The 72,089-nt window shown below is 29.7% G+C and overlaps 1 protein-coding gene across 2 annotated transcripts; it reads left to right on the top strand.

The window, feature by feature from the left end:
- The first annotated feature begins 8,994 nt into the window (after nucleotides 1-8,994).
- Nucleotides 8,995-43,835, top strand: LOC107443434 (uncharacterized). 2 transcript variants are annotated; one of them, XM_087152290.1, is made up of 4 exons: nucleotides 8,995-9,132; nucleotides 37,680-37,803; nucleotides 39,183-39,289; nucleotides 43,600-43,835. In XM_087152290.1, the coding sequence occupies exons 2-4, from the start codon at nucleotides 37,680-37,682 to the stop codon at nucleotides 43,636-43,638; spliced, it is 270 nt and encodes an 89-aa protein (XP_087008416.1). In that variant the 5' UTR covers nucleotides 8,995-9,132; the 3' UTR covers nucleotides 43,639-43,835. The 2 variants fall into 2 exon arrangements, with proteins under 2 accessions (XP_087008416.1, XP_087008415.1); XM_087152289.1 differs by lacking the exon at nucleotides 8,995-9,132 and adding an exon at nucleotides 27,733-27,899.
- The last annotated feature ends 28,254 nt before the right edge of the window (nucleotides 43,836-72,089 follow it).

The following is a 72,089-nucleotide window of genomic DNA, read 5'->3' on the forward strand; positions in this document are numbered from 1 at the left end:
CATTAATTTTATTTTGATGGAATGAACTACTAAAATTTTTTCCATCTAATCTAACAACGTTAAGCCACCGACAAAGAAAGTTTTTTTTTTATTAAAATGAAATAAATTAGAATTGTTTAGCTATATTAATTTTGTAGGTACATATTTTTTAGTTTTGTGCATGACTTCGTAGTGTTTTTCAGCACTAGTTTATTGATGGTATATACACTTTTTTCCCCGTACAGTAAGTCAGCTTATTGTAAATAAAATTCCATACAAAATATATTTTATTTAAACTACACTATACTCTTAATATCACAAAGTTGAAATGATGCTCAAGGAATTTCGCTATAGCGAGTTTTAGAGAAAAGAAATTCAGAGCTAAATATGTTACAAAATACATTTTAAAATAGAATTTTAATAAGTAAAGTCAAAAAAGAATAATAATAATCGACTGTACAGCAGTTATAAATTTATTTTTAAAAGTTAGACAAAAAGACATATGCCTTAAGTAGAAAGGAATTTTAGAACAATGAACTAAAAATCTGATTTAAAAACTAATGGTTTTTTATTTCGAAATATATTCAGCATAACAAAGTTCTGAGAAAAAAAATTTTTGACATAGGAATTAATATTAACATTAGATGGATATGCAATGACATAAAACGGTTTTTGAGACATAAACGTTTGAAATATCGATAGTACACTGCGTTTATTAATTAATAATTTTTTTTTATTCAAGATAACCGATGCTGATGAATGTTTTGAGAACAAAGATTGTCGTACAGGTGAATGCTGCCGTATTTTATTCGGATTTGCCCTAGGCAATTCAATCAAGACTTGCAAAGAACTTGCAAGAGAAGATAAATACGATTCTCTCTCAAATAGTTCTTGCTCAAAAACGAAATTTTCAGTATCAGTTCTGGTGAAATGCGCATGCGTCAGTGAAGAAATATCAAACTTAAGTAAAGGAAAATTGGAGATTTTGCTAAAAATTGAAAGTTAAAAATACTATTTTAACTTTGACAGCAAAATCAAAACAAACATCTATAATGGATGAAGACGATTTCGTTAAAATTGTGGCATACGTTTCAGGATACTTTGTTATCAGTGTAATAGATTACAAATTTTGATGAATTAAGAGTTTAAAGAATATAAATTATTATTTAGATTCTTTCCAGAAGATTTAAAAAAATTGTTTCTAACATCAGTCTAAATAGCAGAGAGATATTGTGAATAACCATACATACGTTTAAATTGAAATTTCAGTGTAATAATTTTTTTTATCTAACTTTTTTTTAAAACCACGCTTATATTTTCATAACAGCAATTCTATAATGAAAATATTTATATTTTTAGGTCTCAGCCGAATTTATAACTCTCAGAAGTTAAAATAAAAAATTGATTCTAACAGCAATAATTCAAAAGCTGCAAGTATTAATGGTCACTTCTGTACCAGAGTAAGGTTTCTTGTTTTAAAGAGATGGTCTATGTCCATTATAAAAGTTGGCTTTGGTTTTGTGGCTTAATTAATTCCATTACGTTACTGTTTTTAACTTACGGGTTTATGAAAAATCTTTTCTCTTACGTAAGTTTGATATTTAATTAAACGTATACATTAGTTTTTAGATAATTGAGTTTCTTTTTCTCTATAAATACTTATTTTAGATGGTCTTGTTTTTTTAATGAAACTGTGTCATCGTATATATATCAAAGCATGACTTATACCCAACACTACCTGGGATCATGAGACATCTAAAAATATATCTAAGTAGCCATTCTGGCCACCCCCATCATTCCAGGTATAGCGTTTAATACGTACGTTTTTACAAGACTATCACTACAATGATTCAGTAAGCTCTTAAATTGGATAAAGTCATGAAAATAAGAAATATTCAACACGTTTTCAGTTTGGGAAAAAGAAGGCAAAAAAAATCCAGGGGGCCTTTTTGTCTCATACAAAAAACGAATTAGTAAAATGAAAAAAAAAAAAGGCGCGAGTGTGTAAGGAGCTGACGCTGATCGAAATTTTTATTAAAGAAGCTTTTTTTACTTCTTTTTTTATAGGGTGAAAAATATATGGATGCATAAAGACTTTCAATTGAGATAATTAAAGAATGTAACTGGATGGAAAATGATTTTCTTAAAATATTTTTTCTGCACAATTGCTCCTTTTTTTGTAAAAATACTTCTTATTTATGGGTGACAATTGTCAAAGATTACAATTATTCTAGCGATATATATTGCTCTTGCCGTGAGGATTTAAATGTGACCCTGTTCCAACGTAAGTTCATATTTTTAATATGTTTTTTTCTTTGAAATGTATATATATATATATATATATATATATATATATATATATACTAGGAGGCTCCGCCCCTGCTCGCAAGTGCTCGCCAACCCCCGAGAATTGCTACGCAATCCTATGTGGCTTGCTGCTCTCATGGCTTGCTGCTCTCGCTCGCCAATGAACACAATGTTCTAGCACAAAGACGTAGTATATCATCATCAAAGACATAGTATTGTACTTATGTAGAAGAATTCTATCAATGTTCTTATTGGCTTTTAAAAAAGTATATTAGCTATTTAGATTGTACATGGTGAAAAAATCGAAACATAAGCTAAATGAGAAACATATTAGAAAATAATTTATCAAATATTGCAGTTACTCACCTAAATTCAATTAAATGTGTATAATAAATTAGTTAATGCTAAAAATTCTGAAAGTTTTAGAAAAAAAATTTATTATTTAAAAATATAAACTTTAAACCCTAACTTTTCCTTGTGAGATAATAACCCTCGAAAAGTCTTTCATTTTCAAGAACACAAAAATTTGTTTTATCGCCAAATGAAATATTTTTTCGTGATCAGCATTATTGAAATCAATTTCTATATTAATTAACATTTGTGATAAAGTACATAACATTTTAGAACGAAATAAGGATGTTTTACATAAAATAAATTAAAATGTATGGCTGTTAGCATTACCATGTTGCATTTCTAATCGGGGAGGTTTGATTTTGGCAGTTCCCATTGCCTACTACCAGTAGAAGTTTCAATTAAATTTTTTACAAAAAACATTTTTTTCTGCAAAGCTCTAGGAAATTAGCAATAAGCATTTAGAATTTCTTTGAAAACACAATTATAGATTTGGCATCTTGGAGCAATTACTGAAAGGCTGTCAAATGACTTAACTCTTGACAGGCCAACATAAAGTTGTCCATGACTAAAAACTTGTTTAGTCAATACTAAACTGATTTTCTCAAAAGTCTGACCTTGTGATTTATTTATAGTCATGGAGAAGGCCAGCCTAATTAGTTCCTAATTGAGTTTAATTTAAATATTATCATGTTTTTAGGGCATGAATCTGAATTGAACAACATGATAATGCTCACTCTGGTTATTGTTTCCGTTTTTAAAAGCGCTATATGTTGAGCCACCTCAGGTGACATTAGCCATTTGACATTTTAAGCAGCAATCATTGGTCGATTTTCTTACGCTGCCATTCGGGGAGTTGTAATGAGGCTTTTTTTTTGGTGCCGTGTAAGAGAAATATATATATATATATATATATATATATATATATATATATATATATATATATATATATATATATATATATATATATATATATATATATATATATATATATATATATATATATATATATATATATATATATATATATATATATATATATATCTATCTATCTATATATATATATATATATATATATATATATATATATATATATATATATATATATATATATATATATATATATATATATATATATATATATATACAAGTATATATAGATATATAGATATATATATTACATATATATAGATATATATACATTATATTATAAAACGATCGCTAATTATTATGTATAATTTAATGTTAACGATAATTTTTTCTATACTTATAACGCATTTTCATACTCTTCTTTCAGTGGAAAAGCATTAAAAGTGTATGTTTTCCATATAAATATGCATTTCAATCAAGATTTTAAAAAAAAATAAGAAAAAAGGTATATAATTGTATTTTTAAACGTTTAATGTAAATCCTAATTTACTGTACAAAATTAAAGAGAGCTTTTTCTTCAATCACTTCATGTTTTCAATCCCGCGACATCCTTAAAAAATGAAATGCTAAGCATTTGTTTCAATTAAAATTAAACAAATAATAAAAGGATTACCGTTGACTACATTAATTCAATTAAAATATCAAAAGGAAATAATAAAATAATCAATCTAACGAGTAGTTGAGCTTTACTCCGTTGCATGGGGCTTAAACCTCTTGGCCGAGTGTTACGATTTTACCATGCGTTGAAAAAACACGTGATGCCCTCTTTTATGCTCTAACATTAGAGCGGGAAAAATATATTTCTTTGTGGTTAAAACGAAAGAAATATTATCATTTTGTAAGTATGTAATTATACAATTTTGATTTACATTGTATGTTTCTTACAGGATGGGGAAGGAATTTGCCAGGCATCAGAGGAAAAGTAACACCTGCCTCAGTGAATTTAAAAAAAGAAGCACTAAAGCATTTCACGATTTAAACTTTCTTAATCACACAAAAAAATGCTTTTTATAACCTTTTATATTAGAAGTTTGCCAAATCAATCTGACAATGAGATTGGAATTGCTTGCCAAATAATCAACCACAATAAAAATTCTTGATCAATTAGAAAATATGATTGATATTTGATACTTGACATGCTAAGTCCAGTTTGCAAATTTAATCTGACAAATGGGAATCAGATTTGGCAAAACACGCAAAACCATCTTAGCCATTATACTTAGAAAAATGTGCAAGGTTCTCATAAAAATATCATATAATATTCCTATGAGATTTTGCCTATGGTAAAATTTTGCCTTAAACAGGGTGACATTTTACTACTGATGAAACCACATTGAGACATCCTTTGACATTTTTTACGTAGCAAATTTTGGTCATAATATAATGGTCTGCTACAGCTTTTGATCAAATGTTTTCATAGACTGTAGAAACATTTTTTTATGCAAATTCATTATTTATGCAAGTTCATTATTTAACTATATATAGGAAAATTTAGACATAGACAATTATAAACAGGCGCTTTAGCAAAAATACCATAAAATATTCCTATAAGATTCTGCATAGGTAATACTTTACCATTAGTGAAACCACATTAAGATATCCTTCAGTATTTTTTTACGTAACGAATTTTGGCCATAATATTATGGTGTGCTATAGCTTTTGAATAAATGTTTTCATAGGCTATAGCAGCATATCTTCACAGCGGTATGCAAATTTATCATTTAACTACACGTAGGGAAATTAAGACATACACAGTAATACGTAGTGGTTATGGAATTAATTAAAATGAGCTGCATGGCTTTTGAGATTTTGTTAGAAATATAATTATAATAAGAAAAATTGAGGAAAAAGATTTAGTTATAAAACATATGGGAATTAGAAAAGACGTTAATTATGTAAAAGACGCTAAGAACCCTTACCGGACAATATCCATATAATTTAAATCATTACGACAGACAATAACGATAATATGAAAAATACTAAAATTACTTAAAGAGCATAAAAATTACATATTAAGCCCCAGAATATATTTAGTTAATTTAATTTTAATTTCAGTAAATCAATAAAGATAGTAACTGCATGACATTAATACCGATTTTAAGTGAACGAAAATGGTAACGAGAAAAAAAAAACGAAAAACATGAAAACATTAAAAAACGTGATCTCGATTAAAGTTTTTGTTGCAAAAGCCTGTTTGAGATTTTAACACATCGAACAAATAAAGTTTTTTCAACTGTACTTAAACATTATTTATGTCAATTAAAATGTTACGAAAGAAAAAAATTCACTTGATGCAATAGAAATTTCTATCATAATTATAATTTTTTTTTCATTTTTAACTATAGTTTCTAACAAATGGTTAAATTTCAAACTATAATTAAACATTATTTAAGGATTTTCTAAAACATTATATTCATGAATTTAAGGAAAAGATAAATTAGCATTGAAAAATGTAATTCTTTTTTATAATTATATAAATTAACAAATAAAATTTTTTTAGCAGATAATTTTAACACGGATTTGCCCGAAATAGATTTGCACATGGAGAAATTGCATAAATTAATAAAGAAATTTTTAGTAGATAATTTTAGCCACGGATTTGCCCGAAATGGATAGAAAAATTTTATAAATTAATAAAGAAATTTTTAGTAAATAATTTTAGCCACGGATTGGCCCGAAATGGATTTGCACATGGAAAAATTATAAAAATTAACGAAGGAATTTTTTTAGTAAAGGAATTTTTAGCAAATAATTTTGACCACTGATTTGCCCGAAATGGATTTGCACATGGAAAAATTATACAAATTAACAAAGAAATTATCTAGTAAATAATTTTGGCAACGGATTTACCCGAAATGGATTTGCACATGGAAAAATTATATAAATTAACAAAGTAAATTTTTAGTTAATATATCCACAAAAATATACGATTATTTCAATGATTTTACATAGAATTCTATTACTTTAGTTGGGTATCCATTGTTTTTTATCAAATTTTGAAAGAGTTCATCGATTTTTTTATGGATATTTAAATATTACTACATATTCTTTTAATTCTATTCATTTCATTAAAAGTAGTATTTAAATAGATGTTCCTAGAAACATTAGAATTCCAAGTAAATAGTTTATTAATATTAAAATTAAAATAATTTATTTTATCGTATAAATCAACAAAGCAGAAATTTTCATCTTTTATAATACCCAAATCCAAAAAATTGAAATTAATATTATCATCATGATAACGAAGTAAGATTAATTCCTCAGGGTATATATCACTCAATAAAATAGTAAAATCTTGGAAATTAAAGATATTTAAGTCATCAATATATCTAAAAACAAATTTAATACTAAGAGTATAATTTTTTTCTTAATAATGCAAATGTAAGTTAGCTAAGAGAGATGAATAATTAGATCCTTGTGTTATTCCATCAATTTGAAGAAAATTTTATCCTTTCCATTGTAAAGATAATTATTAAAAAGGCAAAAATTAATCAGAATTTCCCAATAATCAAAATCGCAACAAAGGATATTTATAAAATCATAACTTCTTTTAGTTTAGAAAAGGGAATGCTATTGGAAAGATCCTGGAAATCAAAAGTCGCAATAGAATTAATTTTATTATGTTTAATGAATTCTAAAATCGGTTGATTATTAGTGATAATACAAGAGAAACCTTCTTTAGAATTATTGTTAATAGTTTTATTTAAGTAGTTAGAGAAAATGCTGCCAGATTTAGTTGGATAACTTTAGATCCACATGTGACAGTTCTAAATTTTACTGGAATTTTATGAAATTTAGGACTGAATATTAAGTAAGGAAATTGTATATTGCTAATTTCAATTTTTAATCTTTTATACAAAGCTAAAATTTTTTAATAACAATATTATCATTAAAATTGCAAAGTTTAAAATTTTTACTATTTTTTGATTCTGTATTTAAGTTCAGTATAGAATTTTTTACATAAGATTGCATAATTATTGTTAGCTTTGTCTATGGGAGTAATTATAAAGGTCTTTTGAAGTTGCTTAATTGATTGAAAAATATTAGAAAAATTTGTTGGATTGCTATTATTTAAATTATCCTTATTATTCAAAGCAAAGTCTTTAAAGTAATAATAAACACCCCATTTCCATTCTGTTAGCATACCTAAAGGTAAAGAGAATCTAATTGATATCTTTAAACAAAAATTAATGAGATCATTACGAAAGTATTTCAGAATTTTATTGATTGATATATGGCAAATGGGTCTAAATTTTGCGCCTTTTATCATTAAATTCCAAAGTTCTAAGTTTTATGTAATATTTAAATTACCCGTAATATTACGTTTATGATGTTTATCACCAAAATCAAAATATTTCTCTTCCTCACAGTGACATTCATTATCGGATATATTAATACTCCCTAAATTTTTGCTTATATCATTATAATTAAATATAGTTCTATCAAGGGATTTATTATATTTAAAACTTTTAATTATGTTAAAATCTTTTAATGCAAATAAATTTTCAAAAATATTGTGAAATTTGATCTTATCGAAAATAGGATTTTAAAACTTAATAGCGAAATGTAAATTATCTAAATTTTTCGTTTTATTTGGCGAAATTTTACTCATTTTGACTTTTATAAGATCGAAACAAAGAATTTTGAAATGTAAATTAATAAAAGAAAAGTGAATAATAAGATCGTAGAACTTATATACATCATAATTCTTAAGGGAGAAGACAAAATCTTAAATTGGTTTAATGTTATAATGTTTATTGAAATCTTTTTCCATATTAGAAAGAAAATTTGTATTTAAATAATGGACCTAATATTTCAGCTCATTTGAACATCATAATATATAATAATTGCTTAATAGTTTCTAATAGTGGAACACTAATATATACCATTGGTTTAACATTCTAAATATCGATAATTGAGTTTCTAAATAAAAAACACAAACCATTTATTTTCTTCTGATTCTGCCATGCAATCCAGTCGTCAAAACCTGTCGAACCAATGCAATAATGTAACGTCTAGCGTAGCAGTATGCAAACATTAAGTCGAAACTGAGTCAACGGAAAAGGTCATTAAATACAATTATCATAAAATTCTAAAAACGTTAAAGTTTTTGAAAACATTTATTATTTGAGTATTATTAAACAAAGACGAATTATGTTAGAGTTAGACAGTTAAAAAGAATTTGAAAAGTTTTAAAAATTAAAATTAATGAAATAAAGTATAGATAAGAATAAATTGTTGCCATAGTTTGTTACACTCTTTACTTTGACATTCACTCACACATGAACATATTTCAGCACAAAAAATTATAAAAATATCTTTTGTTTAAAAAGTGAACACTAATAAGTATCATTGGTTTTGCATTCTAACGATAATTGACTCATAGAATAATAAACACTAACCATTTATTTTTGTCAGATGCCGCCATACACAACAGTTTCCAATCCTACCAATGAAACAATGTAACTTCCAGCGTAGCAGTGTGCAAATCTCGAGTCGAAAAAGGGTCCTCGAAAAATATGAAAATTCAACATTGCCTGTTGTACTAAGGAAACGAAAATTCAAGTAACTTATATTTACTTTTTAAACTTTTTCCCTTAATTAATTTTCTTATTTTTTTAATTAAATCTGAGAATTTTTTTTATTGTAGTATTATTTTCTTTTTAGATATTAAATAATCTGAAACAACGGTTTGAATTTCTTTTTTTTAATTCAAAAACAATAAAAAATTGTTGAAAATAAAAAAATATATATAAATATTAGTATTTTATATTACGAATCAAAGAAACCTGGAATTACTTAGTATTGTAATGATACTTTCGTTTCAGAGATTTAATAATATTTAACTTGTATAAATTTTTTTAAATAATTGGCCCAAAGTATTTACAATTTTATGAATTTTTAAGGTTTCGATGAATTGATTTTTTTCCTCAGGAAATATATACAGATAAAAATAACATTTGATTAAATGAAAAGCAAGATGAATCTTATAAAATGAGATCATATCTTTGGCAGTTTTAAAAACGATAGAACTTTGTTTAAAATGCTTTTTATTAAAAAAATTTCAAGGTTTTAACATTCTCTTATTACGAGCAATTTCATTTCCAAACGAAGAATTCACAGAACGTAGGCTCAGAAATTTGTATTACAGTAACTTAAGCAAATGAGGTAAATAATCACGCTTCACTTTAGATCCCCGAAATGAAATATAAATTCATTTCTTAGGAGTCACGAAAACTAAGCAGTGAATCATAAATTGTTCTAGATTTTCATTTGATCGAATATCATATAATCTGGGCAATCATCTTCGATGAGTCCTTAATTCGATTACATCCTTCATTTTTAAAAGCTTACTAGATTCACATAATATTTGAACAGCATGTACATTTATTAGTGACTGCTCCATTTCAAATATTATGTCCTGATTATATATTTATATCTCAAATTTCGTGCTTTCTCTTATAGAGTAAATATTTTCGTTCACATATGTCCAATTTTTATGTGCATTAATAAACATGGAATCATGTGTCAGTTTTATTTTAAAATCGCTGGATATGACCGAATGAAAAATAATAAGCTGAAAATTTATCACGTAAAAAATTGTAAGAACACATTTTAACTAACAAAGCCTAATTTCTTCCTATAGTTTTAAAAAAAGAGCAGAAATCGTATGTTCGCTAAACAATTTAAAAAATGGTAGCTACATTCTTAAAAAGAAGTGGATTTTTTTTATCAGCTTTCCATTAAAATTAAAAGACTGAACTTTTATGACTAAATACATTTGTTTAGGAATACAAAACAGAGTGTTAAACTCAAAAGTATTAAAATATATTTTATTTTCGCACTCCCCCCCCCACTAAAAAATTATATAAGCATTGTACGAATCCTAGAAAAGCGTAACTAGGGATAAATGAAAATCAAGATAGGAAGTAAATGTTCTGTATAAACATAAATTTATTTTCATAAAACATATTTTATATTGGAGGAGTAATTCTGCGTTGGCTTTAAGAAAGCATGCTTATTTTATATTTAATTTTAATTAAAAGGACCTCTTTTCTCTAGACACTGCATTTCCTTCTTCAGTATTTCAGATAAATGAATCAAATTTTCATAAATCTTTGTTTTCGCTAGCAAACAAAACATTCATCATCATTTTCCAATTAATATTTTATTTATTTAATGAAATCTAATTTCTAAATACCACAGTAAAAACAGATGCTCCTCTTATAAGAACTGAAAACTTAAATTCGCTGATATTATTGCTCAACTATTATTGCTATGGGCGAGAGGATTTCTCACACAAACTTGTGATTTACGTGAAGTTTGACGCTTCTATCATTAATGGTGCTATTTATTTATAGATCTCACTAAAATGTCACACTTATAGTGATTTGGTCTTGGAGGAATTTTAAGGGTAGCACCCTCAGGTTAGCAGCTTAACCCATTTTCGAATAAAGGTGCGCGAAAACATCATTTCAATAAATATTTTTTTATTAACTCTTCGTAGTATGTATTTTACTATCTTTATTTTTCTGCTGTTGGCAAGGTCTCTGAAGACATCCATGAACTTTAAATAATTCAATTGGAATAGGCACTTTCTGTTGAGAAATTTTTAATCCATTTAATTTTTTTAAAAACTTAAAACGGTTATTGACAAAAGAATTTTTTGAAAATGTATAAATATTGCTTTTGAGATTTATCATATGTTTTTATGATGTAGTAAAGTGGAATTTAGTAATTGAAAAAAAATACTGAAACAAATTTCATAAGAAAGCAAGCGTTTAATTAAATGGTTTGTTCATTAATTTGGTGAATGTGTGGTGCCCATACACAGCATTTTATTTCTTATATAAAATAGAAATTTTCATACAAAATTTTTTTGTCTTAAAGAAAATAAGGTAAGCATATTTCAATGTAAATGCAACCACATTTTATAAAATTTCTTGGTCTAAAATGGGTTAAAGTATTTTTCTTTTCGAAGAAACTGACTCCCAAACTAAACCCAAACTTACCACTTATGTCTGACACTAAGCCCAAACGTACCGCTTATGATCATGAGCTTTTGCCAGCATGTGTGGCAGTATATTATGTTAGAAATTCATATGTTTGTCATGTACGTTGACCATTAAAAATAGGCGTAGCGTGAGGAGGGCGGTCACATTTTTTGTGTTTTGAATACTATTCGTTTACCTTAAGTTTTATACACACATTTATATATAAAAAGACATACATATAAAAACAAATATACATATATTCATAAAACTTAAAATAAACAATCAGTTTTCTAAAAACAAAAAATGCGCCCTCCCCCACCTCTCACGCTACGCCTTAGTCATAAACCTAAGAATTTTGCGTTTAATCAAAATAGCAATAAGTATTCACCGAGGTTTTTTCGGTAATTGTACTTTATTTCGCAATTTATTACGAAATTTGTTATTTGCCAAGAGAAAAAAAAATGTGGCGTCTTATTGCTTAGCAGACATTTGTGAAATTCATTTCATCACGGATTGACTGAAAGTCAAGATAAATTAGCCAAAATTTTGATCCTGAATTAATAAATAATTGAAAAAACTAATTTAAATTATTACTTAAGTAATAATCCCTGATTTCACCGTTAAGGATAAAATAGCTTTAACACCTATTGAGCTCAGGGAGAATGAATTTGTCTTTGTTTGAATGAATTTGTTGAATTATATCTCACTTAGGAAAAATGCCTTGAGGTTTTTAATTATTAGCAGATTTTTTTTGCCAAACTGAAAGTAAGTACAAGTTCATTTAATTGTTGTGTGTATTGATCATATGATCATAAACCAATGATTTTTGCACTTAAAAGAGTGAAAAGTATTCACCGAGACTTTTAAGGCAATTTAAGTTCATTTCCCTATTTAATACGAACATTCGCTATTTGTCTGAAAGTCGGATGCGACTTAACTGGAATTGGTGAAATTTATTGCGTCACAAGTAAATATTCTCTTTCACATTGGTCAAATTTTTGCGTGTATTAATAAACATGGAATCATGTGTTATTTTGATTTTAAAGTTGCTGGTCATGACCGAATAAAATAATAATAATTTGAAAATTTATTAAAATATTTATCGCATAAACTCGTGTGTTTGTTAAATAATTTAAAAAAATGGTTGTTATATTTTTAACAAGTAGTGGGAATTTGTTTATTAGCTTTCCATTAAAATTAAAAGACTGAACTTTCATGACTAAATACATTTGTTTGGAAATATAAAACGTAGTTGTGGTTGACGTAAACCAGTTTACACATAGGAAAGCGATTGCTTTTGTTTTAAAGTGGCGCCATTTATGGTCAAGAATTCGACTTCTGCCACACGCATGCACCACACCCGTTTATAGGGCGGACCCATTCATTCAACCACAGATCGTAATTTTTACCTGAATAAGAGAACGATTGATTTCAAATCCAGTACCCCCAGAGGTATTGATTTAATATGGGAACATGGATTACTTTGCGACTCGACAGATTTAACGTGCATTAGTCAACATTTACTACACAGAGAGCCTTCCGCCGGCGGGGTTCGAACCCACGAACTCTGTCTCTCTACCGATCAGGCTTTCCCGGCTCATAAAACGTAGAGGTTAACTCAAAGATATTAAAATGTATTATATTTTTCCACCACCAGTTAATTTATTTAAGGATAGTACGAATTCGAGAAAAGTTCGATTATTTAATAATTTAGTGACGTTACTTTATGTTATTTTTTAAATAAAACATATTTGTATAAGAATAGTGACATCCAGATCTCTCTAATGGTTGAAAAAGTACTTTAAAAAGGAATTTCCTGCTAGATGTTTCTACAGTAACCCAATAACTATGTTTACTTACTTGCCAGGGGTAATTTTTTATTTCTTATTTACTTATTATATGCTAATTGAAAGAGAACAATTTAAGTGTTTCTAGTAAAATATGAAAAAAAGCATTTTTCTTTTATAATATCTACAATTGTTAAATGTGATAAATAAGAAATATAAAATTGTAATTAAAGTAAAAATTAAGAAGTTGCTTTCCCAGAACAAAAACATTGCTTCATTTTTTTAGGGATCACTGTACCCAAAAAATGACCAAAACATCGAGAAAAAAAATTATTGCATATAATAAAAAAAACTTCAAACTATTTCAAATGCACTGAAAAAAAATCATCTCTCTATTTACATTTTTAATTAAGTTATGAATGATTTTATATTTCCCTAATACAGAAACTTGCTCAGCAGACAGACTTTAAAGTGCTTTTTCTCACAGATATAATTTTGTGTTTTAATCTTACTTAAATACCCAAGGAATTTTTTCTATTTAAGATAAAGTTTTGAAGTAAGCTTTTTAATCTTAAGTATAATACACTTATTTAAACTGTGCATGGAATAAGCATTTTATGAGATAGTACAATTTTTACAGCATATTACAAATATCTAATAGGAATTCTTAATATTTTTTGCTACTTTTTTACAAACTAATCTATAAAAAATATTCTAATCGTTATTTCAGCAAATGAATGCACAAATTGTTAAGACGAATATTGTAATCACTAAGAAAAAAACATTTTTTGAAAATATGTTAAAATAAAAAAGCCTTAGGGATTGAAACATTTTGAATTTTGTAATTTTTTTTAAAAACTTAAAAAAATAAACAGTTTTATAATTTTTTAAAGATAAATTATTAATTACAAGTTAAATGACCAAATAATTGTTGCAAGGGAAGGGGTCACAGTACATTTGCAACAGTTTTTTTAAATAAAGATATAACCATTCATTTTGTGTATGCATTACATGTTAATTTAACTTATAATCAATCTTTAGCTACAAAAATTAATAATTTATCTTCAAATATTCTGTGGACAGTTTAAGTAAGTGTATTATACTTAAGATAAAAAAGTTTACTTCAAAGCTTTATCTCAAATAGAAAAAAATCCCTTAGGGATTTTATTGAGATTAAAAAACAAAATTATCATCTATGAGAGAAAGCTCTTTAAAGTCTGTCTGCATACGAGGGTTGCTATTTATATTTCTGGCCTAATAATGAAAAAACAAATATGTAGGATCGAAATTGGTTTTATTGTTTTTCAAAATATTCTCCATGATGAGCATGCGTTTGAACCAATTTTCAAAGCACTTTTTCCAGTCCGATTGAGGTAACTCCAAAACATGCGTTTTGAATGCATCAACCGCTTCTTCGGGGGTCGAAAATCGTTGTCCACGTAATTTATTTTTGATGTGTGGGAATAAGAAGAAGTCATTGGGTGCCAAATCAGGGCTGTACGGCGGATGACCCATCAGTTCGATCTTTCGCTCCTTCAGAAGTGCCTTTGTTTGAGTCGATGTGTGAGAGCTCGCGTTGTCATGATGAAGAATGATTCGCCTGTTCTTCTGCTTTTTTCGAATTTCTCCGATGACTTCTGGCAAACAAATGGTCGTGTACCATTCAGAATTGACCGTCCTGCGTTGCTCTAACGCCACAGTTGCCACATGACCGTTAATGTCGAAGAAACAGGCAATCATTTGTTTAGATGTGCTTCTTCCTCGAACAACTTTTGTTGGTTTTGCCTCGTCTTGGAAGACCCATACAGTTGATTGCTGTTTTTTTTTCCGGCTCATATGCATAGATCCATGATTCGTCACCTGTGTAGATGTTATACACATCCTTTGATGTACCTTGAACGTATTTTTCCAACATTTCCTTTCACCAATCGACACGAGCCTTTTTTTGAGCGTTTGTCAGATTACGCGGGATCCAATGCGAACAAATTTTTTTTACGCTCAAATGTTCATGCAATATTTTATTGATGCTAGTCATACTAATGTCCAAAGACGCTTCTATCTCACGGTATGTCACATGACGATCTTGCTTTATCAGTTCACGCACAGCATCGATCTTTTCTGGCACAACAACGGATTTTGGATGACCTGCACGGGATTCGTCCAGGGTCGAACATCGACCACGATTAAATTCGTTATACCAATTTCTTACAGTGCTGTAGGATGGCGCTTTATCGCTGAATAAAAAATTAAGTTCATCGAAGCACTCTTGTCTTGACAATCCACGCCGAAAGTTATGAAAAATATTGTCACGAAAATGTTCACGATTCAATTCCCTTTTTTGAAAGAGAAGAACTTTTCAATTTACTGCCAACAACACAAATGAAGCTATAATGGTAAATCGTCTGCTGAATTTATGTTTAAAAATACAAACTTTCGATTAAAATCGTCTGCGGTCGCCTAGCAACACTTACTGTTGCCAAGGCCAGAAATATAAATAGCAACCCTCGTAGCAAGTTCCGGTATTAGGACTATCAAAAATCATCCATAACTTGTTTAAAAATGTTGATAGAGAGATGATTTTTTTTCAGTGCATTTTAAATAGTTTGAAGTTTTATCATAAGTAACAAAAAATTTCAATATTTTGGTCATTTTTTGGATACTGGGACCCCTTAAAAATTTAATGTTTTGACATGCGACTACATAAGAAAATGTGACACATTTTTTCCCCTTGCCAAAATTTGCAGAGAACTTTTGTTAGGTAAGTATCAGAAGTATTTCATTTGTTTACGCAAACCCCGTTAAAACAACCCTGGCAACGAGAAGATCTTGCCGTCGAAATGTCCTTGTCGACGAATCAACACTGACTCCGAAACGACCCTTTTGTCAAAATAACCCTGTCGATGAAACAACCAAGTCGAGGAAAAGGCCTGTCGAGGAAAAAGCCTGTCGACGAAACGACCCTCTCTAAGAAATATCCTAGAATGAATGTTGATGAAGTTATGAAGAATAGTTGATGAAGTAGTGTCGATAAAGCTGTCTATCGTTGTAATGCTTGTCGATGAAATGAACTAGACCCATACAGAAAATAACAAAAATTAAATAGCTCGAAAGTGATCAGGTTAAATTGGTAGTACGTTTATCGTCCAAAGTCTCATTTGAGTCATTGGAGTTGTATTACAGCAGATTACAATGATCAAGTCTGTACGCAGAAGGTTATAATAAGGAAATCGCTAGAAAGCGATCAGGTTAAATTTTTGGGAAAGTTGTCCTCCTAGCACTCTCTAATTCATTAGAATTGAAGTATTGTAGCAGATTGCAATTAGCAAGACTGTAAACAGAAGGTTACAATCTAGAAATTTCTAGGAAGAAATCAGATTAAATAGTTAGAAATGTTATCTTCTCAGAGTCTTTCGAATCATTAGAGTTGATGTATTACAGCATATTACCGTGAGCAACCTTTTTTGCAGAAGGTTACAATCAAGTTTGACTGTTTTAATGAATTCGTATAGTAATTTTTTGTAACAAAATATATTCTAATTATTTTCGTTTAACTCATCTACATGCAGTTTTATCAACGATTAGTTTTAACTACTCTCTTAAAATGAAAGAGTGATTTCCCCTACTCAAAAAAGAGTTAATTTATTTTTACTCAATTTGAGTGAAATACACTCTTATTTGAGCGAAACTCTTGCTTTGCGTTTACTCAAACTTGAGTACTATTTATTTAAGCAATATTTGAGTGCTTTTAGCTCAAACTTGAGTGATTTATTTATTATTTAATTGTGTGCGAGCTATAAGCTGGAATTTCTATCGTTTTATTTTAAAAAGCAAACGATAATAAATCTAAATTAAATTGTTATGTTCTGTGATCAGGTCTTTTTCTTGTTTCTCCTTGAATTTATATCCTTTTGCAGTTATCGAAATAAATTTTAAAAAGGAAGTCTCTGTTGTCTCAATCATATGTATCATATGAATTAACCGTAGTGGTAATCCTTCGGTCATGAAATATTTCCTTTTATGTACAGTCAAAATAACTATTTAGATCACAGAACATAAAAATTTTATTTAGATTTATTATCCACTTCGGGCTCCACTTCGAGAAGACATTTTATAAAGTGGTAAATAATTAAAAACTAAGACCTGCATGATTTTGCTGACATGAAAATTACATATTTTCAATAATTATCATTGATGACTTAATGTGATTTTTACAGTTGTGTTACAAATTAAAATTATCAGTAACAGTAGTTAGTTATTGAGAATCGAGTTAAACAATTCTAAATCTATTTACAATTATTTTTTGCAAACATTTTACATTTTAGTTTAAGTGAAATGTTCCCATCCTCATATTAATTATATATTTTTTTTTTACAGAAAATCTAATATTTGCCATTACAAATAAAATAATCAAATTTTTCTGATGAAAAATTAAATGATATCGATAAAATATGGTATTGATTTTAGTTGTAATTTACCTGGAAGAGTTAGGGAATTTTTTTCTGAAATTGAGTGGGTACCCTGTTAAAAAGACGTTATGCTTTTGCCAATATGTAAAAATATTTTTCTAAGTATATTTTAGCAAACTTTTTATAAATAAAGTAATAAGTAGAAAAATTCCTATCCAAATAAAATGGAATGTCGAAGAATTATCAAAATTATGTTCTCAAGAACTAGGAAGGAAATGGTACGATTAAGTACGATTTTACATACTAATGAAGTCACTTTAACTACTATTTGAATACCTAAATAAAATGAAAAATTATGTAAACTCTTAATAAAAAATTTGTTTCATTACAAAAAGTTAAAAATCCTTAAAATTTTGTACTGATGTCTGCCACAAAGATTTCGATCTCTAAAGAGTATTATCTTGCAATTATATTCTGCATATTGTTAAATATAGATGGATTAATAAGCTTTCACTTTTTTTATCAACTATCACTGTTTAGTTTTAAAATATAAAAGAAACTTATTAATTACCGAACAAACCATGAATGAAATTTAAAAGAAATGAATGCTGATATATTATTTCTATCACACATACTAAAAATATTTTTCTTTTCAACTTATTTATGATAAACATTTAAAGATTCAGCGAATAGTCGGAAAAAGATCAATTTAATTCAAATGTGATGTAAATGAAATTCAAGTCAACAGAATAAATAATGATATTATTGTGGCGTATCTACCACTACGAAAAATAAACATCAATTCACTAGTATATAAGTTATGCTAATTTGATTCATTCACGAGGTACCTCTGGATAGATAAAAATTGGCATTGTCTAAATGGTCTCCCCCCATATTGGTGATTTACGTACGTGATTTGATAGATAGATCACATTGAACAGTTGACTTGAGACTGCGACTTTCAGCACTCAAACAACTACGACCGTATGCTTAATACACCTCTCACTTTAAGCATTCAAACAAAAAACCCGATGACTCACTCTCCGAGTATTTCACAAGTGATATCCGTTCATCGAATTCTATCCCTGATAAAATTCTGGTAGGGGAGTATTGTGGCGTAACTACCACTACGAAAAAACATCAATTCACTGGTATATAAGACATGCTAACTTGATTCAATCACGATTTACCTTTTGATAGATGAAGGTTGGCATTGTCTAAATGGTCTTCCCCCACAGTATGATTAAAATATATTCACTTAAATGATGCTAATTATGAATAAAAAATGATTGAAATTCACAAAAATTCAAGTTAAAAGGACCCAATCAAGTGATACATATAATCACACAAACTCGAGTGAAAATAACTCAAGTTTGAGCGAAATTTTTTTCACTCATACTTGAGCTATTTCCAATAACTCTTTCACTTGAGTGATTTTAACTCAAGATGAGAAGGCCGCTTTTTTCTAGATGAAAGGGCTAAATAGCACTCAAGTTGAGTTATTTTCACTCGTTTATTTTAAGTGAGTAAGAATGCAAAGGTGATTTGTTTCCAGCCGTAGCAGATTGAAATTAGCAAGACTGTATACAGAAGGTTACAATCTAGGAATTGCTAGGAAGAAACCAGATGAAATAGTTCGAAATGTTATCTTGACAGCATCTTTTGAATCATTAGAGTTGACATATTACAGCATTTTACCAAGAGCAACCCTGTGTGCAGAAGTATACAATCAAGTTTGACTTTATGATGTCTCAATGAATTTGTATAATGAATTTTTGCAATATAAAATATTCCACTTATTTTCTTCTATCTGATCTATATGCAATTTTATCAATAATTAGTTTTGACTAAGAATGCAAAAAATGAGATTTGTTTCCAGTAGTTACCATAACAAGAAATTTATTTTATCCTGTAAACTTTAGATCACGATTTCTAAGATTGAAAAATTAAATACGTGAGTATATTGTTTGATCTGAAATTTTTATCTAAATTGAATATTTTCCTTATTCGTTGTATCGTTCACAGTGGTACTACAGAATTACACAGATTACATATTTAATCGAACAAAAATATATGAAGAGGAGGTCGCTGACTAAAACATTAGCTACCGTGAAAAGGTTCAACTAGATACCATACACTCTAAAAACTGTACCTCTGATTTCAGAGGCACATTTGGATCGTTTGTGCCTCTGAATTTTAAGGGCACAACGTACCTTTAAATATGAAAGGCACAACGTACCTCTGATTTCAGAGGCACATTTGGATCGTTTGTGCCTCTGAATTTTAAGGGCACAACGTGCCTTTAAAAATGAAAGGCACCATGAACCTCTGATTTCAGAGGCAAAATAGAATTACATAGAATATTTTAAAATGATAGATGTAGATTTTGACAACTTGGATATTTTATAACATGAAATATGTTTAATCAAATGACTTAACAAGTGTAAAATGAAAGATTTCTTTCCATTGATATGAATTTTTTTAAAATCTAGATATTGGCGAAGCATATTAACCCGTTAGGCGCCATCATTCCCATTTTGGGAACATTAGCTTTCAATTTTTTTCGAACTAACTGTACTTAATATTATTTAATAGATGATTTTATTTGAGCTCAGAATATATGAAAAGCCTTCTGCAATTTTTTTGGAAAGCTTGTTTTATAATTTTTTTTTTTAATTGTATTTTAAAAAACGTGAAATTCTGCATTTTTGTCCCAATCATTAAACATGCATTTGTTTTATAAATATTATTAAAATAAGAATTACTTTCGTGCTTCCACTTAATTACAACAATTGGATTATAGTCGGAATGAGGATTAATAAACTTCAAACCTCTATCGTATTTCTCTTTTCTGTAATCCAAATTTCGATGTCTACAGTATTTCTTAAAATGTCCTATTTCACTACAATAGAGACATTCACTTTCAGATCTAAATTTCTTCACAATACTTGGCGAATTCCATTTCTCATTAAAATGTTCTTTCTGGCGATCTTTATTACACGGAACATCTTGTGAATCATACTGGAAATTGGCAATGAGATTTTCTTTAAAGTAATAATAATTACCATCATAAATTTCTGACCTTTCAGCAGGAATAAGCTGCAAAGCACACGAATCGAATCGAAATTCACACTAAATCTCTTCGCTTTCTGTTCAAAGAGTTCGAAGTACCGTCGAATTCCACACTTCTTGGCATCAATTTTAAACATCTCATTCACTAATTTTTTCTTAAGTAGGAAATCCATAATAACAATAATATTTTTCACCAATTCTTTCAAAAACTTAATAAAACATTTCTGGAACGGATCCCAACGCTGCCACCAATTAAATACATAGCTGTAGCGTATCAAGCTATATTAAAATAGAAACATTTATTTCACACCACAACAAATACAATAACAAATATAAAGTACCCGTAACGGGATAGTTAAATCTTATAAAGGAAACTGAAAAAGTGCCCGTAGAGGGATATATGAAAACTCAGCCGTAACGGGATAGATAAAATATCATAAAACAAACTAGATAAACCCGTAACGGGTAATATGAAAACTCAAATTCCACACAAAACTAATTCTAAAAAATCAACAACTTTCTGGTGTTCTAATTTTATCGTCTGCTTTTATTATTTGTATTTTGTCATAAAATATTTCATTGACGTGCGCATGCGCTTCTTCTCCGTTACATCGTACCGAAGAAAAAGAAGGGAAGCCCATTTGAGAGGCACAAGGAACCGGTAAAACCCTTTCGTACCGAGCATTGACTCACGTTTGCTTTGGTGCCTTTAATTTCTTGTGGTGCCTCTCATTTTTAAAGTCACATTATTTATGTGCCTCTAACGCGAGAAAATAAAGGGTACATTTAGCTTGTGCCTTTTATTTAAGAGGTACAGTTTTTAGAGTGTACAAAATGAAGTTTCTTATTTTTATACTCATATCAAGTTTATTATTTGCTCAGGTAAGTACTATTAATACTCTAATAATACTTTAGTATTTTGCTCCGTCATGCTTTTTATTACGAGAAAGTTAAAAAACGAAAGAAAAAACACATTTAATTTTTTAATTAAATTATGAACAGTTGCGTTCAGTGTTAAATGGAAAAAGTTTACAATTAATAATGGGTTCAATTTGAAGCAGAAAGTGTACTTTTTGGGGAAAATTTAATAATTTTTTGTAATTTTTGTCGAAACAAGTCTGTACATATCACCAACTAAACAGCCCTTGCAAGATTATTTGCGAATTTTTTTTTAAATACTGCGTTGTATGAACTAGTCTAATATCTCTTTAAATCTGACATTGGAAAGCTAAAAAAAATGTATGAAGGAACAAATTACAAATTACCTAAATCGAGCTATCATATGCATTTTTTCGGGTGAAATTTAACTAAACATTCGTAATAGAAAATGTTTATTATCAAATTTATGCGCATTCGCACCATACGTCATATATTTTTTGATTCTGGAAACGCTAATTAAGGGGCACTTTCGATGCATCAAGAAATTTTTAACAATTGAAATATGAGTTGGCGTATGTTTGCTGTTGTCTTAAATTTTATTCGATATCATTTCTATCCGTTTCTGTTCCGTTAAGTTTAGTTCATATTCGATTTTAGAAATTGATTTTATTTTAAGAATTGATGTATAAGCGTCCAAGATAATTGATTCTTTATATAATATCGTAAAAATAACTTTACTTACTCTTATGTGCATCGAATTGTACTATACTTAGAAATTTTAGTGTTACCGAACATCAAATATTGTGGAACTTTTAGTGTTACCGAATATCATATATTGAATACATTGCACCAAGTAGTGTAAGAGAACATTCTAAAATTAGAACATTCATAAATTCAACTGTTTCATTTCATTTAAGGAGTGTCTTAAGATGAGTTTTCTTACGTTTAAGAAAGGGAGGCGCATTATTTGGTTTTAAATCAATAAATATTAATTACATTTACTTCATGTTTCCATAATTAAAAATTATCTTTTTTATATTAACATATTAATATTTTTAAGATTATTTAAAGATGTTAATATTAATTGTAGAAAAACAATTTCAACCTAAAGACTAATGCTGATGGAAACTTCTAAATTTACGTGATATTTCTGTTAATTTTGAAAATCGAAAACATCAACAAAGTTTTCCAAAAATAAGCTTTTTTTTAAGAAAGTGGTATGGTGATAAAGAATTGTGCATTATATTTATTATTAAGAAATATAGTTTACGGGATATTTCTGTTAATTTAATAAACTATTTGAAATTACATTCTCTTAAGTGGTCTAAAATAATGAAAAATAGTGTATACCTTGCGGTTTAGAATTTTTTGTCTCTTACTAAAAAGAAAAATATGAAAAGGTAAGTAAATATGATAAAGTTAGTTTCGATTGAATTATCTTTGAATAAATGAACTTTATAATTCTGTGTTATATTTCAAAAATTGTTTGAAATCGCTTAAAATATTCTCAAGATATGGTGAAATACGTAAAAAGTGAAATTAGCATTAAGAGGTCTAAACTTAGCACTGCTCGCTTTACTAAACTATTGGGACCATATTTCCCATATATTTTGGAGATTATATGTGGAATTCGTTGAAAGAAGGTCTATTTTACGTTTAGAACGTACGCTTTCATGTCTGGTTATAACTTAAAGTATCATCTGTCATAATTAATTAGTTACCACCAAAATGTTTTACAAACTTGTAAGGAAAAATAATTCTGAAGGTTTTAGAATGATTGATAATGTTACCAAAAATTTAAAAGCCTCACCACCATAAAAATAGAACAAAGTAATGTATCATACTCATTTTTGAGTGGTTTACTCTACATAGTTTGAAACAAAGAATCATGCTTTAAAACATAAAGCTAGCTACCACTGGAATTTTATTTTCCATAAAGGTATAGAAAGTGGGAAGCCTTGTATCTATCTCAAATATCTAAATGGAAAAAGTGGTGAAATATACCAATTAATAGCAATAATAAATATATCAATTAATAAGTTCTATAATTGAAATAAAAACTGAAGCATGTACTATATAGCTAAATTAATGGATAAACGGTTATAATTAATTTAGGGGAAAAAGTTAAAAATCTCCATACTCTAATTAAAGCCAATGATTATTTAATTTCGGTAAAAAATACTAATTGAAGTAAAAATATGAGCTATGTGCTAAAACTTAATAGTTCAATTAATAGTGCAAATCAATTAACTCAATAGCAATAGTTCAAAATTAATAGTGCAATGGTTTTCATTCGTTTTCTAGAAGTGTAAAAAATTGTCATGCTGTAAAGACTCCGAAAATGCTTAATTAATCTTGATAATAGATCTTAATTGAAATTAAATATAAACTATCTTCCGGAAAGATAAACTTATGTATAAAAGATACTAATTCTTTCAGGAGGAATATGAAAAATCACCATACTATTATTGATTGCTTAAATTGAGATACAAATATAGATCATAAAATTGCTTCATAAATTAATTTGGTTATTAGCACTTTAATTTGCATGGCATTTGGTGCAATTTTTACCAATACCAAATATACTAATGTAGTCAAAATTAATATAATTGGTATCAATTAAAACTGCATTAATACTGGGCAGTTTTAATGCAGATAATGTAGAAAGATGTGTATTATTGTTTTTCAACAGCGATAAAAACAAAAGAAAATCGGTTAATTTTGGTAAGTTTTAACCATCATGAGTTGGTCATGAGCAATATCATTATTTCTAAAGTTACTGTGTTCAGTTAGTCCTTATTTTGATGGAAAGAACTACTAAAAAATCTTTTCACCTCATCTGATACTGTAAAGCCATCGACAAAAAAAATAATAATAAAGATAAAGTAATTGGAATTGTCTTAGTTTTATTTATTTTGTTGGCATATGCCTATTAGTTATATGCCTATTAGTTTTAAATCTTTGTATGGCATTACATATTTACATAATGTTATTTTTAATTCCCACGTCGAAGTTTTGTTTTTCAAAACCATGTTATGCCGAATATTTTTTGAAGCATATTGTAAGTCAATTATTTTCAGTTCAATGCTTATTTATTTTTGTCTTACTTTTAAAAATAAAATTATCATTTGCTGTATTTAGACTTATAGTCAACAATCATTGCATACATAATTATGAGAAGTTATTCTAATGTTTTCAGGCTTTATTTTTTAGAGTACTATTTTAAAATGCATTCTTCTATTTTTTAGAACAAATTTAGATCGAATTTTCTTAGCGTCCTTTCAACTTTATTCTATAGAGAGTATACTGTAGTTAATATAAAGTTTGTATGCGATTTCAAAGGGGGAAAAAGAAAATAAACCATCTATAAATTGAAACTGAAAAACACTTCGAAGTAATGTACAAAACTAATAGGCATATGCCAACAAAATAAATAAAACTAAGACAATTCCAATTACTTTATCTTTATTATTATTTTTTTTGTCGATGGCTTTACAGTATCAGATGAGGTGAAACAATTTTTTAGTAGTTCTTTCCATCAAAATAAGGACTAACTGAACACAGTAACTTTTGAAATAATGATATTGCTCATGACCAACTCATGATGGTTAAAACTTACCAAAATTAACCGATTTTCTTTTGTTTTTATCGCTGTTGAAAAACAATAATACACATCTTTCTACATTATCTGCATTAAAACTGCCCAGTATTAATGCAGTTTTAATAGGTACCAAATATATTAATTTTGACTACATTAGTATATTTGGTATTGGTAAAAATTGCACCAAATGCCATGCAAATTAAAGTGCCAACAACCAAATTAATTTATGAAGCATTTTTAATGATCTATATTTGTATCGCGATTTAAGAAATCAATAATAGTATGGCGATTTTTCATATTCCTCCTGAAAGAATTAGTATCTTTTATCCATAAGCTAAGCTTTTCGGAAGATAGTTTATATTTAATTTCAATTAAGATCTATTATCAAGATTAATTAAGCATTTTCGAAGTCTGTAGAGCATGACAATTTTTTGCACTTCTTGAAAACGAATGAAAACCATTGCACTATTAATTTTGAACTATTGCTATTAAGTTAATTGATTTGCACTATTAATTGAACTATTAATTTTTTAACACATAGCTCATACTTTTACTTCTATTAGTATTTTTTACCGAAATTAAATAATCATTGGCTTCAATTAGAGTATGGAGATTTTTAACTTTTCCCCTTAAATTAATTATAACCGTTTATCCATTAATTTAGCTATATAGTACATGCTTCAGTTTTTATTTCAGTTATAGAACTTATTAATTGACATATGTATTATTGCTATTAATTGTTATATTTTACCACTTTTTCCATTTAGATATTTGAGATAGATACAAGGCTTCCCACTTTTTATGCCTTTATGGAAAATAAAATTCCAGTGGTAGCTAGCTTTATGTTTTAAAGCATGATTCTTTGTTTCAAACTATGTAGCGTCAGCCACTTAAAAACGGGTATGATACGTTACTTTGTTCTATTTTTATCGTGGTGATGCTCTTTAAATTCTTGGTAACAATATCAATCATTCTAAAACCTTCAGAGTTATTTTTCCTTACAAGTTTGTAAAACATTTTGGTGTTAACTAATTAATTAGAGCAGATGATACTTTAAGCTATAACCAGACACGAAAGCTTACTTTTTTTGATAAAACAGACCTTCTTTCAACGAATTCCACATTTAATCTCTAAAATATATGGGAAATATGGTCCCTATAGTTTGGTAAAACGAGTAGTGGAAAGTTTAGACCACTTAATGCTAATTTTACTTTTTACGTATTTCACCATATCTTGAGAATATTTTAAGCGAATTAAAACATTTTTGAAATATAACACAGAATTATGAAGTTCATTTATTCAAAGATAATTCAATCGAAACTAACTTTATCATTTTTACTTACCTTTTCATTTTTTTTTTAGTAAGAGACAAGGAAATTATAAATCGCAAGGTATACATTATTTTTCATTATTTTACACCATTTAAGAGAATGTAATTTCAAATGGTTTAATAAATTAACAGAAATATCCCGTAAACTATATTTCTTAATAATAAGTATAATGCACATTTCTTTATCACCATACCATTTTCTCAAAAACAAGTTTATTTTTTGGAAAACTTTGTTGATGTATTAGATTTTCAAAATTAACGGAAATATCACGTAAATTACAAAGTTTCCATCAGCATTAGTCTTCAGGTAGAAATTGTTTTCATACAACTAATATGTTTAAATATTCTTGAAAATATTAATATATTAATAGAAAAAAGGTAATTTTTAATTATTGAAACATTAATTAAATGTAATTAATATTTATTGATCTAAAACCAAATAATACGCCTCCCATTCTTACGCGTAAGTACGAATCAAAGAAATCTGGAATTACTCTGTATTGTAATGATAATTTCGTTTCTACGATTTAATAATATTTAAGTTGTATAAATTTATTTAAAAGATTGTCACAAAATATGTACAATTATAATATTTCTTACTGTTTCTATGAATTGTATTTTTTACCCTCATGAAATATAAATTTATTAAAATAATAAAACTTGATTAAATGAAAAAAAGACCAACAAATGAATTTTAAAAAATAAGATCACCTCTTTGGCAGTTTTAATAACGATAGAACTTTGTTTAACATGCTTATTTATTGTAAAATTTCAAGACTCTAACATTACGAGTAATTTCATTTCCAATCAAAGATTTCATAGAGCGTAGGTTGAGAATGCTATATCACACTAATTTATTTAAATGAGCGGAATAATCACGTTTTACTTTATGTCTACGAGATAAAATATAATTTCATTTCTGCGGAATCACGAAAACTAAGTAGGGAAGTATTGATTGTTTTAGATTTTAATTTGATTGAATATGATAAAATATTATACAATCATCTTTTTTAATGAAGTTGAAGAGTAATTAATTAGGCAACAACCATTTAATATAAAAATTACTAGATTTATATCTTATTCGATCAGCATGTCCATAGAGGTACTAAAGGATTACAGAGATTTCATATTCAATCTTACAAAATTATATAAAAGGGAGGCCTCAGAGTAAAAACATTAGCTACCCTGAAAAGCTTCAACTAGATAACATACAAAATGAAATTTGTTATTTTTATTCTCATATCAAGTTTATCATTTGTTTGGGTAAGTAAAATTAATGCTTTATTTAGCATGTATTTTGATATACGAGCAGTAGCCGAATTACCTCTACCTAAGATCAAAACTGAGATTAGGGCATTTTTGGGACTAGCAGGCTATTACAGTCGATATGAACCAATGTTCTCTGTTTTAGATACACCGTAAACAGACATTTTCAAAGGTATAACAAAAAAGGGAGAAATTGCCTAGACTAACAATTGCGAAGAAGCCTTTAAGACACAAAAACAAGCATTATCAAGCTAACCTATACTCTTCCCTCCCAACTATGATAAAGAATTTATCTTACACTCAGACGGTTCGGAAAATGGTGTGGATGTGGTATTAACACAAGATTTGTGTGGTATTAATAAATGATGTGGATGTGGTATTAACAAAATCTGGATACTATCTGGACAGACAAAAGTTTACGATTCAGACTGATCATCACTCGCTACCCTGGCTTAAAACAAATGCTAGTTCAAATGCCAGATTTATGCGCTGGGCTTTAGCACTACAACCGCTTAATTTTCAAATTGTGCATAGAGCTTGCATTAAGAACAAACATGCAGATGGTCTTAGTAGGACATCTTTGAAATCTTAATTTGAATTAGAGAAAAGTTACTTGATGAGAAGTTTCATGCAAATATTGTTTTTTTTTACTGATGGTAGCACAGTTTAGTCTTATTTTCTTATTCATTGTATGATTTACTTTGAAAAATATATCGTGAGGAACTCGTAAAGAGATTAGTTTATAACAAAAGTTTGAGCAACCAAAATTTAATTTGAAAAAGGGTTTAAAACAATTATGATTAAATTGAAACGGCTGTGATAGTTCGATTGAAAAGTACTAGTGTTCGTAAATTATATTATTTTTTTGTAAGTTAATTATACAAATATTAATAAGATTAAGTTTGGACTTAATTACGTGAAGTTGAAAAGTGTTAAGTATTTTGCTTGGTTTAAAAATGGCAAACAAAACTAAGCATTTTAATAAAAAAAATTCGAATAACCTTCAGTCCTTAGATATTGTTGTATCCATGTAAATAGTTATATTTCTTTGTATTTATTTTATGTGAAGTTAAATTATAGTATTTGTTTACGTTCTTATTTTATTTCGAATATTTTAGTTTGATATTTAAATTGAGTCATGAGTGAATTGTTTACTAATGTCTACTGCAATTGTCTAAAAATAATTTAGTAACTTCATGCTTTAAAGTTAAATATTGCTCATCACTACTAATGCAAAAATTGTATGTTAAAATATGCATTTAATTTGACAATTAGAAAATTTAGTTTTAAAGGTAGAAAGTTTTGATTGCAACACAATGCATTAGTTTCAACCTAGAGTTTTAAAGAAGTATGTACGCAAATGAGTTCATAAATAACTTTTCCTATGTTTTTTTCTAGATAAGTTCTAGGGATAGAGGAGTTACAAAGTTTAAAAATATCTAAGAAAATTCTGGTTAAGATAAGCATTAATAAAATTTTTTTTAGTAAGATAAATTATAAATAAAAGCACGAGACATTTTATGGAACATCAGAGAGTTGTTGATTTTTGCTGAGAATAATTTTTGTTTTTGAAATTATGGTTTAAACCCATTGCGGGTTTTTCCATTTTTTTCGCAAGGATATTACTCACCCGTTACGGAGATTTTAGTTTTGTTTAGTTTATGTGTGGCTGTCAAAAAAGTGTGCTTTTATTAAAAAGAACTGTGTGAGACATTTCTCTTTCGGTTCGTTTTAATGAAATCCTCAATAAGGATGACAAAGGATTATTTCACGTATAAGCATTTATTTCGTCATCTCTGGATTAATTATGAGTAAAAAGTAAATTATGAGTATATACATAATCTACATGGCATTAAAGTCCGGAGCTCTCCTGCTCCCTTCCAGTTCATACCTTCGCTCTCCTAGTCTAGCTAATACTCAACTCTTCTACGTTCAAACTAATACTGATCTAAAAATCCTCTTTCTCACAAGAAAAAGTCCTTCGCACCACCCCCAATGTAGGGGGACGACATTTCCCGTGTCCCTTACCCTCTGACCCTCAGGTCAGGGGTCAATCAAATGCATGGGAGAGGAATCAGGATCCTCCCCCCCCCCCGGTTTCATCTAGTTCGACCTTCTTCCCTGGTCGTACAAGTGAAACCTAAAAACAATGAAGCCCATCCCTGCACCAAAAAACAATAACACGCACATATTTCCGTGCGCAAAAGAGATTGGGCGCATTATACCTTATTAAACATAAAATTGCACTTAGGACACTTAACAAACTGATAAATACAAAATCAAAACATAGCATAAAAGCATCTAACATTTTTACAATCAAAACATTAAAATCACTTTTATCAGGCCAAAAGTAAAATATCCATGCCAAAATCTCTTTATCACATTCCATAAAAATAAAATCTTTAAAGTCATCTCCAACATCCCTTCCAAAAAAAATAATAGTAATTAGCACACAAAATTAAACGTCCAAACTGCCCAAACGTCAACTCTTTCAAGTGCATCGACCTAATCCCCTCGAACAAATCACTTTCCCTAGTACTCCCTCTATGATTTCTTAAGTGGCTAGCTAACTCCTTTGTTCTATTTTTCCTTTCAGAACCCCCTCTCAGAAAACGAATTCTTATTTTCCTATGCACCTTACGGGTTTTAATTCTGATATCGGGAGTATTCGACTTCGCAGCTGTGTATGAATCCTTCTTATGATACCTAAACAATTTTACACCCCTCGCAACCCCCGGAAGTTTAGGTTCAATCGCGCCTTCTCTATCTCCCTTTCTTTTCTCACAGGATAAATCCACCCTCTTCAACGCGTTAATTGGACTTTTAACCTTCACTTTAAACCCTCGCTGACCACAAACTTCTCTGCCTTTAAAATCCTCCCTCACTTCCTCAAACATTCCTTCAAATTCCGAACCTTGCACCTGCTCCTTTTTAAGTCTTTGGTCTTGAGAAAAGGGTGATTTCTTATCTTGACCCCCTACTTTCTCTCCACGCTCGGGATTCATTAAAATACATGGTGGATCTTTGTCCTCACCCCCACTTGACTTTCTCTCCAACACCTCGAGACCCCACGGAGAGATTCGCACTTCTCTCCTGTCCGAATTCTCGCAATCAAGGTCAGTGTCGTTAGCCTCAATCCCCTTGTTCCCTTCTTGTTCTTTTCCCTCAACACCGATCATCTTTTTCTCCCGCTCTTTTCCCCTCCGTTAATCCCCTGCATTTTCAAAAGCCTGCTCCTCTAATATTTTAAAATCCCTTGACCTTATCACTGTCGCCTCGTTTTCACTTTTGACCATTACCGGGATTTTTCCACTAGGGTTTACAATTCCTTCCCCTATCCCACAGTTACTAGGAACATTACTGAACTTTTCCTCTACAGCAGGGCCTATCTCTGAACTTAAAAAGATCCATCTCGCCATCTCAAAATTTTCTTCAGGATCTACAGATGGTCTTGATACGCTTAATTTAGGAACACTGTATATTATTTTTGAGAAACAAGACTTCTCCTCAACCACCTCGATTCTATGCAAATTCTATTCGTCTTTCTTCACCCTCTTTTCGTGACTAACGCGTTCCACGGAATCTTGCTTAGCCTAATCTTTCTTCTGATCTAACCTAAATCTATTAATTTTCGGACACCCCCTCTTTAAGTGTCCTTCCTCTCCACAGTTATAACATTTCGGAGATCATTCTCCTGAGCTAGTACTATTTTTTCTTAGCGATTCACGCGGTAACTTACTCTTTCTATTAACATTTGGACCACTCCATTCAGGAAATCGTCTAACCACACCCTTCACATTCACCTCCTTTCCTTCAAATCCAGAATCAAATTTTCGGGACTCCGGCCTCTCCGCTGATTCCACGGCGCCTAAACATCCCACCGATTCATTTAAATTGACAAAGGGTTTAAAATCCTGGGTTTTACTTTCCTCATCCTGGTCCCTCATTAAAATTTCTGTTAACCGCTCAATCCATAGTATAGTACATCTTATCCACTCATGATCATATTCCCGTTCTCGTTTTAACCATTCCAGTTCACGTATCCTTCTATGCAACTCCCGTTTCCTACCTTCTCTTAATTCTCGTTCCTGCTCTTTTGTCCTCTTCATTTTATCCTCGCGTTCCCTATCTTCTTTTAATTTTTGTTGCTTACGTTTCCCATCTTCTTTTAATTTTTGTTTCTCACTTTCCCTATCTTCCGTTAACTCTTTAAATACCGAGCCCTCCAAACCACAACATGCCCAGAATACCGCAAACGCCCGAAGTAGGGAAACAAGTAGCAAAAATTTCCTACCCCCAGTTTTACTCTGCATTGACAGAATGACTGATCATCTCTTTATTCACCTGTGGAAATATCCCCAAAATAGGAGTTCAAAGGGAAGAAAGACATAATTTGAAGCAAGAATATCGCTAACGTTACGAGATTTATAAAATATTAATAAATGCTTGCATTTGTTTTTGGTTTTCATTTTTTTTTTAATTTTATTATTTATATTGAAGCATAAGTATGTAATTCCATGTAATCCAGTTATACAAAATCTAAATAAAACATTTAAATTGATAATAATATTCTCGCACAAATAAAATCCTTTTTTTCTTCTTGTATAACAAAAACTAATATAATTCAATAACTTAAATGATTGAAAAATGAATTTTAAATTTTTGTGAAACCAACATTTAAAATTAACATCAGTCATTAAGAAGAAATTGATTTGGTGATAGTACTAAAATATTATTCAACCTAAATGTGTGTCTTATTTTATATCAATTTATAATATGAAATAAGAGAAACTTTTCTTATTATTTAACAAGGCTCTGAAACCATTAAAAATATTATCCTCAGAAACTATTAAATCCTCCTCAAGGTATAAAAAATATTTTTCCCTTTAACCAGCATTAAATTCATTTCAATGTAGTTTTCATTTGTAAATAATATTCCTTCAAACGCTGCACCATAAAAGAGTTTGTAAACTTGTGCATAAAAATTAAAAAAATGCTGAAGAACTATTGGAACAATAATATTTTAAGTACAATATTTCTATATCATTTTAAAAAATCGAAAAGTTCAATTTTTTTCAAATAAATTTTCTTATCTAGCAACTATATTTTTATGTGAATTTCAACTCGGTGCATCGGAAAAAATTTTTAAGTTTGAAAATGAAGAAGTATAATAATTAATAAAATTATTTGTTATAAGGTTCTTGTAAATAATCTAAATTGTTTAACTAATTTTTAATTATTTGAAAGTAAATGACTCGAAGTAGATGCCAAATTTTGTATATGTCTTTCCATAATTTATATAAAAATATTTTGAAGCATCCATTTCTTCGTTTTTGAAACATCCATTATTGCTGTAATTTTTCCACGTGTCCTCTTCATACGAGTATTTGATAATTTTTCTCAAGAATTTTTAAAATATTGTCGTTAAAAATAAAAATGCATAAATATGTGTATTTAACTAAATTGATCTAAAAAAATTATATTCATAATAAAAACAATAAAACTGCTTTTGAATTTCTATAAATAAATGCTATAGTAAAAGTAAGTTTATGTGCAATTTAATAAGAATCTAATAATTGAAAAATTATCATAAATTGAAAACGTGGATTGAAAGCAAACAAAATAAATGTACAACTATATAACAATATCTTCAAAGCTTAGCAATATATATATATATATATATATATATATATATATATATATATATATATATATATATATATATATATATATATATATATATATATATATATACACATACAATGTCTAAATTTTTATTTACTAACTATTAATTTTTCTTAATTTCATTTTTAAAATTTTTAATGACTATATTTAATAATCTATATTTAACTACTATATTTAATGCATAATTTTTTAACCTCCGACCCCATCGTTAATCAGCCAGACAGCTATTCTTTACGTATGCTAGGGAACACAATTACTTCCTATTTCAACACTGCCTTCTAGTCTTTCTGTCACGTTTCACTTGTAATTATTTCTTTTTGAGTATCGGACTAAATTGTTCTGCATTTTACTGAACAGTTGGAAATCGGCATCTGTTTATATACATATGGTGCAGTATATATGGGTGTGGTGACAAGAAATTTCTTTGAAAGGAAAGCGGAATATCAAAGAAATTTCTTACACTACCACACCATAATTTTGGTGACAAAGATATCAGTCCCAACTTCAGGTAAAAATGGAGAAAACCTACTATATGACATGTTAATTTTCATTTAACAATAGCCTTTAGAAGCTGATAACGCTTATCTTCTACAGAAATGAATGAGTAAATTGTAACACATCTGGGTGGTCTGACAGCTGAATGTAGAACATTCATTATGAAGGAAAAAATGCGTTCATGAGAAATTAGAGTTAACTACAGATAATCCACCTGTGAAGAAACCCTTTTGTATGAAGATAAGGTGTAAAATTGAAAATGAATAAATTCATAGAGATTTAACTATTTTAAGAGTTTTGACACCAACACATTCTCCACTAGTAAAATTCGTGTTTTTAGATCAGGTGTTAACAATTAATAAAAAAAATGGGTCGTTGCAGCTTCAAGTGCAATACCTACGTAATAACAAGCATTGAAAAGGTGAAAATAGCGAAGCATTCATAAAACAGCAAGACAACGTGAATGATTTACAGCTGTCGAACTACAAATGCAGAATAAATTTCAAATAATAGTTTTGGTACCCATCAAAGCAATTTTTTCTCTTGGATCCTACTGTTATAAAAATAAAAACTATTTTGTAAGACATCAAAGCCTACGATCTAATTCTAAAAAAATAATGTTTAATTATTTATTTTATATTTAAAAATAGATTTATAATTAATTGTATTTAGTAATCTTTCAGTCTTGTAGAATAATATATTTTTAAATTACTGTCATTTCTTTTTTCTGAAAACGCTGCAAATTTCGAGCTGTTTATTATCTTGAACAATTGATATATTTTTAAAGACACAATAACTAAATAATTTAATGCTTTTAAAAAAACACTTTATCACCATTACTCGAGAAGTATTATCAGAAAAAGTTCAGTCGTTAGGGGCAATAGTAGTTTCAGTTGGTGTTAGATCTTCGAATTCATCTTCATCCCCTGATTCATTAAAATCAGACTCATCCAGTCTCATCATTGAAAATTAATTTAATTCAAAGTTTGAAAATTATTTTCGAAATTTTTTCGGTCGAAGGACCTTTACAGCGAAAAGACATTTTTTTGGTTAATATATATATATATATATATATATATATATATATATATATATATATATATATATATATATATATATATATATATATATATATATATATATATATATATATATATATATATATATATATATATATATATATATATATATATATATATATATATATATATATATATATATATATATATATATATATATATATATATATATATATATATATATATATAACAAGAGAAAACAACTTTACAAAAGCAGAATGATATAAAACAAACTTTTGTTGAAAAATCCCTCTGCTTTCTTCCCTTTTTGTAAATTACCTTCAAGGGCGATTACTGCCACACCTCCCCATTGTGTGTTATTTTTCGAAAAGGGGGAAAAATCTCTAACTCGTTTCACGGGCACTTCGGGCGTTTTCGGTAGTCTAGCTTATGAGGCGTTTCGGGCGTTCCGGTAGCGAAAGAGTTAATTTTCTTGTTCCCCGTTTCCTATCATCTATTAATTTTTGTAATTCCTTCATTCTAACCTCTTGCTGCCGTTCCCGCTCCTCTCCTTCCCGTTCCTGTTTCCGTTCCCGCTCCTCTCGTTCCCGTTCCCGCTCCTCTTTATACCCACTCAAAACCTCTTTAGTACGTTGCTCGTCGTAATTTGAACTCCCGGTGATCAATGCCCTTATCTTAGCACCCGTGGCGTTCTCGGGAATAGTTATCCCAAACCGCTCCTTAACTAGAACTAGCAGGTCTTCCCTTCTTGTTTTTAGAAGAAAACTCATACTGACAGTATTAATTAAATTTCTTAACCACAAAAATAACTGTTGCTATTTAAAAATGAAATTTAAACAAAACGAAAACTTAGTGACCCATTCTATTCCGATCCCCTACTCATACATTCAGATCTCCTATACTCATACTCCTGCCTTCTATTATGAAATTTAACACCTCACATGTAATCAAAACATATACAACACAATTTGGATCATGCAATACTCAAAACATGCAATATTCAAACATTACTCCTTAATACACATAAATATCAATTACTCTTTTCAATATTCATTGTAAAATAATAAAAATATCGTACCCTTTTGGTACGCCTAGAATATATACCTTTACTTTCCCCAAAATTAAAACTCGTAAATTCCCTAGATTTAGAGACATAATAATTAATTATTTCATAATTTAAACAAAAGCAAACACCTTCCTTGACCTTTTTTTCCGGTCCAAAATTATTTTAACAGAATGCATTATAAATAATAATCACTACTAGATAATAATAAACCAAGAACCTTGTTTACTCAGCTCGCTATCGACATGTAAAAACACAATCTTTAAATAATCCTACACTTTTTTACAAGTTATTGAATCAAAACTCTTTTTCTTTCCTGTATATACTCTTAATAAAGCTATAAAAACATTACACTCTTAACAAACCAACACACTAAGTTACTTAAAAAAAAACATAAAATCATTACTTATTATACTTTTCAATAATAATCATACTCATTAATCACACAAACAATACTATAGCTAACTGGCCAATCCCTTAAGCTCAGGTAAAATAAAACATCAGGTTCACTTTAAACCAAAAAAAAGTAACTTATCCCCTTAATTAACTATCCTTTTTGTTAAACTTCTACCCAGAAATGTGAGCGTGTAATTTATCTTTTCATGCATGGGATAAAGCTTACCTCCCTTTATCTTTTCAATTGTCCTATGTCCTCTTTGGCAGAGAGTCGATTTCGAAACCACGCTCTATTCTCTATGGTCACAGGTCACGGGGGGTTGAGCTGGCTTCCTATCGCCTCCGGCGATAATAGTCCCTTTCCAGTACCGTCTCTTCAGTTCTGCACCCGTCGATATGGTAGTTCAACATATTCCTTCAGGCCACACTCTAAGCATTTCCCATCATAGTTGGCATCCTTCCATCTAGACTAACTCCATCAGGCAACATTCTGTACTGGGCATTTCTCATAGTGGGCATCCTTCCATCTAGACTAACTCCATCAGGCAACATTCTGTACTGGGTATTTCTCATAGTAGGCATCCTTCCATCTAGACTAACTCCATGAGGCAACATTCTGTACTGGGCATTTCTCATCGTGGGCATCGGCGATGATTCTTTTCACTCGCATGGCGGTCCTCCTTCCATCCTGGCGAGGATCCTGTCGCGCTGCGACAATTTGTGAGACATTTCTCTTTCGGTTCGTTTTAATGAAATCCTCAATAAGGATGACAAAGGATTATTTCAGGTATAAGCATTTATTTCGTCATCTCTGGATTAATTATGAGCAAAAAGTAAAATATGAGTATATACATAATCTACATGGCATTAAAGTCCGGAGCTCTCTTGTTCCCTTCCAGTTCCTCCTAAGAAATTCAGAGCTAAATATGTTCTAAAGTGTTAGAAAATACATTTTAAAGTAGAACTTTAAAAAGTAAAGTCATAAAACAAGAATAATTATGTAGGATACTTGACTACACAGCTATGATAAATTTTATTCAAGATAACCGATAAAGCAGTACACTGCGTTTATTAATTAATATTTTTTTTTTATTCAAGATGCTAATGAATGCTGATATATGTTTTGAGAGCAAAGATTGTCATAAAGATGAATGCTGCAGAACTCCAATTGAAATAAGGGAATTCCATAGAATCAGGACTTGCAAGGAACTTGCAGCAGCAGGTAAACACGATTCTCTCTCAAATAGTTCTTGCTCATACACGAAATTTTCAGAATCAGTTCTGGTGAAATGTGCATGCGTCTGTGAAAAAATATCAAACTTAAGTAAAGGAAAATTAAGGATTTTTCGAAAAATGAAAAATTATAAATGCTAACGTTGTGAAATATCATGTTAAATTTGACAGCAAAATAAAACAATCATCTATAATGGATCTTCAGGATCCTCTGTTATAGAAGTAGTAGATTACAAATTTTGATGTAAAAAAAGAATGTATATTAAAAAGAATGTGAAAAAAGAATGTATATTATTATTTAGATTCTTACCAGAAGATATAAAAAATTGTTTTTAAACAGTAGAGAGATATTGTGAATATATTTTAACATAATAACTTTATTTTGCAAAATTTAGAACACAAATTTAAAGTGAAATTTCAAAGTAATACTTTCTTGATATAAATAAATCACGATTATACTTTCATAACAATAATTCTATAGTAAAAATATTTATATTTTTTCGGCTCAGCCAAATTCATAACTGTCAGAAGTTAAAATAAATATTAAATTTATTCTAATAACAATATTTCAAAGCTGCAAGTATTAATGGACATTTCTGGACTAGAGAAAGGTTTCTTGCTTTAAAGAGATGATTTATGTCCATTGTAAATGTTGGCTTTGATTTTGTAACCGGAACTGAAATTATATTCCATTACGTTATTGTTTTTAACTTATGGATTTATGCAATTTTTTTTTCACTTACGTAAAGCTGATATTTAATTAAACGTATACATTAGTTTCTTCGATAACTGAGTTTCCTTTTCTCTATAAATACTTATTTTAGATGGTATTGTTTTTTAATGAAACTCGGTTATCTTATATATATATCAAAACATGCCTTATACCCAACACTACCTGTGACCATGATACACTTACCAATATACCTAAGGAGCCACTCTGACAACTCCTACCACATTGGGTATAGGGTTTAATGCATACGTTTTTATCAGGAAAACAATAGAATGACTAAATAAGCACTTAAATTGGACAAAGTCATGAAAATAACAAATAATCAACATTTTTTCAGTTTCGGAAAAACAAGGCAAAAAAAACCGAGGGGGGCCTTTTTGTCTCTTACAGAAAACGAATTAGAAAAATGAGAAAAGGCACGTGCGTGTAAAGAGCTGCTGCTGACGCTGATCGAAATTTTTATTAAAGAAACTTTTTTCCCCCTCATTTTTTATTGGATGAAAAATATATGGATGAATAAAGACATTCAATTGGTGTTTTTTAAAGATAATTAAAGAATGTGACTGGATAGAAAATGATTTTCTTAAAATATTTCTGCACAATCGCTCCTTTTTTTGTAAAACAGTTCTTAATTATAGGTGACATTTGTACAACTGAATTCATACCGGGCCATTACTCTACAAATAGACATTGTTACTGCCGTGAGGGATTAAAATGTGAACCCTCTCCCTTTAACTCTTTACTCGTAAGTACATAATTTCTATGTTTATATATATATATATCACAGCAGGAGCCATTGCAACAGCAGGAGATAAAGTTATACTAACATTTACTTGTAAATTATTTATATATACTATTTCATCAGTATTTTAGAGTGATACTGAACTCTCCTCCCTTTGTTTAATTATTCTCTGTTGCTATTAAGTTATAGATTTTGAATATTATTTAACTCTTTAAATACCGAGCCCTCCAAACCACAACATGCCCAGAATACCGCAAACGCCCGAAGTAGGGAAACAAGTAGCAAAAATTTCCTACCCCCAGTTTTACTCTGCATTGACAGAATGACTGATCATCTCTTTATTCACCTGTGGAAATATCCCCAAAATAGGAGTTCAAAGGGAAGAAAGACATAATTTGAAGCAAGAATATCGCTAACGTTACGAGATTTATAAAATATTAATAAATGCTTGCATTTGTTTTTGGTTTTCATTTTTTTTTTAATTTTATTATTTATATTGAAGCATAAGTATGTAATTCCATGTAATCCAGTTATACAAAATCTAAATAAAACATTTAAATTGATAATAATATTCTCGCACAAATAAAATCCTTTTTTTCTTCTTGTATAACAAAAACTAATATAATTCAATAACTTAAATGATTGAAAAATGAATTTTAAATTTTTGTGAAACCAACATTTAAAATTAACATCAGTCATTAAGAAGAAATTGATTTGGTGATAGTACTAAAATATTATTCAACCTAAATGTGTGTCTTATTTTATATCAATTTATAATATGAAATAAGAGAAACTTTTCTTATTATTTAACAAGGCTCTGAAACCATTAAAAATATTATCCTCAGAAACTATTAAATCCTCCTCAAGGTATAAAAAATATTTTTCCCTTTAACCAGCATTAAATTCATTTCAATGTAGTTTTCATTTGTAAATAATATTCCTTCAAACGCTGCACCATAAAAGAGTTTGTAAACTTGTGCATAAAAATTAAAAAAATGCTGAAGAACTATTGGAACAATAATATTTTAAGTACAATATTTCTATATCATTTTAAAAAATCGAAAAGTTCAATTTTTTTCAAATAAATTTTCTTATCTAGCAACTATATTTTTATGTGAATTTCAACTCGGTGCATCGGAAAAAATTTTTAAGTTTGAAAATGAAGAAGTATAATAATTAATAAAATTATTTGTTATAAGGTTCTTGTAAATAATCTAAATTGTTTAACTAATTTTTAATTATTTGAAAGTAAATGACTCGAAGTAGATGCCAAATTTTGTATATGTCTTTCCATAATTTATATAAAAATATTTTGAAGCATCCATTTCTTCGTTTTTGAAACATCCATTATTGCTGTAATTTTTCCACGTGTCCTCTTCATACGAGTATTTGATAATTTTTCTCAAGAATTTTTAAAATATTGTCGTTAAAAATAAAAATGCATAAATATGTGTATTTAACTAAATTGATCTAAAAAAATTATATTCATAATAAAAACAATAAAACTGCTTTTGAATTTCTATAAATAAATGCTATAGTAAAAGTAAGTTTATGTGCAATTTAATAAGAATCTAATAATTGAAAAATTATCATAAATTGAAAACGTGGATTGAAAGCAAACAAAATAAATGTACAACTATATAACAATATCTTCAAAGCTTAGCAAATATATATATATATATATATATATATATATATATATATATATATATATATATATATATATATATATATATATATATATATATATATATACACATACAATGTCTAAATTTTTATTTACTAACTATTAATTTTTCTTAATTTCATTTTTAAAATTTTTAATGACTATATTTAATAATCTATATTTAACTACTATATTTAATGCATAATTTTTTAACCTCCGACCCCATCGTTAATCAGCCAGACAGCTATTCTTTACGTATGCTAGGGAACACAATTACTTCCTATTTCAACACTGCCTTCTAGTCTTTCTGTCACGTTTCACTTGTAATTATTTCTTTTTGAGTATCGGACTAAATTGTTCTGCATTTTACTGAACAGTTGGAAATCGGCATCTGTTTATATACATATGGTGCAGTATATATGGGTGTGGTGACAAGAAATTTCTTTGAAAGGAAAGCGGAATATCAAAGAAATTTCTTACACTACCACACCATAATTTTGGTGACAAAGATATCAGTCCCAACTTCAGGTAAAAATGGAGAAAACCTACTATATGACATGTTAATTTTCATTTAACAATAGCCTTTAGAAGCTGATAACGCTTATCTTCTACAGAAATGAATGAGTAAATTGTAACACATCTGGGTGGTCTGACAGCTGAATGTAGAACATTCATTATGAAGGAAAAAATGCGTTCATGAGAAATTAGAGTTAACTACAGATAATCCACCTGTGAAGAAACCCTTTTGTATGAAGATAAGGTGTAAAATTGAAAATGAATAAATTCATAGAGATTTAACTATTTTAAGAGTTTTGACACCAACACATTCTCCACTAGTAAAATTCGTGTTTTTAGATCAGGTGTTAACAATTAATAAAAAAAATGGGTCGTTGCAGCTTCAAGTGCAATACCTACGTAATAACAAGCATTGAAAAGGTGAAAATAGCGAAGCATTCATAAAACAGCAAGACAACGTGAATGATTTACAGCTGTCGAACTACAAATGCAGAATAAATTTCAAATAATAGTTTTGGTACCCATCAAAGCAATTTTTTCTCTTGGATCCTACTGTTATAAAAATAAAAACTATTTTGTAAGACATCAAAGCCTACGATCTAATTCTAAAAAAATAATGTTTAATTATTTATTTTATATTTAAAAATAGATTTATAATTAATTGTATTTAGTAATCTTTCAGTCTTGTAGAATAATATATTTTTAAATTACTGTCATTTCTTTTTTCTGAAAACGCTGCAAATTTCGAGCTGTTTATTATCTTGAACAATTGATATATTTTTAAAGACACAATAACTAAATAATTTAATGCTTTTAAAAAAACACTTTATCACCATTACTCGAGAAGTATTATCAGAAAAAGTTCAGTCGTTAGGGGCAATAGTAGTTTCAGTTGGTGTTAGATCTTCGAATTCATCTTCATCCCCTGATTCATTAAAATCAGACTCATCCAGTCTCATCATTGAAAATTAATTTAATTCAAAGTTTGAAAATTATTTTCGAAATTTTTTCGGTCGAAGGACCTTTACAGCGAAAAGACATTTTTTTGGTTAATATATATATATATATATATATATATATATATATATATATATATATATATATATATATATATATATATATATATATATATATATATATATATATATATATATATATATATATATATATATATATATATATATATATATATATATATATATATATATATATATATATATATATATATATATATATATATATATATATACAAGAGAAAACAACTTTACAAAAGCAGAATGATATAAAACAAACTTTTGTTGAAAAATCCCTCTGCTTTCTTCCCTTTTTGTAAATTACCTTCAAGGGCGATTACTGCCACACCTCCCCATTGTGTGTTATTTTTCGAAAAGGGGGAAAAATCTCTAACTCGTTTCACGGGCACTTCGGGCGTTTTCGGTAGTCTAGCTTATGAGGCGTTTCGGGCGTTCCGGTAGCGAAAGAGTTAATAATAAATTGTAAAAAACAAACAAAAGCGTGCATGATATTATAAATTGATCGCTCCTTATTATGTATATTTTAATGCCAACGACATTTTTTTTTTATACTTATAACGCATTTTCGTATTCTTTTTTTTTGTGGAAAAGCATTAAAAGTGTATGTTTTCCTTATAAATTTGCATTTTAATCAAGATTTAAAAAAAAAAAGGTAAAGAAAAAAGGTATACAATTGGATTTTTAAATGTTTAATGTAAATACTATGTTACTGTACAAAATTAAAGAGAGCTTTTTTTTCGATCACTTCATGTTTTCAATCAAGCGGCATCCTTAAAGAATAAAATTCTAAACATTTTATTCAATTAAAATTAATCAAATAATAAAAAGATTACCGTGGACTACATTAATTCAATTAAAATATCAAAAGGAAACAATAAAAAAAATTAATGCATCTAATGGTTAAGATTTGCGCGTCTCATTAGAATCTCTTGGTCGAGTGTTACCATTTTACCATGCATTGAAAAAACACGTGATGCCTGCTTTTATGCTCTAACATTAGAACGGAAACAAAATATTTCTTTGTGGTTAAAACTAAAGTTAATATTTTATAAGTATATAATTATACAATTTTGATTTACATCGTACGTTTCTTACAGGATAGGACAGGAATTTGCCGGCCATCAGAGGAAAAGTAATACCTGCCTCAGTGAATTTAAAATAAGAGGCATAAAGCAAGCGTTTGTAATCACACAAAAATAATGGATTTTATAACATTTCATTGTAGAAGATTGTAACATCAAGCTGACAAGACGATTGGAATGCTTGCCAAATTATCGACCAAAAAAAATATTTTTGATCAATTAATAAAGATGATTGATATTTGATAAGCTGATATCTGATAAGCTATTTGATATTTGATAAGCTGATATTTGATAAGCTTATTGATATTTGATTAGCTAAGTCCAATTTACCAATTTAATCTGACAAGAGGGACTCACATTTCCCCAAAACAAAGAAGACCATCTTAGTCACTACCCTTAGAAAAATTTGTTAGGTTCTCATGAAAATACCATAGAATATTCCTATGTGATATTGTCTATAGTAAAATTTTGCCATACCCGTATGGTAAATTTTTGCATGATAAAAGTGTATGGTATAATTTTACTTCTGATGAAACCACATTGATTTACGGTATTACGGTACCTTTAGTATTTTCTTACGTAGCAAATTTTGGCCGTAATATTATGATGTGCTATAGCTTTTGATTAAATGTTTTCATGGGCTACAGCAACATTTCTTCACAGCCGTATGCAGGTTTATCATTTAACTATATATAGGGAAAATTAGACATAGACAATTATAAACAGGAGTTTCCTTATAAATATCATAGAATATTCCTATAAGATATTGTTAATGGTAAAATTTTACCATTGGTGAAACCACATTAAGATATCATTTGGTATTTTTTTACGCAGCGAATTTTAGCCATAATATTTTGGTATGCTATAGCTTTTGAATAAATGTTTTCATTAACTATAGTAACATTTCTACACAGCCGTATGCAAGTTTATCATTTAACTAAACGCAGGGAAATTTAGACATAGACAATAATAAACAGGGGATATTGAATTACCGTGAGCTTCGAGGCCTTTAAGAAGAAAGATTGTGCTAGAAATATAATTATAATAAAAAAAAATTGAAGAGAATGATTAAAATATAAATCATATGGGAATGAGAAAAGACGGTAATTAAGTAAGAAGAAATGAACCCTTACCAGACAATATCCAGATAATTTAAATCTTTACGAAAGACAATGAGGATAATATGAAAAAGACTGAAATTACTTAAAGCACATAAATATTATACATTAAGCCCCAGAATTACACTGGTTAATTTAATTTTAATTTCAGTAAGTCAATAAATTTAGTAACTGCATGACATTAATACCGTTTTTAAGTGAGCGAGAAATAGTAACGAAAAAAACGAAAGACAAGAGTTTAAAAGATGTAATCTCGTTTAAAGTTTTTGGTGCAAAAGCAATTTAATGTTTTTTTTTGAGATTTTAAGTCAACAAAGTGTTTTCAACTATGCTTTACAACTATACATTATTTATACCAATTAAAATGGTGTTGTGGGAACGAGGAATAGCGTTCCTACATTTTTACGGAACCAAAGACAACATCAAAATAATCAGAAGGTAAAAATAAACACTTTTATTTTCCGGGAAAATGATAGAGTCACAAAAGCTGCGTGACTAACTTAAAAACAAATTAAAATTCAAAATAGAGTATAACAGAGTAGTAGTGGTTTTGTGGTTTAACAGATGCATATATATACTGGAGAAAATGTGCGATGAATAATTACGACATTAGTATCCTGCAGTCAGTTGCAGTTAATTTCTCACAGCAGAAAGCATATCAGGATGAGAGGTCGCAGGTTCGGTATTCCGATCCGCCGGTCTGATCTAGCGAACTCTACAGTACTCCCCTTCCAGTCTGTAAGACGTTTAGGCTTGGAATGGCAGGACAAATCGAACTTTCCTTCCAGACCTAGTAGTTACTTCTGGCTTTACCATAGGAGACTGATTGGTAGAGTCTGAAACTTCATCGGATAGAAAATAGGCAGGCTTTAATCTGTCGATCGAAACACTAGATTTCTGTCCTTCAAGATCTAGAACAAAAACTTTGTTAGTTCGTGAAATTACTTTAAATGGGCCTTTATAGGGCTGTTCCAAGGGACGTCGGACACTGTCTATCCTGACAAAAACGTGGCTACAAGACTGCAGATCTTTACTGATGAAGATTGGACGTGTGGCACCACGAGTATTCAGAGGAACAGGGCGCAAGTCTCTCATTTTTTCACGAAGTTTCTGTAAAAAATCAGAATGAGATGTTACAGGTTTAGAAAAAGAGTTGCGAAAAAATTCACCTGGAAGGCGTATCGAACAACCATACACCATTTCAACTGGTGTACAATCAATATCTTCCTTTAAACTTGAGCGAATGCCCAACAAAACTGTTGGTAAAACTTCCATCCAGCGCTCAGTTAGGTGGCATTTAATTGCATTTTTCAGGCTTCTATGGAACCTTTCTATAGCTCCATTACACTTTGGATTATAAGCTACCGTCCTGGTTTTCTGTGTTCCCAAAAACTTAGTCAAAGAAGAAAAAAGTTCAGATTCAAACTGACGACCTTGATCAGTTGTGACTGTCTCCGGAACACCAAATCTGGCTATCCAACCAGCAAAGAACGTTTCTGCAACTGTGTCAGCTGTCTGATTCTGCATTGGAAATGCCTCAGGCCACCTAGAAAAACGGTCAATACATGTAAGTAGGTACCTGTAATCTCTTGACGGTGGTAGCGGACCCACGATGTCTATATGAACATGCGAAAATCTGGCACTAGGAAGTCCATATTCTCCTAGAGGGGATTTCGTGTGGCGTCCAACTTTAGATTTTTGGCATGAGAGGCAAGTCTTGCACCAAAGCTTTATGTCTTTGGTCATGGATTTCCATACGAATCTCTTCTTGATGAGGTCTAAAGTTACCCTTCCTCCGGGATGCGATAAACCATGAAAAGTCTGAAAAATACTCCAACGAAAGTCTTTAGGAATGTATGGTCTTATATCACTAGTAGAAACATCACAAAAGATCGTTTTTGAATTTGGGATATTCATAGGTTTAAGTTCGAGACCGGAATTAGACTCAAGTAAAGAGTGAAGCTCCGTGTCATTAACCTGTGCCTCCGCAATCTCTTCAAAATTTATGTCACTTGAATTATTAAAACTAAAGGAAGAAATTCTCGAAAAAGTGTCAGCAACTATATTTTCACTACCGGGAATATGTCTTAAATCTGTAGTGTACTGACTAATAAACTCTAAATGTCGCATTTGTCTTGGAGAACATTTCTCACTTTTTTGTTGAAATGCGTAAATGAGAGGTTTGTGATCAGTGTACACTAGAAAATTTCGACCTTCAAGCATGTGCCGAAAATGCTTGATTGCTGAATAAATTGCAAGCAATTCCCTATCATAAGTGCTGTATTTTTGCTCTGCAGCATTAAGTTTGCGAGAATAAAAACTCAAAGGCTGTAATTCATTGTTTACTTTTTGTTGCAAAACTGCACCAATAGCAAAATCTGAAGAATCTACAGCAAGAGATAAATTTGCATTTGGTAAGGGATGTGCTAGCAAAACAGCATTTGCAATCGCATCTTTAACTGCATCAAAAGCAGAAATTTCCCTATCAGTCCAAACTAGAGGTGTTTTATCTTTTTTAGCTTTACCTTTAGTTAAATCGTGTAAACAAGATTGGATTTTAGCTGCATTTTTAAAAAATCTGTGATAGAAATTTATCATAGCTAAAAATCTGCGTAATTGTTCTACAAACGTAGGTAAAGGAAAGTCTCTTAAAGCTTTTACTTTTTCAGTTATAGGCTGAATACCATCCTTTGAAACTAAATATCCCAAAAAATTAACTTCATTAACACAAAAAACGCATATTTCTAAGTTAATTATTAAATTGAAATCGTTTAAACGTTTAAGAACTTTGTCTAAATCCGATTTATGCTTTTCTTCGGTTTCAGAGAAAATGAAAATATCATCCAAATATGCTATGCAACAATCTATGTATCTTAAAACATTATCAATAAAACGTTGAAATGTTTGTGCGGCATTTCTTAAACCGAAAGGCAAAAATATATATTCAAAAAGTCCAATTGGTGTGATAACAGCTGTTTTAGGTATATCGGAAGTTTCAACTCTTATTTGGTTATATGCTTTTACTAAATCTAATTTAGAAAAAACAGTTTTTCCATTTAAATTATGCGAAAAATCCAGGATATGAGGTATCGGATATCTATCAGGAATAGTTTTGGCATTTAAACGACGAAAATCACCACATATTCGAAATTCTCCGTTTTTCTTTGGAACTAAATGTATCGGGCTTGCCCACGGGCTTTTAGATGGACGAACAATACCTTGCTTTATTAAATCGGCGAATTCTTTACGAACAATTTTTAATTTCTCAGGCGATAGACGTCTTGCTTTAGAAAAAACCGGGGGTCCAAATGTTTCAATGCAATGTGTCACACCGTAGTCTTGGCGCGGTGCATTTTGATTGAAACTTAAAATATTCGGATATTTGATCAACAAATCATGATAACGGTTCTCTGATGAGACCAAAGTTAATCCAAATGATGGTCCAGGACATGAAATGCCCCTAGAAAAAACTGTTGTCAAACTGTCAAGTAATCGACGATTTTTAACATCGACCAACAGCCCGAAACGTTCCAAGAAATCCGCACCAATAATAGGGCTTGACACATCAGCAATGATAAAATTGAAGTCGAACCTTCTACGCAAACCAAGATCTAGTTCTAAACGCTTATTGCCGTAAGTTGAAATTTTAGAACCGTTTGCAGCATACAAATTTAATTCCTGAATTTTGTTATTTTTTGCTACATTTTTAGGAAAACAGCTAACTGCTGCTCCGCTGTCTACGAGAAATCTGAAACCAGATATTTTGGCATAAACAAAAAGGCGACTGTGAGACTGGCTAACATCTGCCGTTGCTACATCAGACGAGCCGTTTAGTTTTCCGAAAATTGGCATGGTTGTATGCATTTGTGTGCTTTATTACCAAAACGATTATGATACCAACATAATTTACCGGTACGTAGATTGTCAGGTGTACGACTACGTGAATTTGAATGTCTGTATCGACGATTGCGACTTCTATCACGATTACGTTGTCTAGAGGATCTAGATAATCTCTCAACGTTAGCGCTAAGAATCGAAATTTCTTCACGCAAGGATTGAAGAGTTAAATTATCCTGAGAATTTTTAACTTCAGATACCGATTGGAAACAAGATATTTCGCATATCTTATCGGCAATTAAAGCTAGTTCATTAATTGGGTCTTTGCAAACAGACAAAATTTGCTGCACATGAACTGGCAAACGTTGTTGCCATAAAGTACGCAATATATCGTTGTTAAGCTTTTGGCAAGAGAGATTTTGCATCTCTAACAGAAGCTGTGACGGTCGTTTATCACCCAACTGCAAATCCTGTAGCAGCAATTTTAACTGAGCTGATTCTGATTGAGAAAACGTTTCGATTATTTTGGCTTTTAAACTCTCATATGCATTTGATTTGGGAGGGTTACGAATTATATCTCTTATAGAAGATAGAGCCTTACTGTCCAAAGCGGAAACTACACAATGGTATTTAGTTTCATCGGTTGTTATTCCTGCTATCACAAATTGTGATTCCAACTGGTGGAACCAAAGCTCTGGCTCTGCTTCCCAAAAAATAGGTGCTTTAAAAGCAACACGAGAAAGTTCTAAATTTTTAGAGTCCTTTTCCTCAACAGACATTATAAATGTTTACAATTACTATGCATAAAATTATTGAAAAGAGAAAAATAGTCTTACTGTCAATTATGCAAGACACACGTAAGAATTTATCAACAATTAAATTACCAGATAAGCCCTACATTTACTTAAGTTAAAATACCTTACTTAATCAAAAGAGGCAAACAGGAGAATGACCAACTTCAAACTTCACATAAGTCATCACAATCGGTCAAGAAAGAAAACCAAAATCTCACTTACTTTAAAATTTGAAATATCCATGTAAGTTGTTTTAACACACCACTTTAGTAGATAGAATTATCCGATGACTGGAAACCACTGTATTCTATATGTTGTTATCTTTCTTCGGTCAACCGTAGTAAATCACGTCCGGGTCACCATTATGTGGGAACGAGGAATAGCGTTCCTACATTTTTACGGAACCAAAGACAACATCAAAATAATCAGAAGGTAAAAATAAACACTTTTATTTTCCGGGAAAATGATAGAGTCACAAAAGCTGCTTGACTAACTTAAAAACAAATTAAAATTCAAAATAGAGTATAACAGAGTAGTAGTGGTTTTGTGGTAGAATGGTAGAAATCATATAAATCTCGGTGCGCTGCCGCGAAGCGGCATTAACCGATTCATCTGTAGTAGTAATTCGATGATGAGGAGTAGTGAGGTGGAATGGTGATGGGGGGGTAGAGGTGGTGCTTAGCACCAAAAATCGAGAGTGTATTTCGTGTGTTAGGGCTACGTCATATCCCTAAGGAAAAAGGCAGTGATTGGGCTAAATTTAGTGTTGTCGTCAATTAATTCAATATCTAGGAGTGAGTTAAGTGGTTTTGTGGTTTAACAGATGCATATATATACTGGAGAAAATGTGCGATGAATAATTACAACATTAGTATCCTGTAGTCATTTGCAGTTAATTTCTCATAGCGAAAAGAATATCAGGATGAAAGGTCGCAGGTTCGGTATTCCGATCCGCCGGTCTGATCTAGCGAACTCTACAGTGTCAAAGAAAAAAATTCGCATGATGCAATCGAAATTTCTATCATAATTCTATATATTTTCATTTCTAACTGAAGTTTCTAACAAATGGTCAAAATTCAATCTATAGTTTAAAATTAAACACTATTTAGGGATTTTCTAAGATATTATGTTTATGAATTTAAAGAAAAGATAAATTAACACCAGAAATTGTAGTTCCTTTTAATAATATAATACTTAATTTCATTAACTTCTGCAAATTCGCTGTTTCCTTAAGCCCAGCTTCGAGGTTCTTCACCTAATCTACTAGAATTTTTATTCTAAAATTACAGTAAGATAACCGGCATACTGTACTTTCAATTAACCGTAAAGTTTAATGTAAAGAACATTTTTTTTCTTTTTACGGTTTCGAAACCTTTTTACAACTAGTGTGGTTAAAGAAAACATGAATAAAAACAATACTGTTTTTAACCATTTACAACTAGCATAAGAAATACTGGTCTTTTTTGCAGTTAAGCAGCTTTACATGGCGCGTATAAGCAGACCATACCGCGGATTGGAAAATTTCTAGTGGTGTTAACGGAGCGTTCTCGACAATCGCCAAACAGCTGTGCACTTATGTTTTTGTTTTGTTTTCAGTATCACGTATCTATCATTCGCAGAGCTAGATATGGGTGACATATTTCATAGTTTCATAGTATGGGTGCCATATTTCATAGCGGATCTTCATTAAATTCTTCTGTATTAAATGTAATAGCGTATTTTTTTGTTATAGCTTGGAGATAATCGTTTGTATCAGTTAGTTAAATTATATTTATAAGATCGTAATAAAACTAAGAAAAAAAATATATATCATTCCTCCATAACCACTTCTATATTTTCATAACTTTCATTAAATATACGGAAGTTCATTATTCATTAAACATAAGACTTGTTTCTACTAGTGAACAATTTTTCCTACTCACCCACTAATTAAAATTAATACTTTCACAACAACTTTTAATCCTTAATAATGAAATAATTATTACAATTAAGTTTGTTAACTTAAAAGATTTAAATTTTTTCTTATTGTTTAGCAGAGACTTGTTTCCCATTCTATATTTATTAATCTGAATGGTTCTGCTCGATAGCAATTTATATTTTTTAAAGATTTTATTTAATTTTCAGTTATTATGAAATCCTTTAAATATTTTTCAATGTAGAGATTATTTAGCAATAATACGAAAACCTGAAATTTATAAATTTATAATATTTATAAATAATTAAGAGAATTTTTAGCAGTTATTTTGTACGAATTATTTTAGTTGAAATGTTCATTATACACAGTTTTATAATAATAATCGCAAAATTCATAAAAAAATGTAATATTACATTTTAAAATGCAAGTAGAATCTAATAAATTTTTCGTTTTATAACTGTAAAACGGTAGAAAAGTAACTTCGTCATAAAGTTTTACATGTTAAGAGAATATTATACGATTGCTTTATAATGCAAGAACAACAATTTAAGTTTTAAACTTTTTGTGGAGAAGAAGAAAAAAGTCAAATTTTTCCGAGCGATTAGAGAGTCTTTTATCTAATAAATATAAGGTCTCAATATTGTTCCCTTTTAAATAAAAACGCATTTTGCTCCGAAAAAAAAAGTATTTTAATTCTGTTATGTTTTTAGATTTTGTCAATAGAAATGCCCTAATTATCGCACCAAAAAAAGAAAGAATTAATTGAGAATTAAAAGAAAAGAAAAAATTAAAAGGAATTAAATGAGAATTTCCAATTTCAGTGAATTAACTGTTTACGCAATCAGATTAATAATTATTCTTATTATTTACAAATGGAGATAAAGTCTTTCAGAGTCTAAAAGTGAAGAGAAAAATAAAAATAGAGATTAAATTTATAAAGTAAGCACAATGTGTGATGTTTGAATGTGGTCCACCCTATAAACGGGTATTTTTGTCAGTGTGGTGTGGGTATTGTTGCTCGCCTCCGTGACTTAGGTTCACAGGTGTCCACTGGGAAACGTTAAATGAGCAACACTTCCGTCATCTTCCAAAGTGAAGAACGAAAGTTCAGTACTTGCCGTTATAAAAAAATCATTAAAAAAATATGAAGGATAGTATTAAAGTAAAGTTTGAGATTTAAAAAATTTGTGCTTAAAAAAGTTGTTAAAAATTATAAATATTACTAATATTTGACAACAGGAAGGTTCTAATTGAAGGTTGACATTTTTTTTTAATTAAGTTATTTTTTTAATTGTGTTTTTATTTACTTAATTCATTTAACAGTATTTAGGAATCTATATATATATATATATATATATATATACATATATGCAGGGCTCGAAAAAACTCAGAAATTTTACCAGTCCCCGAGGACGGCTTGTCCAACAATGCACCCGTCCTCCGTTGAAACTAACCCGTCGCTTTTAAATAAATAAAAATATAATTTTCTCCTATTTATTACAAACATTTATATAAATTTAACAATGAATTAGTCGTTACTAGGATTACATTATACAGTAATAAAAGAAATACTAGGTTACTAATAGTAACCTAGTATTTCTTTTATGAAATAATTTAAACGACAAGGGTCAAGTTATCTGGAATGTCAAGTTATCCGAGGGTACTGCGTTTTTTAAATGAATAAATATGACGTTTGCCAGTTCCACAATCAAGCCAGTGATTTACAGAGGTTTCTGAACAGAAATCTGAAAGGGGTTTTCCATTTAGGTAGATTTTCATAATTGCTTTTAAAGTTTCTTGTTTAAGACCAGTACGTATTGTGTTTTTTTTTGTAAGTTTAATGCTGCAAAGCCCCTTTCAACAGTATTCCCAGACAGAGAAAACATCAATATATGCGCAGTATGTTGCTGTATTGTGGGTCATTTTGCTGCCTTGTAACTTACAAGACTCTTGTAAGATAACAGAAATTTAAAATGTATTACGAACATTAACGGGAAAATGGCCGTCCGCGCGGACGTCGGATTCGAGAAATTCGTTGTCCGCGGAGAATTTTTGACCGTCGAGGACGGGCGGACAGGCTGTTTTTCGAGCCCTGCATATATATATATGTTATACAAAAATTAAATTCTTTTGTATTAATAAAAGCATTAAAACTTCTTTCGTTTTCACAAAATATCTTTGGTAAAGGATAAGGGTAGAAATTCTATTTTGGGACTTCAAGGCTAAAAACATGCCAATGAATAATAATTAGATTTATATTTCAAAAGAGAAGTTATTTTAAGATCTTTCACTTCCATATAAGGAAAGATTAAACGATTTGCTATGAGTAATAAATAATTTCGATGAGGCGTAAGAATACAGAAAAGGCAATAATGACTGGCCTCTTCACAATTTTTAATTATCCTATAAAACGCAGGAGCAATGTTTTTGCGCGGCTTTTTGTTGTTTATCATGCCTAGCTAACGTACGTCAGTTTAGACGCGATATGGGTCTTCCCCTCTCCAGCTTCGAGGGGGCTGAAATCTATGCTATGCAATTACAGAACTTGAATGTCTTGCTATTGTCGATTCTCTAAATAAATTTCATCATTACCTTTTTGGACAAAAATTCACCATACATACTGACCATGCTGCTTTAGTTTGGCTAAGAAATGTTAAAAATTTAAAAGGTAGATTATTTAGATGGTTATTATTGTTAAGTATGTATGAATATTGTAAGAGTTAAATAATAAAAGGAATTGGTGCGTATAATGTAACGTTATTTATGAATTATAATTAATAGATTGAAATATTTGGTATATGTACTAATAATTGGATATAGTCATGATTAAAAAATAGTTAGATAATTGAAATGTCGTGATAAAACAAATTAAGGCCGAAATATATAACAGGGTAATTAAATTAAATTAAGGGGGATGTGATCGTTAAGGAAAGTGGTAGTACAATGCTAATGTGGGATAACAATAACCCAATAGGTTCAAAAGGTCACAAAGTGTGAGGTTTGAACAAATTGAATGATTTGGTATCACCAAATTTGGAAAAGGAGCGAAACTAAAATAAATTAAATATTAAAGATAAAAAACGATAAAGTCATGCTATATCCAAACAATATATATGATTTAATACAGTAAGCTGATGTTTCCAATAATAAGAACTAAAAACTTCACACTTATGCATGCCCACAACAATAAGAAAAAGTACTCACCACATACAGAAGGAAAAAAGGCGATAAATAGTAGCTATAAAGGTAAAACTAAACATCACACAAAACTATCTGTTCAACTAAACATTTATTTCTGTAAAACTACTTATTTTGATTATTGCGTAACAAACAAGCAATATGATTCCAACACATTACATGGCACAGGAAAAATATATCTTTTAGAAGGAAATGGGTGACAAGAGAATTTAAAGAAACCAAAGGCGTCATGCAAAAAGTTAAATATAAAAGAACGAGTAATTTAACCGTTAAAATAAATATGAGAAGAAAGCTTAAATTTGAAATGCATTGCAGAGAATATTAAATAAGATTGACTGCAAATGAAACTTCATTAAGGCTAAAAAATATTAAGAAATATATTAAAAAATACTATGAATGATAACTTAAAAAATAAAGAATCGCCATATCTTTAAAATAGAAAAGTAATTATCAATTGTCTCGATAAATGTTTGTCGCAATATATACTATACTAACAAAAGTTTCGAAAAACGAATTATACAATGTTTGTTCGTAGAAAGAGAACATAGTTTTATGAATGAAAGTTATTTGAGCTTGTGGGAGAGAAACCCTCTCATATTAAGTTGAAGACAACTATGACAAAAATCAACTAAACATTTATTTACAATTGAAACATAACAAGCTAAAACAGAAACATAAAATTAAGTAAGACGGTGTGGGATAGAGACTGAGTAAAGTTCGAAGCTTCTTAAATACTGGGGAAGTTCTAAGGTTGCCGACCGTGTGTTTGTGATCCCGTTGATTCTTTTGGCGCCAACGCACCATGCCTGGCGCCACATCACTCCCCACCGGAGTTTCATAGTCGTCAGATTCTGAAACGAACTCTTCTACCATACCGAGTATCGTACTTCTTCGGGTCTGGTACCTTTTCTGCTAAAGGAGACTCGGTAGTTGTAGTTGAAGAAAGGTCAGACTGGCAAGGAGAATCATCGTGGAATAAAGTATGGGGCTCGTCCACGGGCAAATACGCTGGTTACAACCTGCCAATAGAAATCCACTTTTTCTTCGTAGAGATCAGCAAAAGATAGATTTTAGATTTTTTTTTTAAGAACTGAATATGGACCATCATACGGAGGTTGTAATGGTCTCCGTACGGCGTCATGTCGCACGAACACATGCGTACAAGTCTGAAGAGCTTTAGGTACATAAACGACTCGTTTGTCACGCCAAACAGAAGCTACAGGCTTGACCTCACTAAATGCTTTACGCAACTGAGAAATCAATTCAGACTGCGAGATGTCATTTCCCGAGTTAGTAAAGAACTCTCCGGGAACTCTCAATGTTTGCCCATAGACTACCTCAGCAGAAGAGAAGTTCCAATCCTTCCGAACAGCAGTCCTCAAACCCAGGAGAACCAGTGGTAAATTATCAAGCCAAGAATCTGTAGTATAACACATAAGGGCTGCTTTTAATGTTCTATGAACATGTTCAATCATCCCATTGGCCTTAGGATTGTATGCACTTGTACGAATAATTCCAACACCCAGAATTTGTGCTAATTTCTTGAAAGTGAAGGAATCCAGTTGTCTTCCCTGATCATTTGAAATTCTAACAGGAGCACCTAACCGTGAAACCCAATTAAAAATCACTGCTCGTGCTACTGTATTTGCCGTGATATCTTGTAGAGGTACCACATCAACCCATCGTGTAAACCGACCAATTAAAGTCAAGCAGTACTTATATCCTCTACACACCGGTAAAGGGCCAATCAGGTCCAAATGCATGTGCTAGAACCTAGCATTAGGCACAGGAATTTTGCCCAAAGGAGATATTACGTGTCGGTGTATTTTAGCCTTTTGGCAACTTAAACAAGTGCGACACCACTGAACAATGTCTTTTCGAATTGAAGGCCAAACATATGTACTACATAACTGTCTTAAAGTAGATCGGGCACTGATGTGTGCAAGATTATGCACAGAATCGAAAATCATTTTTCGAAATTTCATGGGTACATACAAACGAGCACTAGGTTGGGAGACATCAAAATACAAATTTACATCAGAATTAGGCAAAACAATTAATTTAAATTTAAGATTAGTAACATCTGGATTTTTTAAATATACCTGCAATTCCTCATCAGTCAACTGCTCAGCTGCAACTTGCACATAATCAATTTTGTCAGGAAAAGCAATTTCTTCTACCCTTGACAAAGCATCTGCCACTAAGTTTTCTGCGTCTGCTAAATATCGTAAGTCACAAGTAAACTGTGATATAAATTCTAATTGTCTTAAACGTCTAAGAGAGCACTTTTCAAAACTTTGGGCAAAGGCGTGTGTCAAAGGTTTGTGATCAGTTATAACATGAAATACCCTTCCTTCCAACATATAACGAAAATGAATTATTGACAAATAAATCGCCAAAAGTTTGTTATAAACAGAATATTTAACTTGGGCATTATTTAACTTTATAGAGAGAAAGGATAGAGGTATATAACCAGATCCAGTTTTTTCAGGTAAGGCGCCTGCTACTGCAATGTCACTAGCGTCCGTAAACAACACTAACTGGCAATCAGGTGCTGGGTGAGTTAGCTGAGTAATGTTTACGATACTTTCTTTGCATTTTTCGAAAGAATTTTCTAACTCTGCAGTCCAGCTAATAATTTCACTATCGCCTTTTCTACTACCCCCAAGTAAAGAGTTTAACGGGGCATGCAATTTTGCCGCTATGGGAATAAATCTCCTATAGAAATTTAAACACCCAAGAAACCTGCGTAAATCTTTCAGAGTTTTGGGTTTAGAATAATTAACAATTGCATCTATTTTATGTAGTAAGGGTTTAACACCATGCTCATTTACTAAATGTCCAAGGAAGGGTACTTCAAAAGATCCAAAAATACACTTAGAAGCATTAATTGTTAAACCATACTGTTTTAAACGTTCAAATATTAAACGTAAGTGATACAAACGTTCAGTCTCGTTTGCACTTGCCACGAGAATATCATCAATATAAGCAAATACAAAATCTAAACCATATAAAACTTCGTTAATAAAACGTTGGAAGGTTTGAGGTGCATTACACAAACCGTAAGGCAGATACAAAAATTCAAATAACCCAAATGGTGTTATAACTGCAGTTTTCTCAATGTCTTGTTCTGCTACGGGAATTTGATTATATGGTTTAACAAAATCTATAATACTAAATACTTTCTTTCCAAACAGATTTTGAGAAAAATCCTGCAAATTTGGTAAAGGATATTTATTAGGCCGAGTACAGGCGTTTAAAGCTCTGTAATCGCCGGTAGGTCGCTAATCAGAGTTACTTTTTGCGACCATGTGTAGGGCGCTGGCCCAAGGACTTTTAGATGGCCTACAAATACCGTGTTGCAGCATGAAATCAAATTCAGATTTGGCAGCTTGAAGTTTAACAGAATTCAATCTGCGAACTTTTGAAGCGACCGGAGGACCAATCGTGTTAATATAATGCACTGTATCGTGCTTAATTTTAAGATAATTAGGTCTAACTCTAGTAATTTCAGAAAATTCTTGAATTAAATCGTGATATTTAGTATTGCCAAATACAGTTTTAACACTTTGGATTGAGGAAGGAAAGATTTTACCTTGATGAGCCAAAGACGTTTTCGTATCAATTAGTTTTTTATTTTTAAGATCGATTAACAACTCAAAATGTCGTAAGAAATCTGCGTCTAAAATTGGTTTTGAAACATTCGCAATTATGAATGTAAAATCAAATTTTCGATGTAAACCAAAATCTAGCGACATAAGCTTAACACCAAATGTTTTAATAGCAGTGCCGTTAGCAGCATGTAACTCATAATTTGATGTTGGCCTGCAACCTTTAAATGTTATAGGCAATAAACTTACATCAGATCCGCTATCGACCAAGAACAGTAACTTAGTTTTGCGATCAGAAACAAAAAGTCGGTGGCTAAATTTTAAATTCTCACTACTATTAACCACCGGACTAATAGTAGAGCTCATCAGTTTAAATTAAAATTGCAAGGCTCAATACATTTGTGTGCTTTTTCAGCATGCTTCCTATGATACCAACAAATTTTCGTTGCGCCAGTTTGACTCTCTGCTTCACCTTTAGAAGTGTGAGAAAATTTTTTCGAAACATTTGATTTGGAACGCAAACGACTACGGGATAGACTTCGATATCTACGCATAGATTTTATTTCGTTCTTCGACTTTGCCAAATCCGTAGACATCTGAGCTATTTTTTCCATAAGTGAATCTCTACTTACAGCTTCATTACAACTTGAAGTTGCAGAAAAACTAGTTACTTCAGAAACCTTATCGGCCAGAGTTGATAAAGTGTCTAAACCTTCCGTACTAACACTTAAAATAGACTGAATAGATGAGGGTAAATGAGATAGCCAAATAGATTTAATAACCTCATTTGAAAAATTAGATCCTGCTAATTCTCGCATATGTCGCAGCAAGGCAGACGGCTTAGACTCCCCCAATGCAAGGTCCTGAAGTAAAGTTTGAATTCTTTTACTCTCGGACAAGGAAAATTCTGCAATAAGTCTATCCTTAACGGCCGTGTATGGCTTTTCCAAATTTGGGTTTCTAACCCAGTCTGCAATTACTTGCATAATATTCTGATCAAGAACAGATATTAAACAGCAATACATAGTAGATTCAGAAGTAATCCCTGATAACTCAAAATTAGCCTCAATCTGTGTAAAATACAGACTTGGATTTTCAATCCAAAATCCAGGTAAGCGAAGGCCAATTTTATGAATTTCAGTTTCAGTTCCTGTTTTATCTTTATCAGCCATTGTAACACAAAACTAAGCAACTAGTTAAAGATTCACTTATGAAAATTTTCATACTAAACTAGTTGTATATATATATATATATATATATATATATATATATATATATATATATATATATATATATATATATATATATATATATATATATATATATATATATATATATATATATATATATATATATATATATATATATATAAACATTAGAACAATTAAATTACTAGAAAATATCTGGAAATATTCACAGTAAAAATAAGTATTTACATAACTAAGAATGTTTCAGAACTATAAATATGATATTATACTAAGAAATATATACAACAGCATTTAAAGTTCGTATATTCAAATTCAATAACTACTAATTAAAGTCTCTTACAATAATGTTTAAAAATTTCAGTCTAACATTATACAATACAAAAGATATTACTATGCACTAAGTTTAAATTTTAAGTAGTGTAAAGCAAAGCAGTTGACCAAATAAGAGAGGAAATTGTACATTACCAAATTCAAGCAGTTATTCCAAGTTGTAAAACAACGGATAATAGCGTATCCAAAAACATAATAAACACAAGGGTCATCAATTAAGGGGGAGAAACCCTCTCATATTAAGTTGAAGACAACTATGACGAAAATCAACTAAACATTTATTAACAACTGAAACATAACAAGCTTAAACAGAAACATAAAATTAAGTAAGACGGTGTGGGATAGAGACTGAGTACTGGATGCTGGATATTGGGGTTATCTCGGCGTTTGGCGCGAAGCGCCACTAACCGATTCATCGATTCTGTTTTGTTGTATTCTGGGAGGTCCTATATATCTTTGAAATTGTAGTATGTTGTAACAACAAGTCAAGTCCTTAAAGAAGTAAATCTTTAGTTTTGAAGGGAAAATCATCTTTGGATTGGGGAGATCCCCTTGAGTAGAGTTGTATGATAAAGTTAATAGTATTTTGATAGTATGCAGTCTGAGCATAAAAAGGCGGTAATTGGGCTGAAATTCGAATTATCACGGATTATATCAATATCGAACAATTTATTGAAATCTGATGTGGTGCATGTTTTTGCGTCGCTGTAAAATTTTGTGGTCAATTTAGCTATAAAGCAATTGATATCATCAATGTTTAAGTCTTTTCTGAGTAATCTATTGCTAATCGCCCTTGGGGCGCCAGTCATTGTGCGTAAAAATTAACCTTCGGTTGTAGATAGCTTCTTTTTTAGGTTGTTGCTTATAGTAGTGAGGGCTGGGCAAGCATACGTAAGAATTGGTCTAATCGCTTGTATATAGATAGTTCTTTTATTTGCTAGATCAAGCTTTGAATTCTTATGCAGGAGGACTTTGAGCGCAAAAAACGCTCCTCTGGCTCTTTTGATTATGTCGTTTATGTGAGTACTCCAGCTCAAATCATATGAGATCGTGACGCCGATGTATTTAACGTGTTTCACTGGTTTGATCTCAGTATTGAAGAGATAGATATGGGGAGTATTTTGTTGTTTTTTCTTACTATTTATGATTAAGAATTGACTTTTGTCGGGGTGTAGTTTTGTGCGCCATTTGCTGCACCATGTTTCAACTTCTTGTAGTTTATCTTGTAGCAGGGTAATAACGCGTTTTGTATTCATTGACTTAGTTATGATTGCCGTATCATCATTAGGTTATCATCATTAGTCGGAAAATCTGCAGTGTACAGGATGTACAGAACAGGGCCCTGAATTGAACCCTGCGGTACACCCGCATAAATTTTTTTGTAGTCAGAATAATTATTATTTAATTTAATTCTAAATTCTCTGTTAATTAAATATGAGCTTACAGCCTTAGTATTTCAATAGAGAAGCTCATATTGTTTAATTTTACAATTAGACCCTTATGTCATACTCGATCGAACGCTTTCGCGACGTCGAGCAGGATAAGGGCCATTGTTTCATTTTTATATTTACCATTGCTAATGAATTCTAGTAGGTTAATAATTTGTTTGGTGGTAGACAAATTTTGTCTGAACCAGTACTATTGTTTGGGTAAGTTATAAAGGTATTTATTAATTCTACTGTAGATAAGCTTTTCGTAAACCTTTGATAGCGTAGGCAAGAGACTAATGGGTCTGAAGTTACTTGGATTTGAAGTATCTTAACCGGTTTTGGAAAGAGGATTACATCTGATTTTTTCCAGCAATCAGGAAAAGAGCAGTGCTTGAAGGAGACGTTATAAATGTTACTTAGTATTGGTATTATATTTGGAGGGGCATTCTTAAGCATCTCATTAGTAATATTATCATGCCCTGGTGCCTTTCTATTTTTTAATTATCTAATGATATTATTTATTTCATCATCGTTAGTATTCTGAATGCCTTGAGTAGAACAGGGAGTGTTCATAATTTTTTGAAATTCCTCTTTAACATACTGATCATTGTAGGGGCAATAAGGTTCGGCATTTAAAGAAAACTGATCTTGCATGGTTTTAGCAAACACGTTGATTTTATCATTGTCCGTAAATACTATCGTATCGTTGTTCTTTAATGGAAGATTTGTTGGTGGTGCCTTTTTTAGTGCTTTAGCCATATTCCAGAGGGAGTTATCTCCCGTATTTAGGCTTGTCACTTTCTCGTTCCAAATTTCATTTCTGTATTTCTTGAATTTGTTTTTAATATCCCTTTTTAACCTGTTAATCTCCGTTTTATAAACTGGGTTGAGGGTTCTCTCATAAACTTTTTGAAGTTTGTTTCTATATCTGATAATATCCTTAATATAGTTAGGTAATTTTCTGTTATTTAGGTATTTAGTTCTTTCAGTAGTGGCTTCACGCAGGGCATAATTTAAGTCCTTAGTTAGCGTCTCGATATTATCATTAATATCAGCAATTGTATCAATATTGGATGGAGAGTTGATGTGAGGATGTTGTGATATAGTAACCAGTCGATCTTTTTAGTCGTGATGATGTTTTCTGTTCTGGGTAAGGAGGTGGAGATAAAAACAGGAAGGTGGTCACTGCTTAATTCATTTATAACATTCATGGCGAATGGTGTTACCATATTTGTGACCATAATATCTAAAATATCAGGCTTGTAACCTGGGAATGGGTGGTAGTGCGTAGGTTCCAGTGGAGCATTAATGGTTAGTCCTAGGCTTCTGGTGATATTATGCAGGTTTAAGCCTTGTTTATTATTTGCATTACACCCCCATATCTTATTCATTGCATTAAGGTCACCCAATAAAATTGTGTCCATGTTGGCGTTGAAGATGTTTCTGAAAAATCTTTCCTTTAGTTCGTTATTTGGTGGATTATATAGTGTAGTTATCTTGATATTTCGATCATTGATTTGTAATATGATCGAGGTTTCATCGATATTGTCCGTAGTCTTTAAGTTGTATACCGCCGATTTATAAGCTCGAGTAACATATATAGCAGTGCCTCCACCGTAGTGTGAGAGGCGATCGCACCTGTATGAATTGTAGTTAGGAATTCGCAATTTTTGATTTGGTTTTGCGTGAGTTTCCGTGATTGCGATGATGTCTGGAGAATATTCAATTACGAAGTCCAGAAGTTCAGTCGTTTTATTGTTAATGCTATTAGCATTCCAAAGAACTATATTGAAACTAGACGATATGTTGTTTCTATCCATTATTTTTGTTATTTTTATCTAAGTCGGCTCTTTCGTTATTTTGAGATTCAATATTTTGCTCGGTAACTTTGGAGATGAGGAATGTTAAATTTTTTGAAGCTTCAATAGCCTGTTTTAGTAGATTTGGTAGGCTGAGTTCATCTTTAGGCAGAGAATTTTTGACTGCATTAGCATAGCTATTAGTATTGTTATTCCCTGTTATTCGAACATTAATTTGTCTCTTTACTTCCATCGGTCTTCTCCTAGATCTTTTATCTTGTATTTTTACCACTATTTTTTCAAATACGGGGCATCGGGAAAAATTGGCCGGATGTTCTCCTTTACAGTTATAGCATTTAACCTTTTCAAAATTGTTTGGGTAATCTTTGGTTAGATGGTCACCTGCGCATTTCACACAGTGGGGGGGGGATGTCGGCAGTTACTTTGTCCATGAAAGAAACCCTGACACCTGTGACTTTGTGTCGGTCTTTCTGCTTTTTTATACTCTTCGATTTTAGGAACTACATTTGCTATAGACCTTATATTATAAATTTTCCTGCTTTTTTCTGTTTTTAGTAGGTCTACTATATAGACTTGGAGTTTTGTTTTAATTCCTTCTCTCCAACTGAGTTACAAGTAGGACATTAAGTTCATGAGACTGTAGTTCTATTCTGATATCTTCAGGGTCAACTTCTTTTGGGACACCTTTTATAACTACTCTCATATTACTTTTTTCGGGAAGAGAATAAGTGTGATAACTATAGTTACATTCCTCTAAGGCAGTATTAATTTGATTCCTAGCTGACATATTATTAACATTAATAATAAAGTTTTCTCCATTCGTTTTGCCTATAAATCCTTCTATGTTTTTGTCTTTAAGTTTTTTGTTGAAGGCGGGCCAATTGAATGATTTGTCTTGAACTATAAATGGGGGTGAGTCCATGGTTTTCTTAGCTCGGATAAATTCTGAGGTGTCTTGGGTATTATCTTGATCTGTAACATTAAGTTCCATTTGATTGCCATCATTTTCGCATTCGGTATGATTTTTCTTAGTTGGGGATGGTGGCGTTGTCTTAAATCTTTTTGTTTTTGATAAAGAGATATTATTTCCTCTGTAATTTTGGTTTAAAGTATCAGGAAAGATAGTGCCCATATTGTTATCCAGTGAGTCATTTAGATCAAAAAATGGGATTGAAGGAAATTGATTTTTATTATCTTGGGCGAAAGTATCAATTTTTTCCGTGGTGGTTTCTGAGAGGACATTAAACAGGGTATTTTCGCAGGATATTTTATTTTTGAGTTCGAGATATTTATTTTTGAATTCATTATGGTGGTCATTAATTTTATTCAGGGTCTGTGCTACCTTATGGCCTAGATTTTTAAAATTAGCGGCATTTCTCAGTAGCTCAAGGGTTTCGATTAACATATTTTCAAAAGGTATAGCGATATCATTTATAATGTTCAAATCTGAATTTTCATTATAGATTAAATTGTCCGTGGTGGCGTCGGATTCTAAATCCGTACAATCTTCATCTGTCGACTGAACTGTATTTTTCAGACGATTTTTCCGCTTTTTCTTTTTATTCGTCTTGCCGGTGTTAGGATAAGTTAAATCCAAGATATTTTTGGAAGGGGTGCTTCCCTCTTTATCAGCGGCGTTAAGATCGGCATTTGTATTCTCAATAATAACTACCGCGTCCATAGGACACTCGGAGATAAGAGGTGAAATCGTAATTTGTTGATCCTGAAAAGGACCATTTTGCGATAAATCAGTAGGTGAGGCCATGAATCTCTGGTCCCACCCAGAATCGACCGATGCTAAACTATATTCCTCAATAGATACATAAAGAGAAAAAAAAACTTACTTAGTCAATTTTCAACTAACTAGCACAGATAAGATGCAAGAATACTTATCTTACACTCCACTCTACTAAAAAAAAACAAGATCAACAATGTACAGGAGACACAATACTATACTCCGGATCCTCCCACAGCTCGTCGGTCTAGAGACTGAGTAAAGTTCGAAGCTTCTTAAATACTGGCGAAGTTCCAAGGTTGCCGACCGTGTGTTTGTCATCCCGTTGATTCTTTTGGCGCCTACGCACCATGCCTGGCGCCACAAGCTCAAATCATACAAAAGAAGTATTATTCAAATGGTTTCTTTGAAATGATGGGAAATATTGCTGAGGACGTATATTTTCTTTCGAAAGCTTTTGGAATTCCAGAAATGGAATGAATGAATATTGGAGAATTTTTTTTACTGTGCAATTTTTGAAAAGGAATACTATGCAATATTGTAGAACAGTTTACGATATTTCTTTATATGAACACAGACTTCTAAAAATAAGGCTGTAGATATCTTCTTAGATTTATACAGTTTAAGTTATTTATAATAGAGTATAATATAGTTATAGTTATATAGTATAATATAGTTACATATAATATAGTTAAATATAGTTTTATTCGGATCTACTATATTAATTTAGCAAGTTTTCACTTGAAATGTTTTTGCCTTAAGCGGTCTCGGAGAAAAAACAGCGACGCTATTATTTTACGTTCAAGTAAGGCAAGCATTGATGCATGTTCCAATTTAATTGAGATATTTCCTAGAATAAATAATGCATATAAATAATATATAAATAAGTGTTTTAACCATATAATATTACACCCCTATAAAATTATACCCCCTTAATATATAAATAAGCATTTTAATCCTTAAATAATTTATATTTTTAAGACAAAATTTATTTACAAAAAATAATTTAAAATTATTAATTTTTTTACATTGCAAAACTTTCTTGCATTTTAAATGCATTTTCAGAAGAACGCTGATTTTGAGAAAAAAATATTAATGCTTACATACATTGCATAAAAAATTACATTACATTATTCAATTACAAATTTTGCTTGCAGATTTTGTATAATGTTCGCGATGTTTGAAACTAAGTTCTAAAGTCTAACTGCATATTTAGTATTTTTATCAAGCGTTAAGTATGCATATTTAGAATTTTTCCTTAAAAATTCGATTTCAAACAATGTATTTAGTTCCTTTTCATTGTTTGTATGCTCCTTTTTTTACATTTTTTAAATATTTTAATTTAAAACACAGATAATTATCACATTATAGAACTAGAACTGAAATTATTTCGAAATTTAAGTATTACTATTGTTTTCGCGACAAGAAAATTTTTTGTTTTTGACCTCAAATTTGCTTTTACTTTAATATTTTATAAATTTTTAAACTTTTCTTTAAATTTGCAGTTTTTGAGCCCCTGCTTATCAAACATGATCTTAAAGTTTTAATTGAGCCTTCTTAAAAAATTGTGATCTTAACCAGCCGGATACCTCTTCTAGTAAACACCATCAGCTTTTTACTTTCATTTAATGAATTTAATCTACTTTCGGAAAGTACTACTGAGCTACTTTTAGGAGACGTATTTTGTGGTTCCGATTTACATTATGTTAATCCTTAATGGTCAGTAAGTATTTCAAGATTAGGCATAATTTTATTAAATGATGATAATTACTCTCTTTAAGATCAGGAAAAGTTCATTTGTTTAAAGTGAATCATTAGCTTTAAATTTGTGAATTTTTACAAATAAAATTTTTTGGTTCATTTTACAGTACAAAAAAAAACTATCTAAATATAACTATCTACAAACACATATTTAATTACTCAGCATTTTGACCGAAAACCACATTTAACACTTTTGTGGAAGGATTGGCCCGTCAAAGGCTAAAAATAGTAAATTGGCTAATATAAACATAATTGATTGAGAAATATCTGCACATGTTCATTATAAGTATTATTAGTATTCTGAACAATTTCGTATTTGCGCCAAAAAATCCTCCAATGTTTGTGACTATATGAATGTGACGTGTGAATATATATAGTATATATATATATATATATATATATATATATATATATATATATATATATATATATATATATATATATATATATATATAGAGAGAGAGAGAGAGAGAGAGAGAGAGAGAGAGAGAGAGATAATAAATAACAGAGTTAATAAATATATATATAATAAAAAAATATAAAAAATACTTCGTAGAATACCAAGGTAAGTTATACCTCGCGAAAATAAAATAAAGCAGACAATATGAAAGTCGAGTATAAAATGGATGAATACAATGGAAGGGATATGAAAAAATGGAAAAAAAAGATTTGATATTTTATGCTTAAGAAATATTGATTAAAAAGTTAGAGCATCTATTTTTCATAGATTTTCGAGGGCACTTCAAGTTTAATTGAGTGTCATATGTATCATTAAATTGATTAATATGCAGAAAATTTAGCTTGATTCTAACTTCAAGTATTGTGCTGTCCTTTTTTTCATAAATTACACGTAGTATTATCTCGTTTAAATATATTTAAAACATAAAAATTATATCTGTACTAGCACGTAACGCTAGTCTCAAAATTTCTGTATAGTGAGTCACACTCAATTTATTAAATTGTAACAAAAATAGGCTTATCATCTAATATCGAAAAGAATATTATTTCAGTATAATTTTAAGTATTTTCAATGATAAACAAGTCTGAAATTATCAAAAGTTTGAAGATATCATTGTTTTAAATATCTACGTTAATTATACGTGTCAAATATATTTAAACGAAATAAAAGCATGTTGAATTTGTGAAAAAAAGAGCAACACAAAGCTAAGTTCAAGAATTAAGCTAATTTTTTTGCATATTAATTATTTTAATGATGTATAAATTTGACAATGAATCAAATTTGAAGTGACCTCGAGAATTGATGACAATATATATATATATATATATATATATATATATATATATATATATATATATATATATATATATATATATATATATATATATATATATATATATATATATATATATATATATATATATTGCATATGCGAATACATGTGTAGAAACTTTTCATATTTTTTTAAAAAATTTATTGTAATAAGAAAGCGCATTACGCCACAGATTGACAAAAAATAGTTACTACAGTAGTTTTAGTTGCTTGCAGACTGTTACTTGAATTTGAAAAAAAAGATCAAACATAGACTAAAATAGCTGTCACAAATTTCTATCTACTAGAGTTTGCATGTGCATTCTCTAATAAATAGTGTATTTTAATAGTAACTGCTGTAACGAAGAAACTGCAGTAGTTCTGTTACTTGATTAGATTATAATCGATACGATAGAGCCTATATTAATAAAAATATGATAAGCCAGTTTCATAAAACGGAACATATATGATGAGGTAATAATCATCTGGCAGTGAGTAGGCTAAACAAAAATTACACATTTTATTTGGAAAAATTTCCGTGTCTGTTTCTGCAATTAAATAATGCCAAGTTTTGATGACCTCTAGGTAGTGTTCGTACAAGATCTGGTTTCCTTCTCGTAGATTATTTTGTTTCCTCGTAGTTCTTTTTTTCTCGTAGATCTATTTTCTCATTATTTTTTTTCTCCTAATTTTCTGGGTACCATTTCCAAAAGTTAAACATCATTTATAACATCTGGAAAACAACCTGCTGAAAAATAATTATTGCAGGTATTTATTACGTTTGATTACATTTGATTAAAATTTGTAAGTTATCAATAAAATAATGCTACTCTAGAATAAAAATTTCGATAATTAAATATTTATCATTATAAATTTTAACACAAATGAGTAGCTAGTTTAACTTATAGTAACTCAGATTAATATTTGTTTAGCATAGATGTTTTCTGAATGCTTTTAAAAAAAATTATTTTTATTTTATGTGTCTGAACTGAACAAAAGCCAGCTAAAGCCTATATTTTTGCGTACTTAAATTAGCTTTTAAAATTCGCCATAATAATTAGTGCTTGTTCCCAGTATGTCGTGAAAAAATAATCATAAAATACAAAAAATGCTAAAGTTTTTTAAAATATTTATTATTAGAGTATTATTAAACAAAGACGAATGATTTTAGAGATAGACAGTTACGAAAGAAAAAATAAAGTTTTAAGAAATAAAATTAACGAAATGTTTATGAGTCATACTAAAGTATAGATAAGAATGAAATGTTCTCACACTTGGTTACACTCGGTAGTTTGACTTACACTTACACTGGAACATAGTTTGAGAACAAAAATTATAAGAATTACTTTTTTCTGATAGTGCACACTAATACATACCATTGGTTTGAAATTATAAATAGTGATAATTGACTCATAGAATAATTTGCACTAACCTTTTATTTTTGTCAGATGCCGCCAAACACAACAGCCTCCAAACCTAACAAACCAATGCAACAATGCAATGTCTAGCGTAGAAGTATGCAAACTTTTAGTCGAAACTAAGTCCACGGAAAAAGTTGTAAATTCAACATTACATTCATATAATATTTCTACTAGTGAAACGAAAACAAAACTGAAGTTTTTTTTTCCCTACTCTTTCTCTTAGTTTTTTTTAAAAATTCTTTTAATTAAATCTAAAATATTGTATTGCAGAATTATTTTCGTTTCAGATATTTAATAATGCTAAACAATACTTTTATTTTTTTTTAAATTTCAAAATCAACAAAAATTTTAAAATAGTGAAAACATTAAAATATTAGAACTTTTTTGTTTGAATTACTAACTTTAAGGTACTTTCTATTATGAATTTTTGAAACAGGAAATACTAATTTATGAAAATAATATTTGATTAAATTAAAAAAAAACAAATGAATTTTATACATTAAAATCTCCACTGGTAGATGTTAAAACGATAGAACATTGATTAAAATGCTTATGCATAGCTATGCGAAGATAGCCCCCGAAAATGAGGAAAATCAAAAATTCAAACTGCATTCGTTTGACTATTTTTTGACCACAAATGACCACCTTTTAAATTTTTTTGATCACCCTTATTTTGGACATAATCCTGAAAATTAAATTCGGGGGCTAACTTCGCATTTTCACGCCAAATAAATAAAATTTAAATTTTTATATTGTATTCGTTTGACCACTTTTTGACCACAAATGACCACCCCTTAATTTTCGTTGACCACCCTTATTTTGGACTCAGTCCCAAAAATTTAATTCGGGGGCTAACTTCGCATTTTTTCGAAAACTAAATAAAAATCCAATTTTTATATTGTATTCGTTTGACCATTTTTTGACCAAAAATGACCACCCCTTAATTTCTTTTTACCTCCCTTATTTTGTACATAGTCCTAAAAATTAAATTCGGGGGCTAACTTCGCATTTTCACGAAAAATAAATTGAAATCCTATTTTTAAATTGTATTCATTTGACCACTCAATACCACCCTTTAATTTTTTTTGACCACCCTTATTTTGGACATATTCCTAAAAATAAAACTGGCGTGAAATTAGCCCCCAAAATTCAGGAAAATAACAAATTTTAACTGCACTCGTTTGACCATTTTTGACTACAAATGACGACCTTGAAGTTTTTCCGTCTTTCAGTCTTTCTTTTAGCAATATCAATATAATATATTTTAATTATAGCTGACATCTAAACGCAGTAATGATCAAAAACTTTTTCTTGCGATATAAAAATTTTAAAAATAAATTCCAAAACGACTATGTACTTCAAATGCAATGATTATAATCCAGAGAAACGAAGAATGCTAAAAACTATATGTATAAGTTTTGTTCACATTAATCGTATCTTTATTTTCTGCAATGTTATTTTAAAATCGTTTTACAAGTAGAAAAATAAAAGTTTAATAAGATGTAGTAAATCTAAAACATTTCTAAAACAATTATTAAGTAGTTATACTGTTTAAAAACATTTTTCTCAATAATGGTATATAAAATTTAACATATTTCCTCTATAAAAGAGTAAAAAAGTTTCATAACAATAAAGTTATTTTAGAAACCAACCATAACACCTTTTTCTCCAGTAGTGTATTAGTTCGCATTAACATTATATATATATATATATATATATATATATATATATATATATATATATATATATATATATATATATAATAAAAAAATAAATACAAGAAAACACTAAGAAAGTTAAGAAAAACAATAAGTTTCATTTATTGCGCTTAAGCTGCAAGTAAACAGCACTCATTAGATAAGTTCAAAATGAAGAATAAAACAAAGAAAAATTATAGACATATGAAAAAAAGGGGGTGGGAAATAATAAGTAAAAAAAATAAACAACATTTTATTTAAAAAAAAAAAAAGATGAAATGTTAATTAAAAAACCGGAAAAAAAGCCGGAAAAAAAAAGATATAATCTTTTCTTCAGCCCAAACGATTATATCCGCAAAACAGAGTGCTTTCTGATATTGTATCAATAAAGCCGAAGCAAAATATATTAATACAATAATGTGAGGAGCACTCAAAAAATTTTTTTATAAAATAACTACAAATAAAATAGATCATAAAAAGTAAAAATAACATGTAAAAACAGGTAATAAAATAAAATAAAAAGAAAGAACATTAAAAAGGGGGGACTATAAAGCGAGTAGCATATATATATATAGATAGATAGATAGATATATATACAGTAAATAGGTATTCTTCCTTAGCCTCGGTACATAAAATTAGATATATATTAAATTAGCATACAATAACAAGTATTATTTAGCTTTACTATCTAAGAATTCTTCATTAGCATTAAGGCAATTTATTTTTAAAAACATCGATTTTTGTGAAATATAGAAATAATTATATACAAAATAGAAACACATATATTTAATCACTATATTAAATTACATTCTCAAATCTAAGAGTAGCTAAAAATTCTTCATTAGCATTTAGACATTTTATTTTTAAAAACATTGATTTTTGTAAAATATAGAAATAATTATATACAAAGTAGAAACACATATCTTTTCACTATATTAAATCACATTCTCAAACTGACATAACTTTTATTTATGCAAAAACAATGGAGAAAACGATTTCAAACAAACTGCACAAAACTTACCAATACTATATACAATCGGGTCTCAATCATTAGTAGAATTTTAGCAATTACAAATAGAAAGGTATTTTTCTCGCAATGTTGTAACCAAATAAATGTGTTAAATAATTATTCTAATACAAGTAAGAACACATGTAAAGTGTGTACAAATAAAATGAGATTAAGACAGATTGTTAAAAGCACTAAAAAAACATAAAATAGAAGTAAATCCAATCGTGTATTAACACATTTTTCAAAAGGTATTGTTTCATGAATCATTTCGTTACTATTTTAACAATTGAACAATTCGAAGTCACGTAGACCCATTGAAATTTAAGTTTAAAAAAAGACAAATATATTTAA

Source organism: Parasteatoda tepidariorum, chromosome 9 (genome assembly GCF_982258835.1).
Source record: "Parasteatoda tepidariorum strain Cologne lab strain chromosome 9, Ptep-v5.0, whole genome shotgun sequence".
Classification (NCBI taxonomy): domain Eukaryota; kingdom Metazoa; phylum Arthropoda; class Arachnida; order Araneae; family Theridiidae; genus Parasteatoda; species Parasteatoda tepidariorum.

Excerpts from the sequence above, each read along its gene's own strand:
- LOC107443434 (XM_087152289.1), top strand. The coding sequence starts at position 27,852 with ATGAAATTTGTTATTTTTATTCTCATATCAAGTTTATCATTTGTTTGG. Across the intron at positions 27,900-37,679 it reads CAAGTTTATCATTTGTTTGG|ATGCTAATGAATGCTGATAT; the intron begins GTAAGTAAAATT and ends TTTTTATTCAAG. Across the intron at positions 37,804-39,182 it reads CAAGGAACTTGCAGCAGCAG|GTGACATTTGTACAACTGAA; the intron begins GTAAACACGATT and ends TCTTAATTATAG.